The 72,089-nt window shown below is 31.7% G+C and overlaps 3 protein-coding genes across 4 annotated transcripts; 1 reads left to right on the forward strand and 2 right to left on the reverse strand.

The window, feature by feature from the left end:
- Positions 1–9,510: 9,510 nt before the first annotated feature.
- LOC127714830 (uncharacterized) lies at positions 9,511–33,879 on the reverse strand. 2 transcript variants are annotated; one of them, XR_007987957.1, is made up of 12 exons: positions 33,582–33,879; positions 31,887–31,947; positions 31,388–31,428; positions 30,388–30,459; positions 29,570–29,605; positions 27,030–27,164; positions 26,245–26,297; positions 25,706–25,759; positions 23,167–23,454; positions 20,896–21,111; positions 14,920–15,052; positions 9,511–10,295 (listed from the first exon to the last, which is right to left on the reverse strand). XR_007987957.1 is itself a non-coding variant. In XM_052220862.1 (11 exons), exons 1-10 carry the CDS (start codon positions 33,745–33,747, stop codon positions 20,938–20,940), a joined length of 1,080 nt encoding a protein of 359 aa, XP_052076822.1. In that variant the 5' UTR covers positions 33,748–33,879; the 3' UTR covers positions 9,511–10,295; positions 20,896–20,937. The 2 variants fall into 2 exon arrangements, 1 of the variants encoding a protein (XP_052076822.1); XM_052220862.1 differs by lacking the exon at positions 14,920–15,052.
- A 16,807-nt stretch (positions 33,880–50,686) lies between these two features.
- Positions 50,687–56,014, forward strand: LOC127714451 (uncharacterized). Its single transcript, XM_052220513.1, has 6 exons — positions 50,687–50,845; positions 50,959–51,020; positions 52,403–52,511; positions 53,069–53,133; positions 53,979–54,023; positions 55,283–56,014. Exons 1-6 carry the CDS (start codon positions 50,748–50,750, stop codon positions 55,816–55,818), a joined length of 915 nt encoding a protein of 304 aa, XP_052076473.1. The 5' UTR covers positions 50,687–50,747; the 3' UTR covers positions 55,819–56,014.
- Positions 56,015–58,312: 2,298 nt separating this feature from the next.
- LOC127715351 (uncharacterized) lies at positions 58,313–67,713 on the reverse strand. The gene is made up of 4 exons (XM_052221384.1): positions 67,266–67,713; positions 64,364–64,582; positions 62,891–63,032; positions 58,313–59,095 (listed from the first exon to the last, which is right to left on the reverse strand). Exons 2-4 carry the CDS (start codon positions 64,574–64,576, stop codon positions 58,506–58,508), a joined length of 945 nt encoding a protein of 314 aa, XP_052077344.1. The 5' UTR covers positions 64,577–64,582; positions 67,266–67,713; the 3' UTR covers positions 58,313–58,505.
- Positions 67,714–72,089: the final 4,376 nt, after the last annotated feature.

Here is a 72,089-nt window from a genome sequence, read left to right on the forward strand (position 1 = left end):
TGGCCTAAAAAAAAAACGAAAAAAGACAAAAAAAGTCCACAAAACACTACTGGTGTAATACCACCAAATCATAGTACGTCACATCCGGTTGCATACGAACAAGGATCGTACAAAATATTCCCTTGAATTTGACAGTTGCAGGTAATTTATCCTACATTTCATTGCAGTAAAAAAATTTTGGGTCATAAACATACATCTTGGATATTTCAAAGCACCATTATTTTTTTATTTGGGGTTTCTATAGAATATTTTGGAAACTTGAGGTTACATGGTTACTAAAGCTTGCACACAGGTAAAAAAGAGGTGAACATTTGATTGGTTAGCTTCCAGTGATGGTTATTTTCTTGTATGCAATGAAATGTTATGTAAAAATTTTTCCAAAGTACTGGACAGGATAAAGCTTTACTCATGCCAAGTATTTCTTTATTTGACACAAAGATAAATTCTGCACAAATTTTTGAGAGGTGCAAATTTAACAAAGACTAATAGGGGAAAATCAATGCTGGTATTACACCTACATAAAATACTAAAAAAATTCGCAATATGAATCTCATCAACAACCTGGGGTGAAATCGGTGCTCCAGTTCCTGTTCTACATGTAGTCACCCTCGTATTGCTAATGCAAGTACAAATCCTGTGAAACATGAAAGTTTCATTTTGACTGTTTACTATTCGTATAATTCCTTTGTATCTATTGTAATTGCGATTATCGTAAACGCTTTGAAAACTTAACTCACACTCACTGCGCGGGAGTAATGCTAACCAGTCCATTTATGATTGTCGACCTTAAAGTACACTTTACGCCGTCAATCAGTGATCTATGATTATGAATGTCTAATGTGGTTCCCGCGTGCCAAAGTGGTACTTAGTTGCTAGACTGACATGAATGTATTATAAGCAATGGTATTCCTACACAAAGGACAACAAGAAAAACATGTTAGTATGTTATATTAATATTCACAGCAGCCACATTTGTTATGAGGTATAAATCTGGCCGTTAGTTTACTCTTTTGCATGGTTTAATATTTTATCATGTCGATGCCTTCATTAGCTCACTGTATGGTGTTGATAAAGACCACACAGTGACCTGTAATTGTTAAAATCTAGGTCCTTCAGTCTATGGATAGTTTCTCGTTTTCAATCATTTCACATCTAAATATTTCTATATAAGACGACGGACGACAGGGCTTCATCTTTGGTTTTACATTTAACGTACTAAAGTAATATGTAGATGCATGTTCACGATCTGAGAGTTTTTTGTGTGCTGATATAGTCGGGTGGGGTTGCTGAGAAAGACAACGTGATCTTTACAATTTTTATGCTATTTTAATTTTAGATCCAAAAAACCAAGAGAGCTAGTGTCAAACGTTTGAAAAGCCACCAAGACAATCAAATCGACAAAATTGAATCAAATACACACATCTATGTACGAAATCGAGATAGTCAAAATGAAAAAAAATAGTCTTTATCTCCTACTTATTGTATGCGATTCTTGTCAAGATAACAGTTAATAGCGGGTAAAACAGATCAAAACAATAGCTGCAAATGTCGATGTTACAGATCTAAATCTACTGAAAATAACGCACTCCAAACGTAACACGTGTATTGTCAATAATAAACATCACGTCTTGATGATGTCAGATTCAGTAAACTTTTTATAAGAGTCAGATAGTTTTCTTTTTCAAAGATGAATTGTCAATTCTTGAAAAGAATTTTGTTCAGTTGGCGATACTATAAATAAATCAAAGTGGAGCATTTTTCAGATTTCCCTGGAGAAAAACTAGCGTCAGGGGAAAATGTTTATCCTTGGGAAATGTTTTGCCTAGACATTTTTCTCAAAGCAAAATAAATACTCCAAAATTTACCTCAATGAAATCTATAATCTAAAACATTCCCTCGAGGAAATTTCAAACAAACTATCTCCTTGTTATTGTATTTAATGTGGTATGATGACAAATGAGACAACTATCCACCAGAGACCAAATGACGTGCATGTAAATAACTATAAGTCAACGTGCGACCTTAAACAATGAGAAAAATGCATACTGTATAGTTAGCTTTAGTGTTCCTACATGACAAAATGTGAAACTTTTTCTGACGGGAGAGCACACGCTCTGATTTCCTCATCAAGGAAACCAGGCTTATTAACTATAACACCAGTAACTCGTTTCGCCTACAAAAGACTCATCAGTAGAGTTTGAACAAATATTTGTTGGATGGCAAAATCAAAAACTAAGTTGAAGATCATTGAAAACTATACAACAAAAAAACATATTGATACTAATATCATTTACATAATACTTTAGAGACATGTCTGTCTTTTTACAAAATTTCAATTCTGGTATCTATGATGAGTTTGTTTTCTTTAACATGGGGAACAAGTGTTAAACTAGGAAGTACTTGTGACAAAAGCGATGATATGCAACTTGTATTCTTGAGTACTTTCTGATATACCACATGAAAATCATTTAGGTGACATTGAAAAAAATACATATAAAAAATACCGAACTCCAAGGAAAATTCAAAACGGAAAGATCATATTCCAATGGCAAAATAAAAACCTAAAACACAACAACCGATTGGATAACAACTGTCATATTCCTGACTTGTTACAGATATTTTTGTATGTTGAAAATGGTGGATTAAACTTGGTTTTATAGCTTGCTTAACCTCTCACTTGTATGACAATCGCATAAAATTCCATTATATTGACAATAATGTGTGAACAAAACAAACAGACTTCTTTTAAACTGAGTTTTACTGTGCGTATTGCTGTGTGTTTGTTTTTTATACATTGGCTAGAGAATATAGGGGGAGGGTTGAGATCTCAAAAAACATGTTTAACCCGCCGCATTTTTGCGCCTGTCCCAAGTTAGGAGCCTCTGGCCTTTGTTAGTCTTGTATGATTTTAATTTTAGTTTCTTTTATATTTCGGAGTTTAGTATGGCGTCCATTATCACTGAACTAGTACATATTTTTGTTTGCCTCCGGGTGCGGGATTTTCTCGCTGTATTGAAGACCCATTGGTAGCCTTCGGCTGTTTTCTGCTCTTTGGTCGGGTTGTTGTCTCTTTGACACATTCCCCATTTCCTTCTCAATTTTATTTATAGGAAAAAGTGTCAAAAATAGGGATACAACAGTCAACATTGTGTTATAATCTTAATCACTATAAAACAAACAAATATATAAACAAAGAAAAACAAAATAGCATATAGAAAAAGCACACCAGCCAAAACGAAACACAAAAACACAAAAATGTACCATAGCACAGTAAGACAATGACGGGATGTATAAGTTCCGAGCCACGACAAATGGACATCACCAAAAATAGACTAAACAGTAAAAGTCATAATTTACACAGACAAATAAAAGAACACAATAATATGTAATTAAGATAATAAACAACGTCAGTACATAGAATATATACTTCAAGACCATTATGTATTATTTGTGAAGTTGATACGGAATATTTATCAACTCTTCCTATGAACTTTTTTTAGAAAAAGGACGAGACATTTTTTGACAGAACCCTTGTTCATCAACATTCTGCTCAGACACTGGTGACGTTTTACAAAGTCTGAGAAGCAGCTGTAGGTGAAGTTGGTCTATATATATTGGGGGCAGTGGAAGCCGTGTCTGTTGTTTTTTTTTAATTTCTAGGTCTGGAGGACATATTAATTGAACCCAATCAGAAAATTTTGGATTGTTAATGAAAAGAACATCATCAATATATCTGAATGTGAAATTAAATGATCTGGCTTCTTTGATGAAACGAATACTAGAAGTCGTAGTCTTTAGAAAGTACTATTGCCTAATGCAGCCTAGACCTTTATAAACAACTCAAATGCATATCGAAATATATATGTTGAAATAAATAAGATTTATTTTGCATACAAAATCCGGACAAAACTGATGCGCATTTACTTCAAATTCGAAAATATTACTTCTATGCTTGGTTCGTGTTGTATTTGAGCAATTTAAGTCATCTCTCAATTATTAAAAACTGGAAGTAACTAAATTATTATTCAAGCATGAATAATATACAACATTCAAAAGTAAAAAAAAATATATATTAAAATGCATACAAATTATATTTTGTATATACATTAACTTAGGATACATGTAAGATTTGAATTAAAATCGATACAATTTTCGATCAATTTGCCAAAATGTAATTTATTTCATGATTTTAACACAATATCATGATACGGATCAGTCACGGGGCTACTCTCTACAGATTGTGCAAAGTTTTTTGAATTTGTATAGATTACACATGTGGGATTAAAAAACCTAAACGTTCTGATTTTAAGATAAAACATGAGAAGATGCATATGTAGCTATCGATGCGCTTTAAAAAAAAATGTTTTTGCATAAATATTGGGTTATCTTAGCTATCTGTCTTTAACATGTTTAAATGGCTAAGTTAAGAAAAAAATTATAAGATCTGTATTCATAATAAAACAATAATAGAATAAACACTACCTAAACTACTAAAATATGCCAATTTGAAATTATTGGTTTTTTTTTAGAATCAATATTTGTAATCGACATGGATAGAAAACGGGGCAAAAAATAACCAAACATCTTTTAACTTCAAACAAACTAATGTGGAAAACAAGTTGATAATACAGAAATTCCTTTTTTACACGCACTAGATCTTTTATTATTATCTTGTTTTGATATAATCTGATTTGCACATCTTCCGCCATGTAAATTAAACAGTACTTATGTACGTCTGGTATCTGTCTATGTTAGATGTCTTTCTGCTTTGTAACCATCTGATGAGTTTAGCTTTTTTCAACTAATGTTTTTACTATTACACCACTGTCCCAGGTTAGGGGAGGGATGGAGCCTTCAAACTAGTTTAAACCCGCCACAATCTGTATGTGCGTGATCCAAGTTAGGAGCCTGTAATACCGTTGTTGTCGTTTGTTGCTGTTTATCATATTTGTTTTTCGTTAATTATTTTGTACATAAATCAGGCCGTTAGTTTTCTCGTTTGAATTACATTTCTCATTTCGGGGGATTTTATAGCTGACTATGCGGTATGGGTTTTTCTTATTGTTAAACGCCATACGTTGACCTATAGTTGTTCATTTCTGTGTCATTTTGGTCTCTTGTTGTGATTTGTCTCATTAGCTAAGCATACCACATCTTATTTTTATAAACCTTTTAAGTCAAAATTGTCGCAATCGTCTGGCAACTCTTTGTAAGAGTTATTGTCCTTGAATGACAATTTTGACCAATTTTTATTGTTTTTGCAAGAAACTATTAGAATTATGCTTACTGCATTGTATCAATTTAAAGCAAAAGTGCCAGATAATCGAAACAGGCTTCTCGGATCCTCCAGTTTTTATTTGTAAACGTAATCAAAATTTCGTGGACGGTGCAAACAATTACATTTCAATGTACATTTACTAATTAATCAATTTCCAACACTCTAACGTTATGTAATAATAATTTAATTTTGGATGTAACGCGTCTTCTGTTTGGCTGACGTTGTTTTGTTTATCAGCTCATAGACATAATTTTGTCATGTGACCGTGACGTCATCAACGTTTTTTCATGGTTTACTACGGTTTAAAATGGAATTTAGAATTAAATTATAAGAAATGACTGTAATATTTTTTCTGTCTATTCGAAATAACATAAAAAATGTGGTGCACACTTTAAAATAACCCGCTACGCGGGTTATTCAGTGTGCACCACATTTTTGATGTTATTTCTTCATAGACAGAAAAAATATTACAGTCATTCCTTAAATATATAATCTATTATCAATATAAAATCGTGTTATGTTTTTACAACTTGTTTGATAAAAAAAAAATGGAATTATATGTTTATCGAAGTACTTGATACTCATTTACAGTAGAAAACATAAATCGTTAAAGATATAAACAACATTATTTATTACCATAACTATTATCAATATCAAAATACCTACTCTGCATGCTTTTGCCCTCTAGAAAATATACGTTTACTTATGACTTTAGATTTTATTCAAAAAGACATTGTGCGGAAGGAGAACAGTTGGATATAGGAAATTAAAAAAAAAAATGGTTAAACTTACTTTTTTAGTTATTATCATGTGTGATCTAACCGTCGTTATCATGGGTAGGTACGCTATTATATCATAACCAATAATGGTTAAGTTGTTATTTATATTAAAGTCATATGGAACGAGTTTCTTGAAATTTGAATGTTCTCAAAATTTTTGAACCAATGCATGCATATATACTAAATTAAGTCTTGCATACACGTTTTAAACATTTATTACTCATCAATAACGTATTATCGACAAATAATATTTCATTCAGTGGTTGTTGATCGCAAGCTAATTAATTTTCGAGTTTGTTACCGAAGTCTACCGGAATGTGACATTGATAAACAATGAAAACAGAGCACGTGGAAAGCGTGACAGATAATTGAATAGAAAGAGCCATGACATTTGTTTTTTATATTTTCCATGTGTTCCCATTCGTCTCTTTCTTTTATTTAAATGGTAATAATAAACTCACCGGAGGCTCGTTTATTATTATATTGAAATTAAATAACTCGAGTTGATATCAAGCGATATCCAATTCTCACTCGTTATGAAACCTATAAATAAAATTAAGAGCATTCCATTATAAATAAATTAAATCAAACAGTACAGAATGTGTGTTTCATCTTTAAGGACGGTGTCACTCTGGTTACTATCACTGTACGGGTTATACATGGTGTTGTCCTTATGGTTATTCATGCACTGGATACTCAAGGTGCCCTAAAAGTCATCATTCTTCGGGATCGTCAAATGTTGGGTACGTATTCGAAAAAATATTTAATACGCAAAAAGATAAGTTAAATCCAGTTAAGTGAAGTTGAGTAAAATTTGTGTCAATGGAAGGAGAAATACCGAAATTCAGTTTATTTTTATTTTTAAAGGGGCATAAGCTACGAATTAGACACACAAATACTTTGTTTGGTTTCAAACATTCATTAAGTAGAATGTAGAATTAACAACTACGTTGAGAGCGAAAATATCAGATAACTGGATTTCAAGAATGTTTCAATATTTCATTGTTTTTTTAATTATTGTAGTGCTATAGTTAGAGGCTGCATAGGTGGTTTAGTTGGACTTTTTATCCTGATTTGTTGCATGGTCAGCTGTTGTGAAAAATGTAGTAAGTTATACTTCTTTTAAAATATCAAAAGCCATGTGTCAAATAAAATATCATTAAACTAGTATACTCCTATCTTGTTATCAACACAAATTGATCCTTCGTGTGTAAATGAAAAGTGAATCACATTGCCCGTGAAATATAATAAATATTTCAATTTTTTGGGACAGTTTGTCGATGTTTCGTAAATTATACAATAGTTTTTGTTTAAAGTCACAGTTGTAACCTCACGAGAAGAAGTCGATTTAGGGAATAAATGGTGTCAGTTAATAAAATTTGAAAAATTCAAAGGAAAAACTCAGAAACGCATTAAAGTAATTAACTGTAAAGAAACAACAAAACATGGAAAATGATATCAGCTGGACATTAGACTCTTGGCTTAGGACATATACAGACAGTATATGCCTGGTTTACAAATGTTACTTAGTGTCTAATCCTCCCCTAACATCGGACAGCTGTGTAATAGCACTCTATCAGAACACACATTAAAATTCAGGTGAAAAAGGACTTGACTCTTCAGATAGTTTTTTAAAGTAAACAGTATAATAATGTCATATTTTTAATTTTCAAATTTTAATAATTGATTATATAAAAATGAGCTGCATTATTTAATACAACAACTATTAATAAAATAATCAAAGGGACTGAGAACTTTGCACACCAAAATATAAATCAATGTTCGTATTCTATTTCAGAAAAGTCAGGAAAGGTCCAATCAATTAACAAACATTCAGGTCGTCAAAATAGAAACACAACAACTGAGAACCAACAACAAAATGCTAGTGACGGGTTCGGGACAAGACAGCCCATTCATGTACAACCATCACTTCCGGGCTCATTCGAACCAGGACATCCACCATCTTCTCATCATATATAGGACTTCTTCTGTATGATACCAATGTTATTTATTTTGAACATTGATTTTATTTACGAAAATTTATAACTTTATCATTGGTTTGGTACGGAAGCCATAAAGAGACCTATAAACAATAAACTAATCCATGATCTAGGATCTCGGATCCCGAATCCGTTATCTTGGTTTAATAATCTGTAATCTCGGTTTCCTAACACGTGATATAGTTTTCCCAATCTGTGATCTCGATTTCCCAATCTGTGATCAGAAATAATAACTGTCTTTAATCAATCATTAGTTAGTAGAGTGTTTTTTATATCCATGTAGTGCCAATCAATAATAAGCCACTAACCCTTACTATTCTTTTCATTGTTTTCTAATATCATAGTTTAAAAAAACATTTTCTAATCTTATAAAATCCTTGTTTTTTTCATATATTGTTTAAGATAAAAAGTGCCAATCTTAAATGTATGAAAAAAATATATAGAATTTTCCCAGCCCAATTTCCAATGGCTTGTATACCATAAACAAGGACACGTATATTTCATTTTCTGCCTTTTTAGTTCCGTTATTTATATAGTATCAAATTATAACAATCTTTTCAAACGCTTGTTTTTTTAAACAGATGGCAGCGAACATCCTAAATACAATCTGCATAGAGGTTTTCCTGTTTGGATTGTTTTACACTTGTCATTTTTTGGCCCTTTATAGCTTGCTGTTCGGTGCGAGCCAAGGCTCCGTTTTGAAGGCCGTACTTTGACCTATAATGGTTTACTTTTTACACATTGTGACTTGGATGGAGAGTTGTCTTATTGGCACTCACACCACATCTTCTTATTCCTACCATAAGTCGAAAATAAACACAATGGAAAAAAGAAAAAGACAAAAAACAAACAGTTCACAAAGCACATCATAGATAAAATAAAGACTGAGTAACACAAACCCAACCAAAAACCGGGGGTGATATCAGGTGCTCTTGAAAGGTAAGCAGATCCTGTTTCACATTGTAGCACCCAACGTGACGAGATCTACAAATACGACAACATCGACGAAATTGTCTTCTTGTAGGAGTTATTGCCTCAAAAGACGATATTATTACCTATTTTGTTTTGTCTTTTGCCAAACATATTATAGAAAGATAGAAACTGTAAACAGCAAAAATAATCAGCATAAAAGAGAATCCGGTTATGAATTGCACCCAAATCTTTAATGTTGGCGAGCGGCCATTGTTGAAAATGCACATAGATCCAGGTAAGCGACTCGTGCTCAATAGTTTCTGTTTCTACCTATGAGCAGTGACTATCTGAAAAATTTTAGGACGCTCTAGTTGTTAATTTGTACATTTAACAAACATTCGTCTGTCAAATTTGAAGGAACAAGGATCCTGTATTGGGGAACAATGTATTATAATGTGACGGTGTGTGCTTTTTTTCCTGGATTAGATACGTAACTGACAACCCAGCAGGAGGAAAATACATATTTCAACCAAGTTGAAAATAACAGTAAAACTATTTATTATTAAATGCACCATGGACACACATAAATATTTATATATAATGTAGTATTTTCTTGGCAGGAGGAATGCCATGTTAAACTGTAAACTATATCTTTGTACACCATACCAGTCCAATGAAAATAAATATGTAAATGAGAGAGTTTGTTTTACTTTAAGCTGGGATGTAAAAAATGTTCATTCCACGACATAAGCGCACCCCTTAGAATAACCTCATCTGGATCATGATCACTTGCTACAAGTATTGTATGTTCAGGATATTGTCGTTTCAAAGCGTCAACAAAAACCTGTTCAATAAAGTCCCCAGCAAGAAATAGAACACCAATGCCAGCAACCGATTCCTTTGCTAAAATATGATCAATAACTTGAAGTCTGCATTGAATGAAGTTGTCATAATAGGTCCAGAATAGTTCATATTTTATTTTCATTTCATCTCCTTCAAAATCAACATCTTTTTGTAAATGAGATTCCATGTGTGCTTCAGGTAAAGTACTAAAGTCTTCTAAAACGTCAAACCATACACGTGGAATACACATTTTGATATCTGTTTTCGGTTGAACGCATTTCATTTCCTTTTCGACATTGTAAAATAATGTCATGTACTCCAGTGGATGATTTTTTTGACAATGCTTTGTAACTTTTTTACCAAATAAATCGGAAATAAATTTTAAAACCGCTTGAGTAACACCTTCATATTGACTGAATACAGTAGTCTTCATCGTATAAGTATCATCTTCAACATTCATTATTGTTGAGTTAATTGCGTTATCTATAATAAAAGTAATAACACTTACCGATTAGTATGTAATAACAATAATATAAAATTAATTTAAAATTTGTTGTAATAGATATTGGGATCAAATTTGAAAGGAAGATTTACAATTCTTAAATACAAAATCTCCCATAAGGTACAATCTCCCCCCTAAAAAAAAACGAAACGGTTTGGAAGAATGTTTGAAAGCTTCTAGAATGAAAGGGATCAGGTTATGTTTTGTCTCCACTTTAAAGTCCAAAATAATAAAGAAAATATCCATATGTTGGCTTTCACAATTATTTAAACATATATTGTTGTCTCATGTATCATTTGACTTCCTAAGGAGTTGATTCACTAACCAAGAAATTTGGCCCTAATGATGTTTTTTTAAATGCGATAAGGTTGTAAAAACTTGAAGAATACGTATGTTAAAATGTCCAATTGTTTCAGGAAAAGAAGATTTTCACCAATTGCGTCATAAGTGATGTATTTGTGACGTCATCCATGTAGGTGACTTTCATTTAAACCAGATTTTTGCATAATTTGGCAAAATTTATTTCAGTTTTTTGCAAAATTAACTGTGGCGCCACCACTCACCCACAAATATTTTACCTAAATTATTCTTTATATACCATATTCTTTACTTTTGAATAAAAATTTTAATGAGCGAGGGGTGGCGCAATATATGAAAACACTAAATAAGGTGATAAAGGTGACAATTTCAAGAACAAATAACCTAAAATGAATTTGTTTTTCTATTACAGGCTTATATATTTATAATATATGAAGCAGACATACAACATTATTTTTCTTTTTTTATACTTCAAATATAATCCATTGACCAATACATACACAACTGCTAGTAGTCTGTTGTTATTTATGTGTTATTGTCATTTTGTTTATTTTCGTTTGTTTCCTATTCTGACATCGTACTCGGACTTCTCTTACACTGAGTTTTACTGTATGTACTGTTGTGCGTTTGTTTTTTCTACATTGGCTAGAGGTATAGGGGGAGGATTGAGATCTCAAAAAACATGTTTAACCCCGACGCATTTTTGCGCCTGTCACAAGTCAGGAGCCTCTGGCCCTTGTAAGTCTTGTATCTTTTTTAATTTTAGTTTCCTGTGTATAATTTGGAGTTTAGTATGACGTCCATTATCACTGAACTAGTATACATATTTGTTTAGGGGCCAGCTGAAGGACGCCTTCGGGTGCGGGAGTTTCTCCCTGCATTGAAGACCCATTGGTGGCCTTCGGCTGTTGTCTGCTCTATGGTCGGGTTGTTGTCTCTTTGACACATTCCCCATTTCCATTCTCAATTTTACATAAGATTTACCCAAACAACTGAAGTTTAAAAAAAAACCCTTTACAGGGCTGTTAATTTGTGTCACTGGCTGTACTCTTTTTTCATTTCTTTTCTTGTATAATTGTCTTTCAGATCGTTTCAAAAAAGGATTTTTGCCAACATTGACATAAAGGTAATCTGTATCATGAAATACTAAAAAAAATATAGAACTCTTGCAAAATATTAATCCTAGTTAATGTATATATAGTGAGTTTATCTTTACGAAAAGTATAGCAAACCTAGTATTCACATCTTTCACAGTGATCAGTTTCGTTTATAACTTCATATTTATATAATAAGTTGAGATCGCATGCAACTTCAAATTGCAAAAAAAAAGTTGAATATGTGACATTAACAACGAGACCTTTCGTTGGACAGCGCAAGTGCGAAGGGAAAACCGTGCAATTATGTAAATAAACGTGCACTAGAAGGTAAATAGTAATAACTGATTCGTAAAGAACAAATTTGATACAACAAATCATTTAACAACTGCAGATGACGATGGATATGTTCAAATTGTTGTAACTACTATCTTGTCCCATTTCCCTCGAATATGACCTACTGAATTAGACATATCACAGGGTTTGTACTAACATGAGCAACACGACGGGTGCCAAAAGTGGAGCAGGATCTGCTTACCCTTCCGGAGCACCTGAGATCACCCCAGTTTTTAGTGGGGTTCGTGTTGCCCAGTCTGTGGTTTTCTATGTTGTGTTTGTGTACTGTTGTTTATCTGTTTGTCTTGTTTCTTTTTTAGCCATGGCGTTTTCAGTTTTATTTTACACTTATGAGTTTGAATGTCCCTTTCGTATCTATTGCCTCTCCTGATTAACAAATGGGAGCGCATTGAAAATATAAAATTAACCCATATATCATGGCTCTATCAATTCACTTATTTATCACGTGCACCACGTGCACTTTTTTAATTGTTTATCAGTATTACGATCTTGTAAACTTCGGCAACAAACTCGAAGGTTAATAAACTTGCGATCAACATCACTGAATAAAATATAATTTGTCGATAATACGATTTAGATTCGTAATAAATATTAAAAAAAACTTGCATACAGGACTTAGTTAAGTTTATATGCATGCATTGGTTCAATAAATTCGATAACATAAGAATTACAAGAAACACGTTTCGTATGACTTTAAGTTAAAATGGATAATGTTTGTTTATAGCACGAAGTTTCGGACAACATATTGATTCTGACTATTTCTGAAGTGACCATAAATATATCAATGTTTGAAGAATACTAATAATAATTAAAAAGCAATAGACTATTTTCATATTACCGACTTTTGACTCCGGATTATATAATTTGTCGACTGGTTACCTTGGACATCATGGTACTTGGTCAAGTAAGAGCAACCAAAATATTTAAAATCAAACATATAATCGGTTTAATTTGAGGGGAAAGTTTACTGTTTTCCGATGATTTTGTAGTGAAAAAAAATGTTAAGCAGGTAATTTTCCCCCAAAATTGTACCGATTGAAAGCTTGGTTTTACTTCTTTAGCTTGCTCTTACCTGACTTGGTACCATGATGTCCAAGGTAACCAGTCGACAAATTATATAATCCGTAGTCAAAAGTCGGTAATATGAAAATAGTCTATTGTTCAGAGGACAATGGAAAGTTTTTCCACCCTTTTGATAACTTTTGGAACTGATTTCATTAAATAAGGGAGATAACAGGAACTTCCAGTGTCATATGATACGTTTGCCGTAATCTATCATATGAAACCATGAGTGACATTTTAAAATCGGAAGTAGAAATTTATCTCCATTCTTTTAAGCTATAAGTATGTAGAAAATTTTTTACTTTCGATTTTGAAATGTCACTCATTGTTTCATATGATAGATTACGGCAAACGTATTCCAAAAACATAAGGTTCTAAATACGTTTATATTAAATAAGTGAAAACCTTATCAAGTTTAAAAGACATAAAAATAAGAATACTTTATCATGTATGCATATGAAGTTATAAGAAAGATCAAAATCTAGAACGTAAAGTTTACCTTTGACCTCAAATAAAAAAAAACATAGGTCTCTACCACTTACAGTTTAAGTGTTACAAATACATTTATGTCAAACACAGTGTACACACAGGCACCTCACACAAATGAGAATAAGTAAATTAATAAATCATAAATTAGCTATTTAGCAGGGTCTTATAGAAAAATTGACAAAGATAGAAGAATTTGTCAATTTTGCTCTTTAAATTCAATTGAAGACGAAATCTTATTTCTTATGGAATATCCATCATTCGAACAACAACGACAAATTATGTTAAATTCTGCTTTTAGAATTATGTAATAATTCCAAAAACTAAAAACAGAAAACAGATTTATTTGGTTTCTTTCTATTTAATATGAAATATACAACAATGTGGCTTTAATTTGTTATGCATGTATACAATAAAGAAAACAACTGCTATAGTTAAATCCATATTATCATACACATTATCATTATTGTTTCTTTACTTATGTCTATCTACAATCATTATATGTAGCATGCCCTTTATGAGCCGAAAATTGGTTTAATGAAGTTTTCGTATTCGTACAGTGATATGAATTTCTTTTTTTGAGACTCCGAAACGCTTCGCTCAAAAATATCGATACCTTCAGGATGTAAAAATCAGTTTGGCAAAATACATTTGTTGGTATCTTTCAAGGTTACAAAGGAGTAGTTTGCAAAGACAAATAGATTTCAAGGAGATAACACTAACAAGAAACAGTGTTCGCTTAAGCGGAAGCAGTTTGAAATCATACATCAAATATCTAAGCGACATCTAGCAGAACAACAAAACAGCGACTGACGAAATAGGCGGTGACAAAAAATTAATCAGAACGAAATCAAATGGTATTTTCATATTTTGTAGAAAGATCCATTTATGAGTAGCTTACGGTTCAACTAATAAGTTTTAGGTCTATATCCATTGAATATACAAATAGAATCAAATACGCTTTAATCAAAGTCGGCCACATTGGTAACACTACGTACAGGATACAACATAACCTCGCATTGAGCTTTGATTTTGAACCGACATAAGGTATTTAGAAAAACAATCAATTTTATACAAAGGATGCAACACATACGTATACAATTTAGATTTTGGTATTTTTTGTGATATTTTGTCTTAAACCTATCTGATGAGATAGCATCAACAGATCATGAAACGTTCTTTATGCTATCAGAAAGTAACATTCTCAAGACCATTTTCTCACCCGATTCTATAAAATTAATCTTCATTTTCATATTACACGTATATTAAGAGTATTATAAATGTATACCTCCTACGTGTAAAACAATACACCTGTAGCTCGCAGGTAGCATTGTCGAAGACTCGTTGGCATTTATTGAATAATACTTTAATACAGCTTCAGGTTCCTCTAAAAGCATGAATTTGTCCCTCGATAATCCGACCTGAAGAATACAATATTCATCTTATTGCAGGACAACCAACTTTTCAGAAAATACAGTTTTTGACATTGAATTTCCTTATTTATTTAAATGCTTCATAGCTATTTGTCCAAAACATGTAACATGTGTTCTTTGTAAAATTGATCAAGGAAATCTAAAGGAAAACTGTGTTTAACGCTACTTCCAGCGAGATTGTCTATATTGGAAAAAGGATGGCAATGTCTACGGACCTTTAATAGAATTTTGTATACATGTATCTATTAAACAGCAACCCACATTTCTTATATTATAACTCTAGGATAGGGTTTGGCCTATACTATCGCTCTAGGATTTTATAACTACAAGTACAATTGTATGTCAAATATTTAAAACGTTTTATTTGGTAATTTATTAACTGGTTTATACCACGAGTTTATAAATGTGTTAATCCCGTGTTTGTTTACGATTGAAACAAATATCTACTGGATGCAATACATTAAGTTTCATCTACGTCATATGCAGGTTCTAGAATATTTATCAAACAATTGCGATAAAGAGTGACCAGTCTGCTTTTACAACTAGATGCTAATCATTGGCTGTAGTCCGACTTAAAAAGTACCAGACTATCTATACTTTATATATATATATATATATGATAAAGTCTTGTTCACTATAATTAGGTCTGGACAGACCTGGCTGTGTAACAAAAAAAGTTATCGATAGTAGTCAATATTTCATGTGTCCTGGTACAAGTTTTAAGTAAATTATCTATATCGTTAGTTGCATGCTACAAGAATCAAAGCTAAGTCTCAGATGTCCAATTTCAATCGGACTTTACAGTTAGTTTCAGAGTAAAATATAAACATATAAACTAGGGTAGTGTTATAGACCAACCATTGATATACTAGTAGGTGTAATGAACAGACGGATAAAATGTAACTATCCTGACCTACCTACAGTGGTCGTATCAAGGAGGAAAACACATTTATAGCCTGACTTTTTGAAACCTGGATTTCATGTTAATAGCAGTGAAATAATCAAAAACTTAACATTGAATTATTCAGAAAAAGGTGTTAATCAATACAAGTTTAACCACAGTAGTCTCGTTCTGTGGTTAATATGGTTATGAGCAAACGGTCTGTTGAAAAGTATGACTGAAATGCAAATTTACATACCAATTTTTAATACATCCATTAGTTTTTAATGTTTTATGCACACCGCTTAATTAGAAAAGGCAGAATTTCTTACGTGTTTATTATGAAAAACCTTAACTTCTGTAGCTTAATGCATACGGGCCCTGGTATAAAACGCATGTCAGTGCATGGTTTAAGGTTGAAGTGAACCTTTTGCTTTAAATTGCTGTGTTTACACCTCAACAAATATTCTGAGTACAGACAAACCTGTGCATCTGGAAAAAGTTTAGGTATAGCATGAACGAGATAGATAAAATTAAAATGCCATTTATGTTTCAGAAAATGTAAAACTCAACTGCAATGCCCTTTTCTCGTTCCTACAGAAGGTGCCAAAATAAACAATGTTTGGAAAGAAGACTGAGAACTTTCCCATGAGTAATAATTGAAGTGAACTGTATTGATTGACAATAGACACAAGAAGAACGATAGCTCATATGACAATATTAGGTTGTTAAACTGTGTCACTGAGTAGACCACATCAAGTGAAACCCAGTTGTGTTCCAATTTTATCATCCGTTGCAGGGACGAAAAAAAGTGCAAAACAAAATCAGCTAAGTTTTCAATTTTTCAAAACATATGCTTTAAAGTGCCTCCCCATGCTTTAAAGTGCCTCCCCGTGCTTCAGGTTTATGCTCTTATAACATACTAGATTATAGAGTGTGTGTCCGAGCGAGAACTTCTCTATGTTCATTACTTTAGGAATATTTATCAAAAAGTAGTATTTCAACTTTCAGACCCATTCTTCTATTTAGTCAGACGTCAGTCGCTACCCTGATATACCCTATCTTTTGTTTTATTTTTCGGGTAATTTATGACGGATAGCGTTTGACGTCTTTAGCCGAACAGTTTTATCATATTCACATAATTCAATTTATTGTGTGCTGGTTCATATTCTGGACGTCAGTCTTTGCTCCTTTCTAATAAAATCCACATAATAAAAAACAAATATGAAGCTTAGAAATGGAAAAATATTAAATACTTAACTCGTTCAAAGGGTATCTACACGTCTCAATCTTTAAAATCGCTTATCTAAAAATACTACCATCGCTAACATTTTAAACAATAAAAATCGGTTACCCTTCTATCGATAAGTGTCATGCCAAAATATGACTTACATGTCCCCGTCTTTCCACCAACAATACGGTAAGGTCTACGTTTAATGGTCGCACATTTTCTTTAAATTTTGAAACTGATATAACTTGAAAAACAAACAGTATTATTTATTTATTCACATGAAACAAACCGGGATGTGGTATTCAGTACGTAGGTGAAACTAGATGATATTTATCTAAACGCACGCAAGAACACCTGTATCGTTTTAAAAGACCCAATAAATTCAAAAGTATCATTTTCCAACATCTTAAAAAGCACAATCATCCTATTAAATATTTAACAGTTCAACCTTTACAAGTAGTAAATAAGCAGCCTGGTGAATCTCATTCAAAGTTTGTACGATCACGGAAAATAATTGAATTAAATTGGATTAAAAAATTACAGACAGTCTACCCTCTCGGTCTTAATGATAATGTCATGGGAATTGGTAATATATCAAGAACCGATTCTGTTAACATTTTGGATATAGTTTCTAAAACTGTTCGTAAAAACCGTTCTCATGGGCGTAGAAAAAAATCGCAATCAAAGAAAATTCCGGACTAACCATACAAATATTTCGGACCTAATTTCTATTTCAAAAAACAACGGCAGACATTATCTATTAACCAAGCTCTGTTCTTTACCTATAAATAAATTAAATAAATTTTTAGAGGATTGCAACACAATTTCATATTGCAGTCCTAAGTATGAAATCGTTCAAATTATAATGGCATATTGTTATTCTAAACTGTTTCCCAAAATTGATCGCCCTGAAGATCATAAAAAACATTTTATCAAAATAAAGTATGTCAATAAAGGTTTTGATTTTGTTAATATTGCCGGTATTTTTAACGACCATTCTGTTAAAGAACAAATTTCTGGATATTTTGATAATACTGAACTCCCTCTTATTTGTTATATTTACAAGAAATCTACCCGGAAATTTGTGTTTAATTATAGCCAAGTCTGTAAAGATGTAAATATCAGTGAAAATACACCTACGTTATGTAATTGTAGTAATTCCGAATACACTTATGGCCCCATTTCCCATGTTATAACAGGAGACCTTAACATCGTTCGCGACCGAGAGTTAAAATCATTCCTCAGTAAAGGACCTAAATATCGCCCCCCGTCAATTATTAATTGGAATGAGTGTCGTAATATCATCCACGACTCACTTCGTGCTTACTGTTTGAAATGGATAAAACGGGAAAAAGCTGACAAAAAATCTTTGGACTCTTTTTTTCAATTCAGTAATGAAGATAGTTGATATACGTATACAACATTTTAAAGAACATTTTACTCTTAACAACAACCATAAAAATCCTATTTCTCGTATCAAACATAAACTAAAAGAACTAGCCAAGGAATTTGTTTTTGTCCCGGTTGATAAAGCTGCTAATAATATCATTATAGTTTGAGGTAAATTTTACATTGAGGTTCTGCAAAAGGAAATCACGAATTCACCAACATTCCAACTGACTTCATTTTCAGAAAACGATATCTGTAACAAACATAAACTATTAGCTACTTCTTTACAAGCAGAACCAAATACAATGAAAGTCCCAACTATGTACTGGCTTCCGAAGCTACACAAATCACCTTACAAATATAGATTTATTTCGTCTTCAAGTCGTTGTTCCGCTACTAAATTGTCTATTCTACTTACTAGTACACTTGGTACAATCAAAAACCTGATAATAAATTGTTCAAATAAGGCCTTTGAAAATAGTGGAATTAATTACTTTTGGAGTGTCAAAAACTCATTGGAAGTACTTAATAAATTACATGCATATATTGGTGATTTTGAATCTGTTCAAAGTTTTGATTTTTCTACCCTATATACCACTTTGCCTCATATTCTTATTAAGAAAACATTCACACACCTAATTAAATGGGCATTTAAAAAGTCGGAATGCGAATACATATGTTCAAACTCTTTTAGGTCATTTTTTAGTAGCAACAAACAAAAGAACTATGTCAATTGGACATGCTTTGATACTATATCTGCCCTTGAATTTTTACTTGATAACATTTTTGTTCGCTTTGGAGATTCCGTATATCTTCAAATTATCAGAATTCAAATGGGGACTAACTGTGCACCACTTATTGCGGACCTGTTTTTGTATTGTTATGAGTTATAATTTATGACTAAAATCAGCAAAGACCCATCGAAACAACATCTGATACAAAAATTTAACAATACTTTTAGATATTTGGATGATATATTGGCTCTCAATAATGACGACTTCAGTATGTATACTAAAGAAATTTATCCTGTTGAACTTACTTTAAATAAAGCTAATACTAACAATGACCACTGTCCTTTCCTCGATCTTGATATCTATATCATTAACGGGAAGCTTAATATAAAAATTTATGATGAAAGAGATGATTTTTCATTTCCTATCGTTAATTATCCATTTTTAGATGGTGACGTTCCCTTGTCACCATTTTATGGTGTTTATATATCTCAACTTGTACGATTCGCTCGTGTATGTAACAACGTATTAGATTTTAGCGAGAGAAATTTATGTACTACTGAAAAATTATTACACCAGGGTTTTCGATATCATAAACTAGTCAAAACATTTACTAAATTTTATCATCGGTACAAGGACATCATTCGTAAATATAACTCAACATGCAGACATCTTATACGTTCGGGTATTTCACATCCAATCTTTTATGGTAATATTCTTTACAAAGCACAAAAATGGCAGTATTCACCTCAAAACCTAACAAAACCTTTAAACAGACTTATTAAGAAGGGATATAGTTACGATACTGTTGTCAGGTCATTAAAGATTGCATATTTTGGCTTTAATATTGATTCACTTATAGGGTCTTTGCATCGGAATTAAACACATTTATTCTAAAACCAGTTGTTGGCATGACACGGGTTATGTTCTTCTCATATATTTTATGACGGTATAATACTAAACCCCTAACAGGAGGGATTGTGCCTGATATTCATATGATGAAGACATAATCTTTCAATCAGTTTAATTGAGGTCTGGAGCTGGCATGTCAGTAACTGCTAGTAGTCTGTTGTTATTTATGTATTATTGTCATTTTGTTTTTTTTCTTTTGTTTCCTATTCTGACATCGGACTCGGACTTCTCTTATACTGAGTTTTAATGTGCGTACTGTTGTGCGTTTGTTTTTACTACATTGGCTAGAGGTATAGGGGGAGGGTTGAGATCTCAAAAAACATGTTTAACCCAGCCGCATTTTTGCGCCTGTCCCAAGTCAGGAGCCTCTGGCCTTTGTTAGTCTTGTATCATTTTTAATTTTAGTTTCCTGTGTATAATTTTGAGTTTAGTATGAGGTCCATTATCACTGAACTAGTATACATATTTGTTTAGGGGCCAGCTGAAGGACGCCTCCGGATGCGGGAGTTTCTCGCTGCATTGAAGACCCATTGGTGGCCTTCGGCTGTTGTCTGCTCTATGATCGGGTCGTTGTCTCTTTGACACATTCCCCATTTCCATTCTCAATTTTATTTAAAACTTTTCCATTAAAAGATCGTCAAAAGGACACCAATACGTCAGATGGGAATGTTATCATCAAAGAACATACCATTTCAGCTGCTTTAGACATAATTTGCTTGCTTTTGTCACTTCATATAGCTGGTACAGTAAATACCCATTGAATATCAGTATTTGATTCACCATTGAATATTTCTTTTAAAAGTTTATGTTTCATGTTCTTGATAAAAGAAGTGATAATATCAACAGCCTTCATCCTGCTTTTCTTCTGCACATCCCATATCGCTATATCCTCCCAATCCATTTCCTTGATATAAGTCAAAATGTAAAACAAAATAGGTATGATGCACTTAATTTTCACAACTCAAGCAAATGACGAAGGAATATTTTCATACTTTGATGCAATTTGATATTTAACCAAATTCCCGTTAACTGTTAGAATGTTTACATCATTGATATAACTTATTGCTGGTACATGTACGATTTAAAGGTAAATTGACTCTAAAATATATTAAGATATTTTTTTAAATCTCAAAATTAACTTTTTCATGAGTTATACAGCCATGCAATTTCAGAATTTAAGAAATATTGTTTAATTATGCAAATTCTTGACTACGAGTAAATGATGTGAACACGCTCTAATATAATATGAAGCACAAAAAAATAAATAATACCTTTTAAATTTAGTGCGTTCGATGCACTTTTCGTTTACAAAATGTATCATGTGTACCTTAATCAGGAAAACAACCGTCGCACAAAAAGATATTTAACAATAAGTTTATTTTTTGTTTATCTTTTACCTAGCAAAACAATAAGTTTTGGGCCACACTCCGCGTGTTCTATGTTTATCTAGACAAAATGATTTTGCAATAAATATAAATTCAGGAGTTGTGGTATGATAACAAAAAAATGGAACTATCAACCAGACCCACGAGACGTCATTGTAAGCCCTTTAAAGCTTGCTGTTCGGTGTGAGCTAATGCTCCGTGTTGAAAGCCGTACTTTGACCTATAATTGTTTACTTTTTACACATTGTGACTTGGATGGAGAGTTGGACAACACCGAACAGCAACTATAAAGGGCCCCAAAATGACTAGTGTAAAACAATTCAGACGGGAAAACCAACGGTCTAATCTACATAAAAACGTTAAAGAGCAACTCCTATGACCCACACTAACAAACGACAACCACTGAACAACAGGCTCCTGACTTCAGACAGGCGCATACAAATGCAGCGGGTTTAAACGTTTTAACAGGCGTCAACCTTCACCCTAACATGAGACATTAGTGTAACATTACATAATGTTTTATGTGGAATCATTCTTTCACAATAAAGCCTTATAAAGGGATATAATTTTAGTCAACGTCGTCACACATTTTAGTAATGAACATAAACGTCCATTGAGATACGACCTTGAGACTACAATGCAACCACGCACATACTTTAACAAGTTTCAAACCGCTAAAAATCCAGGCTCACGAAAGATGCCATGTGTATTGCCATATGTACTATGCCACATGTTTAGTGAAAATTCGCAACAATATCATAGATATACAAATAAGGAGATTTGGTATGATTGACAATGAGACAACTATCCACAATAGTTCAAATATAAGCTATTATATGCAACTGTACGGCCTTCAACAATGAGGAAAAACCCATACCGTATAGTCGGCTATGAGAAGCCTCGACACAACAAATGTGAAACAATTCAAACGGGATAACCAATGGCATAATTTAAAACAAACAATTTACGAAAAACAAATATGACAGACATTAACCAACGACAATTACGAATTAACAGGTGCCTGACTTGGGACAGGCACATAACGAATGTGGCGGGGTTAAACATGTTTGTAAACGCTCAACCCTCATCTAATATGGAACAGTGGTGTAGCAAAACAACAAAAGAATAAACTGTAAATCAGTAGCAATTGCTCTTACTGAAAAGATTGGTACGCGACACAATAACAACTAACATAAAAACAATAGACACTAAGCACCGAAATAAGAAGTACATGCAGTTACTTAAAGCTAGTTCAAAGCCAATTGCAACTAATAAATAAATTATTTTCTCCCAGACGAAAGTTTCAGTTAGTACACATCCAAATGATTTAGTGTGAAGACGTCATAAACATTCTGAGAATCGCATGACATTGTGCAAGGCATGAAAATAAGTAAACAATATCGAGAGGATGTAGGATATATACAGTGTTCTATTAGCTGTTCATATTAGACAATATATATTTAGTTATGTATTAATTTTTCAAATCAAAATCAATGTTAGTACCAATAAAAACAATATTTTTAAAAATGTGACTACTGTGTAATTAATAGTATCAATAATTTTAATTGACTAACCTGTTCCTTGCATAATGTTAGCATAAAGTTTTTGTAATATGGCCTTTCATCAAGATTATCTTGATTTCGTCCACAATGCCTCCATTCTGCATCGTCACCGATGCTATCAGCGGTTTTATTTGGTCTGAATAAAATTGCCGTAGATGTTTTATTACTGACTCTGCTTTGCTCTTTTGACTTCCATTTTAGAAGAAACATAAGCTTTTCTTGGTGGGAATCCCAAAGGCAAACGGCAATTCCAGAACATGTCAAGCCAATTTCTAAAGCAACAATTACGTCATTTTTGCCCTATAAATATCAAACAGGATTTTTGTCTATATATTTTTTACAAAACAAAAACAACAATCAAACATAAAAATTACACATAGCACGAAATTTATTGCATATTATAAGATTTTGATGCTGTATTTGTACCTTACAGTGGATCAACATTCATTTTAGCTGTTTTAAACTCCTTGAACTAAATTTACTTTTGACAGAATTTACCTATTTTGTTCTTTCATTGCCTTATGCATTGTGTTTGTATTGTAGTGTTTAGTCAGACATTGTATAAGCCTGGTTTCTTTGATTTGATCTTAGTTGTTTATCCAAATGTGTCCTAGCTCAGTAAAGCAACGGTGTTTATGCTGGTGAATCCAGAAAAGACAATCGGATGCATAAACTTTAGATTTTTTTACCTTCATTTTTTAAAAGTCAATACTAATGCTGGTGGAATATTTAGTCCCCGAGTGTATCGTACGCTCATAAGTAGATCCGCGGTATTGACATAATTTATAACTTACTTTTTTTTAAATTGCACGTTTGGTGAATTAAAAAAATATTCAGAAACTCTCAAAGACAAAGTTGACCTTAGATTAATTTTATACGCACAAATATTAAAAAAAAATACGATAAAATTGTTTTATTAGATCTTGATAGAGATACCTATGTAGACGGTGATCCTAATTCTGTATAGAATGCAAGGGTAAATGTTTTCATTTCAAAAAGATGACTAATTCCAGACTCATTTTTGTCGTATTATACATGACAATAAAACAATAACGGGTTGCATGACGTCATCTGCTTTCTCTTTATCTGCTTCCAGTAGTTGGAGTTTACACGTTGTCTTCACACCAAAAGATGTTTATTTTCCACATTGTATTACCGGCTGTCGGGGTGGCAGATGTAATTGACGATAAATATAAAAAATCTACTGTACACGATTGTATTGGCAGATCCAAAAAGACAAACAAAACTTTGCTATACCCTTAAGCAAATAACTATTTGAATAGCAACCGGGAACGACGTTACACCTATTTTTTGATTTTATGATATCTAGACTATGCGATACAAACGGGTTAATAAAACTCTGAAAAGTACATATGAAGATCATGTGGTTAACGCATTACGATTTCACATGATCGTAATTAATACGTATGACACTCGTTATTACTGGCCTACCTGTTAACATCATGCATTATACATATTTCAAACGAGACACCAACGCAAATATATGCAATACAGTTGGAATCAGTTATTTTCTCTCATTAGAACTCATAGAATAATGACTCAAGAAATTTATAAAATATTGTCTTCATTTACTAGCACAGGGTTGATACTACACTGCTGGTGGATTCTCAATCCCCGAGGGTTTCATCAATTGAGTAGTCACTAACATGTTTTTTAACAAATTTTTATTTTATTCTCAATTGATAAATTCAGAAATTATTGAGAAATAAGGTTTCAACTCCATCAGGTCCCTTTTTTGTCATATACCTCTTATCATATTAAGGTTTTATACACCCTTTAAAATGTTGGGTATTGGCGTTCCTGATAGAGGTAAATCCAGACAAAAAACGTTTCGGGCGAACGAAATTAATATAAAGTTGCTATTTTTAAACAGTTCTACCCTAAAACAGCACCATTTGACCTTAACTCTTATCCGCAACTATATTTAGGCTCAATTTACTATTCCAAGAGGCTAAAAAACAAACTTCCATTATGGATACAAATTCTTCCAAGGATAATAAAACATGTTATATTTTTAATGTAGAATTTGCTATCAAGAGTTTGGAAGCCATCAGTATAGGCAATATTTATGCAATATCTGATATGCGTCGTGCATGAGTGGCGTATTAATGAATAGACCCTGTTATGATGATGAGTTTCCAAACTGTTGTGTCGATGATGGCACTGCTTTTGAATGTTTCCTACCCAGGAGTATCACCAGGTAAGTAGTAAGTACTTCATTTTTGACATGAAAGCTCCTTAATATTGTTATATGCGGTTAGTTTACTAATTCAAAACAACAATGTATATTTTTTTCCTTGGATTTGACAAATTTTTTTAATTATGGGCTTTTTAAGCGCTCTTAACTCTAAGCATTGATTTTGCTTTATAAATGTTTTGATTAGATTATAACTTGTGTCTCCCTGGGAGAAAAAATGCGCGTTTGAATTATTGAATTATTATCCGCGCGAATGTGTTTAAGGGGCTTTTACATTATAAATTAAGATACCAAGCATTAGTACAATCAACTAAAAACACATGTGTATGTTACCTTTGAATGAATTAACGGTTCGCTGAGTCTGTTCCTCAGTAGCAGTAGCGCTACCTGTTGTTAAAAGAGAACACATAAGTAACTACAGCAAAGAAACGTGAATAATTGATTATCAATTTTAAAAGAAGGATATCATATTGCGTTCAATTATATCATTTGCAATCGATAATGGCATTTCGGTGTGTCAACTCTAACTACATACTATCATTTAATCATATTATACAAAGACACTTTTACAAATAGAAATTAAATATAATTCTAAAAAACAGGATCTCAAAGTTTGTTCGTAGTATAATGATCGAAAAACGATCGAATAGTGGGCGACTGGTCACATTAAAGTCAGCATGGTATAAATGTAGAAAAGCAATGAATCGTGTATACATGTAGCTGTTAGCATCTGTTGTACTTTCATGATGATTAGTCATGTTTGGTGAAAGTAAAACGTAAGCTTTATTTAGGTGGCTTTATGCACTTAACAAAAACAAAGTCTTACCGTAATTTACAACTGCAATCACTGCTCCAACATTTAGCTTTCTTACCTCTTTCTTATTGATGTATTTCTTTCTTTTTTCCTTGAATGCACCTGTTGTACCTTTTATAGCATTTAAAATGGAAATATCAAAAATACGAAAATTGAGCATTTTGGGAATGATCAATGTACGATAACTTTATAGCTTATATATAACTACAAGATATGATATATTATTTGAACTACAATAAAGGTTACATCAAATATTTCAGGTGTATATTTAATCTTTTTTTAAATCAACGACCACAGCAAAGAACCTTTATGTATGCGGACTGTATAGACAGGAAACATACATGCTTCCCCCTTTTTTCTGAATTTACATTGGAGTTTGGTAATATTCTTATACTTTTTATGCAATCTAAATCACTTAATTTAAAAACTGTCGTGGTATATCAATTCATGAAACCGTCAATGCTAGTTCTTTTGATTTTTCAGTATATCTGTTCCCGTTTCCTAATAAAAATTGATTATGCTATAGAATAGTTCTTTTGTTGTTTGCTTTCATAATCATAACAATATATCTCTTCGGCTGTCAGCAATAGCCACGCCACATACTAATACTACCATGTTGTTGTGAAAAATGTTAATAACCATTATGTCAAATGATGCGTCAAATATTACGTTTTTGTGTATTTTATCGCTTTGAAGCTAAGTTTGAATAGGCCAAAATATGTCAATGTAGCAACTATTTATATTGATCACTTGTATATATTCACAATGACATCATATTATTTCACATCTAATAACATCCATTATTAAGAAGAAACACAAAAGATAGCAAGTATTCTACTTTACCTTGGTCAAGTGTTTTTTCTTGATTTACTAGATACACGTTATCGTTTGATTCTCCAAAAATCACTTCTGTTTTATCTTTTGCTGAGGAAAATGAGACATTTGTGCACTCAACAATGATTGGGAATTCAGCAAAAACTGATGAAAAAATATACAGTTTTAAATTACTAATTTTGCATTATAGACACACGTCCACTCTGTGTTTTTGTTAGGTGTATTTCTATTTGTAGCCATCTGATGAATTAAGCCTTTTTCAACTGATTTTTTTAGTTTGTACTGTTACACCACTGTCACAGGTTGGGTTGGGGTTGTCGCCTTCAAACTAGTTTAACCAAGCTACATTATGTATTATTATTAAGTCAGAAGCCTGCCGTTCATTGGTTGTCGTTTGTTGCTGTGTATCAGTTTTCTCGTTTAAAATGTTTTACATTTGTCATTTCGGGGCCTTTTATAACTGACTATGCTGCATGGGTTTAACTCATTGTTGAAAGTCATACGGTGTTCTATAGTTGATAATTCCTGTCTCATTTTGTCTCTCGTGATGAAAGTAGTCTCATTAGCATTTATACCACATCTTCTTATTTTTAAATTATGATATAAAGGATGTTGATGGAAGAATAAGAATTGAAACAGCTCACAACAATAGACATTACATGTCATTCCCTTTTATCAATTAGAGCAGAGATTTTTTTCAATTTTAATAACCTTTTTTTCCACAGTTTAATTGATATTCAGAATTTTCTTAAACGTTCATTCCACACTGAAATCCAATATATTTTTCATATTATATATTATATAATCATAAAAATAAGAAGATGTGGTATGATTGCCAATGAGACAACTCTCCACCAGATACAAAATGACATAGAGTTAACAACTATAGGTTACCGTACGGCCTTCAACAATGAGCAATACTCATACCACATAGTCAGCTAAAAAGACCCCGAAATGACAAATGTAAAACAATTCAAACGAGAAAACTATTTGTATATCATCAGTCCACTAAATTTCCTTTTAAAAGAGGGACGAAACATACCAGAGGGACAATCAAACTCATAAGGCGAAAATAAACTGACAACGCCATGGCTGAATTGGTGTCAAAGCTGTAAACATTTCAATAATTCTAAAACTATTCCACCGTGTTCTAAGATATCATGACCAATACATGAACATATTTAAAAATCTATTTACACATAATTCAAAAGTAAAACTATAAGTACTTTCTAGACTAATAAATAACAAAATAACGATATCAATGAATCATTATTTTAAATTTTTTCTCATTTAAAAAAAAAATGCATTTCCTTATTAAGAATTTTTTTAAAACATGCATTGCAATCCTATCACTTCGTCGTGTTTTGTAACAATTACACATAGTTCTTTTTAAGTGTCTAATCATTTTTTTGATAAACTTTCTGGGAAAATATATTTTTGAATCCTATAAGTTTTGAATTTTATATAACTAAACCAGTCAGTGTCTTCCTCCTTATTTGTAAAATGTCTGATACTCAAACAAGGTATGACATATGTCATTATTCTTGAAATCTATAACAAATCAATGTAGATGGCTTCGATAAAAGAAAATTAGAAAAACGTGTGGCTTATTTAAAAGTGTTTACCACATTTTTGAGGTTATTTCGAAAAGACAGAACAAATATTACAGTAATTCCTTTTAATTAATTATAAATTCCATTTGTAAAAGAGAGGCGAAAGATACCAGAGGGACATTCAAAATCATAAGTCGAAAATAAACTGACAACGTCATGGCTAAAAAAAGAAAAAGACCAACAGACAAACAATAATACACAAAACACAACATAGAACACTAAAGAATGAGCAATACGGAACCCATCAGAAACTGGGAGTGATCTCAGGTGCTCCAGAAGGGTAAGTAGATCCTGCTCAATATGTGACACCCGTCGTGTTGCTTATGTTAGTACAAACCCGGTTATAAGTCTTTATTCGGTAGGTCAGTTTCGTGAAAAGAGGACAGGATTGAAGTAACGACATTAGAAACATATCCGTTATCATCTGTGAAACGGATATTCCATTACGGTCAACCAACTCGTGATGGCGTTCGTATAAATTGGCGACTGTCATCTGTCGTCGTTATTGTCGTACGTTATACTTTTACTTATACAAAAATATTCTCTTTAAAGAAATACGTTAAATTTAATTAAACTTGAATGACGATTTTACCGACTGACTTTGTGTTTATGTGTGCGTGAACTACAATAGATGGAGAGAAACTGTTAAAAGTTGGAAATTTTCAGCTGGAGATGAATAAAATCAGTCAAAGTGCCTGAAATCGTCACTCTGCTCCTTATATGATTAACTGTCCTTTAAGAATGATATTGCATTTTTTGCGTTTCATCTTGAAACGATTTGAAAAAATCGACATTGCATTAAATCAATTGTATGCAAATTTAACAGGTGAGCAATATAGGCTCCGTGGTGAAGCACTGAGTCTTTTTTTTGAATATCAATCTAATATATTTATAGCAATATCTATGTTACTGTACAAAATGCAAGTCTCTACTTACCCAGAATACAAAGTATGGCAATGACAGAAACCAAGACTGAAAGTGTAATATAAAATTGATAAACGTTTATATATGTTGAAATAAACAAATATTTTGAAGAGTGAATACATTGCAATCACTGAATTTTTCATACTATGTTTGTCACATTTGTCAAGTATTATTGAAGCTTGAATCCTTTTTGTTTTGTGTTGTTTTCTGTTAACATTAAACACTTGGTTTGGTTTGGATAAACAGCGGATATGTTTACTGCTAGATTTAATTGTTTGAGATGCAGTTAAAGTATTAACCTATAGTTTGCATTGTAGTGCACCATGTGCGTGATGAGCAATACTAGTATACAAAAATGAACACCTCAATTTGCGATGTCACAGAAATTATTATAAAACAACATATAATTATTTTCACGAGTTTTCGTTTCAGATGGCTTCAATTTCTTCACCCAATTTTTTTTCTTTCAAATCCACGAATTAAAGAACCCACGAACATGCAACTTTTGCTCAAACCACGAAAATGAATAATCACGAATAAAAGTACTTTCACAGTATACAAATGACCACGCTCTTTAGCATGACATTTGAATACATAATAATTTAACGAAACACACGAAATAATCTTCAATGTGTTTACCTTCAACAATGCATATACTATGCATTACATGACCATCTATATGTCATCGTAGTAGCAAAATATTATTTTCAAAGTCTTTAACAAATTATAAATACGTAACACAATTCATATAAAAAAATAAACACAAAATAAGCAACGTAAAAGCTGTAAAAATTCCCAAAAAAGGAACGAAAAAAATATAAACGACTTACCTATTATTAGAAATATAAACAACGGTATGGTCGAGGTGTTTGCCACTTGCGTGCTGTTAGAATCCTTTACGGCTGCAGATAAGAAAACAAACCCCAATATAAATAACACAGCATATTTTGTTGTTATTTGGAATATCGAACAACATAAAGCAAACAGCCGCAAATAAAAAAAATAATATCATGGAATCTCACATGACAATAATTTTAGCAATGCATTATTTAAATGCATTTATTTTAAGCAGCAAACATTTTTAAAGCTTTTAACCAATGTTCTCTCCTGTAAATCATTTCCGTCAAGAGCTTCTAAGAACCTTTACTAAATTAATGAAAAGAGATAATTTTTACATCAAGTCGTGATATTAATGATTCATGCCTGTTTTTTTCTTTTTTTTATAGAAGAACTGTATTAAATGTATAAAGTATACCTCGAAGGAACATCGTGCCATTTGTCTATTCAAACGCATCTTTCAAACGTTACAAATACGTTGTCAAGGAAAAAAATCGAGGATCATTAAATTGTCAGTTACGGTGAACTTTTTGTTTAAATTTAATTGTTAAATTTAATTAAACATCGAATAAAAATACAACTATAAATAACGCACGACTGATGTTCAGAGATATATTTTATTCCCTCCTCCTTTATATTTATCTTATCGAATGGTCATTGTGTAGTAATCGTTCGTTAACTGTTTTTCTGGCTAGAGTTATTAACATTATGCATTACGCTGAATAACCAAATTAAGAATGGTAATTTTCATCTGTTAAGCATTAGAACAAAGATTTAGTCTAGTAAAGGAAAATTTACCTCAGATTCGTGTTTTACGTTCATATTATTCTAATTATTAGACTTCCAAACCATTTGTTCTGAATTATCCTTAATTTTGAACTGAATGATGTTTTTATAAAAGTCGGAGCTCCAAAACTTTTGAACGGAAGGTCAAAAGAATTTAAAAAAAACCCATCTTTTTCCATCAAACAGAAATAACATAATTTCAAATACCTTCGACATCCGTTGTTATATAGGTGGTATAAATTGTGTCTCTGTGAATAAAACATTATCAGATTACATATAGTAGAAGGCGTGAAAATGAATCTGAACTATTTTGCTGAATTTATATATAATGTACTATTCATACCTAATGATCTGTTGTTGTTTTCGTTAGTATTTCTGATCCACGAAATTAAATGTTCACATTATGCAAATTATCTGTTGACTAACATGATGTATTTGATTATTTTATAAATAACCCCCGTTTTTGGTGGGGTTCGTGTTGCTCAGTCTTTAGTTTTAATTGTACGGTGTGTTTTGTATACTGTTGTTTGTCGTTGGTCTTCTTTAATTGCCATGGTGTCAGTTTATTTTCGGCTTATGAGTTTGAATGTCCTATAGTATCGTTCGTCTCCCTTTCATATATCAAACTAAGATGAAAAACGCTACACCGTAAACTACAAAACACGGGTTGAGTTCTACCTATAATTATTTATCTTAAAATACTTACAAAACAGGTGATACATCTTGACATGAAGAGATTTCATGAATTGAAGGCTTACACTGATAATCTGCAGTAGATACATATTGAAAATAAAAGAAACTTGTCATATATAAGTTATGAAGCTGGTAAAATAACCTTAAGGAAAAGGACTGTATGATTTCCTCATATTATTTTTCATGTACATTTTGTAAGTGGGCATTGTTTAAGAGTTGCATGAAGAAATAAATCTGGTGCCAATGAAATCGTTACCAAATGTTTAACATCATACGAATTTCGTGATTAAAAAAAAAATAGATTATATTAAATTATTTTCCTTTTAGTATAGATGCATTTTTTTAATTCTGAAACATAACTGAGCGACCAAACCATTGCATCAAATATCACATAAATATTGTTACGGCAACACACGGCTTGAGTAATATACATATATATATTTATATATATAGAATGCGTATAAAATTGTGTATCAGAAGAAGAATGCATTCCGATTATGATGACGAATTTCAAATATAATATTGATAATGGAACCAAATAATGATGACAGCACTAGTTTATTTATTGTATTATAGTTGTGGATAACTTTAAGAGAGCATTCAATAAAAATCCACAAAATCAACATCTTAATCAATCATGCAACTAAATTCAGTTAAAACACGATTATTATTTCTGATCAAATTAAAGATGTTGGTATTGTGTACAATGTAGCGGTAAACATGATTACACGTTTGTAATATTGTTTTAGAAACACTTTAGTTTTTAGCGAACTGAGTACAGTAAAAGAAGATTGATACCTATCTGCGAGTAAAATTACACACTCAAAAGTTCATCTCTACGTGGCGATTCTAGTATTCCTATTGTCTGTATCCAATTTCTCATTAGCAGTTTACCTTTTGTCCAAGCGTATGACATTTATGTGTCTCATATGTTCAATTGATACGTTATGCGCGTGCATGTTAATTCATCTCGGACTTCATTAACATGAATTGTTCTATCACATAGACTGCACGAGAAGAATTATACAAAACGACTTAAATCTACATTGCATACGAATTTACGCCATTCAAAATTAAATATGTGATGAATCTTGTTATCTCCTGAAAACTCATGCTTTTGCGTTCGTAGATATTTAACCAGCAGAAAGTATGATATATACTTTTCATGATCGTCCCCTATTCCCTGTTGTTTCATATCTGACTGAGTCATCAGTCACATTGTAGGTACATGTAATGCATATATGGCAAGAGACAGTAATCGGTATAACAACATACGTGTTATAGAGATATGTCAAGTATTTAGCAACATATCGTGAAAAATAACCATTCGTTGGTACATCATCGGTATTTTCATAAATGGATTAAATTGAACACATTTAAAGCCGACAGCATTATTATTATTGACCTGTGGATAAAAACGTGTTTAAGGACTATGCCAAGTAAGGTTTCTTAGTTATTTGAGAGGAAGATACGACTAGAGCATACAATTGCCTGCATTTCCGTTAACTTTGAACTTACATATACTCATTTTTGATAAATAAAACATAAAAACAATTACAGAAATCATTAAGGTTACTAGACAGCAAAACAAACCCCAACAACAAGTGTTGTTGTCTTGCTGACGTATTACCTTTCTATCATTTTATAAAATATTATTCTATTTATATGTATATAAACACTATCCTTCTTTCTGAAATGTAAGCCTTACCTGATGTAAGAGTATGATTTAAAGGACATGACTTTTTATAACAGGTGCAGTCCTCATTGGATGGTGTACAGTAACAATGACGATTTGGGTCGCTAAGAAAGGCAAATCCTCGTGTATGATCGCAACGACAAACACTGTCACCAGAAGGTGAACCGATATCAGACATAATCTGTCCAATTTCATTACAAGGAGATTTCAAAAACACACACCGACTGAGCTGATGTGACCAAAATTTAAATGGTTGATACCGCCATAATTCACATTTAGTGTTCTTTCTGAAAACTCCAATTACATACTTCTGTCCTAAAAAAAAATGTTAAACTATTGATAACAACTTTGATTTGTTATTATTCTAAAAAATGAGTGTTGTCTAATTGACATAAACCATCAGCTTTTTTCTATATTGTTTTTTATAGAATTGATATATCATTTTATATAATCATGTATCTGAGTTTATCCCGTTCAAATACTAGTTTTTTTTTAGCTAAGTTGGTTTAACACTAGAAGGGTTTTGTTTACTTCACCGGATAGTATACTTACTCTACAAAATCAAATATTTTGAAAAAAAAATGAGAAATAATTAATACAAAATGTTCAGGCGTATAAATCCCTGTAACTCCTTTTTGTCGAATAAAAAGTGAATATAAATATTAACATTAGAATAGTTTATGTATCAATATTATTATTCTTATCAATGAGTAGTCGTTAGATTATGATAGCTGTATTTAGCGAAACCTTTTTGGAACTTTGGGCCCTTTATTCACTTAACTTTCGTGCGTTATTTGAACTTTTAACTATTTATTTTATTCGAGCGTCACTGATGATGTTTTTGTCTGGCGTACAAAATAAATTATCAGTCTGGTATTCTTTATGAGTTAATTTTAAAACTTTCAGTTTGTTTTCTACAAAATAAGTTGTAAAACATACTATGATGATATATTTCATTGTGTATATTATAAGCTTATGCAATATTGTTACATAAACATTTTGACCTTTGAGGTAGATAGGGTGTCTTCCTTCATCTTGGATTTTGAAATACCAGAAAACAATCGGTCTAGAACTATAATAAAAGGTGCAAATTTTGAGAGTAGTAGATAATTCATGTGTAAGAATTTTCATTTCAATATAGAAAATGACATATTTTATCATATTCATGGTTGTATTTTACAAAAAAACAGAATACTTTTGTTTGATTCTATCTTTTCCAACTTTGCCACATAAGGGGAGGCAACTCAAATGTAAGGGCAGATAATTCAGATAAAGTTACTTTTACAATAGAATGTGTTAGGAATTTACCTATTTTATTATGTAGCTAGAAAACGGGTCCCGTGACCCCATTTTTTCTTTTTCTTATCTGAAAGCATACTATTAGAGCTATCTTCTCATATTTTATCTCAAAATTCTATGGTGTAGTTTTTGTTTTATGGCTTAAAATTGGGTTTTCCATGCATAATCGATACAAAATCTGTCAATTTTGCACAACCTATAGCGTGAAAATAAGCCCCGTGGCCCATTCTTTTTATTATTTTTTTTTAAAAAGCATGATATAAACTACATTTTGGCAAATTATTAAAAAATTCTATGGATTATAATTTAGACACCCCATCTACCTTAATGGCAAATGAAAATTACACTTTATACATTACGTATGTCAGAAACGCCTGTTTTGGTTTATCATAATCAGGAACTCTAAAACTGTAACGATTGGAGGGCAATACGTAAAAACATTAGGAGCTGTATGTTAAGCTTAAGAAAACAATACTCACTTTATTAAAGTAGAACCCAGTATATGTTTCAGTATTTGTAACAAGTGTAAAACATATCAACAATATAAGACATCAACGCGCAACTGACGAAAACTTAATAAGTATTGGAAGTCCTTTCATTTCAGTTGTTATTGAATGATAATAATGACCGGTAAATAATTTTCGTATTCTGCATGACTAAGATGAATACAGCTTCACCGAAATATATTTTAACCTATTCAAACAAGAGCTTATTAAATCAACATGACCTGTAGGTTAGCGCGACAACACTCTACACACGATTTTAAGTTTCATTGAAAAAAAAGTTTCTAGAGATAAAAAAAATTATCTATTTGTGTAGTTGCTAATCTAAAATTGAGTATAAATAGAAACAAAAGAAGATGTGGTATGATTGCCTATGAGACAACTCTCTTCAAGGGACCAAATTGTCACAGAAATTAACAACAATAGTTACTTATATACACTTATTACATGTACCTGTCTAACAAAATCGGCAGAATCCATACATGATTCTTGATATGTATTGGACTGTTCGTCCAACAAACACGAATAATGATCAGGTGACTTTTCTTTGCATATTTCCTGAATTCTTAATTTTCTATGCAATTGCCCTGGACACATAAATTCATATGTTAAAATTCCATACACAGAAAGCCAACACAGACGCCACTGAAACAAAAAACACAAACAAAATAATGAAAAGAAATCTGTTTTGTACCGACATAAAATGATAACATTTATGTTGTCGTATTAGTATGATTTCTACCTAAAAATATTTAACATCAGCATGAAAATTTTATAGTGTATTGCACAAACTAACTATTGTGTAAAACGTTTGCTTGAAGTCGTCGAAATATTGTTTCAATTTATTACAAATGGGGTTCTAAATTCAAATGCTCTGTATCTGATTAGAGATTGCTTTGTACTGAAATATAAAACTTGATACTTCAAATTCTTGCAATTAACGCGATGATTTGAAGTTTAGTTTTTGGTATAACAAAGGTCTTTCTCCGGATACCAAGATTTCTTTTCGTAAGGTTTTTCGTCATTTTTTTTTTATATTCCTTTGGAAAAGTTCTTAGTTTGAGTCTTTAAATATTTTGTTTTAAGGCATCATCTCCATTGATGTAAAATGTATTGTTGCCATTACAACATAAACAATAAAAAAAACCTACATCTAGAAGAGCAATACAGTTTTAAACAACATACAAGTACACACATATATCTACAAACTATGCAACTCGTTCAATTGTCATTGGTTTGGTTATATATTAGCATCGACTTTAAAAGCGTAAATCATTACCTATTACCCTTAAAAAGTAAGAAATGATTGTGATTCTGAGAAAAATGTGCTGGCCACACAATACAATCCTGTGGCAATGATTTATCGTGTTGTTTAGTATAAATAATGACAACAGACAGATTTTTATCTAGTCTGCGGCACATATGTTGAAAGTCAAAACAAAGGCGTGTGCTTGTTGTGAATGAATACATTAAGAATTTGCTTTTATCAAGTGTATATTCCATTCAGATAAACACTAATTTTAATTTCAATATGATGATCAATGTTTTTCTCTGTATTAATATATATGAATGCAACATAAGATGAAAACATCATATAAAGTTTTGAAATAGTATTGCATGTTTACTAAAACAAAATAAAAATGTTCAAGTCTGAATACAGAATACAAACAACGTTGTCTCGCAAAATGTCATCTCAAGACAGATGACACAATAATGAGGCAGTTTTACTTTCAAAAACTGCACCCAATCCAGTACAACGTAGTGTATCTTCCAATGTTACTCAGGAAACTGCAAAAGAAACAGATCTATCTCCAAAAAGTCCAGCTGATCCATTTAATCCGAGGGTATCATCAGTTTTTATTTGTCGAGGAAACCGGAATGCCCGCAGATAACCATCGAACTTCGGACGAAAAACTGACAATCCTAGTCAATTAAGATTGGAGTCAAGCGAACCTGCCACGTGCAGGATTTGAACTCACAACCGCAGTGTTGATAGGCTAGTGATACAGTAGTTCTTCTTTTCTCTGGATAAAATTTTATTAGACCACTCGGTCTAAGAGGCCCCTGATTTTAAAATACAGGAGTTCGGGTCATTCTGAACCTTAAGCCTTCTAATACATATGAGATCATGGGATTTTATCCCTTGTGTTAAAGTCTTCAAAAGTTATATATTTATAGATACTCAAAAATATTCTGAAAAAGAATTGGTGTAAAGTCTTATTTTATAAGATTTAAATATATTTTAAATTATGTAGTAATTTAACATTTCCGTTTTCAATTCACATAATGACTTCTTTCTTTTTTGGTGTTCATTTTGAGTATCTATAAAAACTGCAAATCACAAATTCAGTAATTTTTAAAAACATTTCCGAATATTGTATGTAAAAATTACATTAAGCGTTTTGTACTGCATTCTTATGTTTACTTTTGAAAAATATATGTAAGCTAACAAAAGATAGAGCATTCAGTTTGAATTTTAGTAAAAACTGTGGAAAGATTTGATTAATACTTTATTTTTGTTTCAACAAACTTTGATTATAAATTATGAATTATATGTATATTTGTTTTGCAGAGAATGAGTTTAAGCAGCCAATCCAAGTGGTTTATACCGGTTTGGAAAGTCAGTGAACTTGATCCATAAACAAAATTAAAGGCCACAAACCACTACTTAAAACCCTTGTAAACAATGAAAGAAAACGACTATTCACGACAGACAAAATAAAAAATATTTTCCCAAGACATTTCTATTTTTATGGATCGTAATACTAACTTTAAATTTGTTTGAACACTTTTGGTAGTAAGTTCAAAAAAAAATTGCGGGTGAATTGTAATAAATAAATTATGAAACAGATGTCAGTGGCAATTTTTTCCTTCAAATTATGGGTAATCAATTTTTATGTTTTAATTACATTTTGAATGAAAAAAATTATTTATCCAGTTTGAAGAAAATAAATTCAATTAATTAAAAAAAAAGTGTTTTTCAAGACGCTAAATAATCATTTGATGCATATGATTTAATTCAGGTCAAAGATTCAAAGTCAAATTCATGAGTCTTTGACATAACAAAAATCGAGTTTTTCAAATTATGAAAATTTAATCCCTCATAAGAAAATGTAAAATCTATCCAAAAATAGTTAAAAAGTTGTTTTTTTTTCTAATTATCCTTCTTTGTATCTTTAATCTATTAGACATGGGAAAGTAACAAATGCGCACCGCATCAGCATAAAACAATCGTTTGCCATAGCATAAAAAAATATGTATATAATTTAGCTTTAATAGGCATATGAAATTTGAACCACGAGCTAGCCAAGTAAAGAAAATAAGGCGAGTTCAAAAACAAATAAGGTAAAACATTCTCCGTTAAGTGCTTTTTATGTAGATTTTGTGAAAATATATGAAGGACTTCAGCTAGCATGTTCTTCCAATTTCTCTTGCTATAAATTGGCTATAACAAATGTACTTTATGGTCTATAAACATGATAAATGAAAGCAACACATTTTGCAAATTTTCTTTGCGTAAGTCATCTAACTTTAGATTTTAAACGCTTCAAAGCATTTAATGCCTAAATGGCATTTTGTTTTAATTATTATAAAAAAGGTAGAAACGCTTAACAGTTAAATTCCGTTTGACTTATTTTACGCCATTAACCAATCCAGGAACGTTCGAAGTACGGATTCTATATTTACTGCATAAATCTTTTAAGCTAGAGATCACAATATTAGTTTTGAACAATACATACCAAAAACCAATCCCACGAGTGTTTCTCAATAAACTTTGTACAGGGTAGTGTACTACCTCTGGTAAATATTTAAGAAACATTATAATTAAATTTAGAAAATTTCATCAGCCCTTGGCATAAATATTGATGTTTTAAGTTAAGTGTCTTAATAAAGCTTGACACCGTCAGATGTACAATGTTATTATATTTTGCTACATGATCTAATCCTTTCTTTACCTTGCAAGTCAGTGCCCCCTTTTTAAAGCGTATTATTGAATTCCCCTACATGTTGTATTTATGCGTAAAAGACATAAATTTGAAAGGTGTCTGAAATAATGAATGTAATACATTACACATGTTACAGTGTCCACAAGAGGGACTTTATAGTACAATAATCAAAAGAAAATGATGAAGGCTCGACGACTGGTCAGAGGTGTCCTACAATAATATGTCTGTCTGTATGTCCGTCCTTCAGTCAGAACTCCTATGTCGAACAATAAGTTAAGATTGCTTAAACCGATTCCCCTAATTTGATGCTGTGAGAAATCATTTGTGTCAAAAAATTGCATTGAAAATTTATACATTAGTACATGTAGTATGGTATTCTACTCCATTTATTAAGATTTGACGTTTGTGAAAATTATGATGGAAATTTGGTTTTCGATAAGATTTTCAAATTAAAAGAAACTGTATTTTGATATCATTAAAATGAAAATTTAGATTTAGTTTATATATTTTTCATCCAAATTACGGATGCCATTTACTGTTATTGCATCTTGGAACGTTAAAATGGTAATAACTGTGCTTTTGTTAAAAAAAAGTCGAAAATTTGGAGAAAGAAATAATGACAAACAGCTTATATGTAAGTTTAATAAGCTGTTCTGAACTGATTTCAGCTTAGAGTAAAAAGCAACTATATGTTGCAAAATCAGATTTTTTTTGGAATCAACTTTTTTTCAAAGAAAATTCAATAAAAATTTAAACTATTCCGACTTGATTCCAGGTGTAAAATTTAGAATACAATATTTATTTTTGTGTAAACAAAAATCTATAGAAACACCATTTTGATTTAAAAAAAATTAATATATAGGTATAATTGCATATCAGATTTGTTCCTCCTGTAAAATGTGTTGCAAAAAGTAAGTTGTTGTCTCTCCTGCGAGATATTTTAGGGAATGGCAGATCTGGATGCAATAAAGTCAGTATACAGATGAAAAGTATTATGAGGGTTCCGTCTATTATTTGTCCAATGGCCTTGCCCTGGTTTTTATAGTTAAGCGACTGCTTACAAAAAATGTATAGTTTGTCTGTAATATGAATTTTTCGGTAATAATGAGTAATATGATAACTAGGTTATGAAAATATGTATATGAGATCCTCCCAAGGACAACATATCCATCAGAAAGGGTTCACCTGACCTCGACCTCAGTTGATAGATCAGTGATCAAGGTTAAGTATTCGGGGACAAGTCAGTATCTCAGATACTATAACATGTATAAGCAGTAGATCATCTATATTCGGTGCATTGAACGATAGTAAGGTGTTAAAGTATGTCTGGCAGCTTTCATCTGACTTTTGACCCAGTTTCATGGTTCATTGGTCAAGTATATGCTCTAATTATTAAGTTTTCATCTTAAACACTATAATTTAAGGTTAACTATATATGATTGCAATGTGAACATGTCTGTCTGGCAGAGTTCATCTGACTTGATATCATTTTCATGACGCCTTGGCCAATTTTACATTTTCATGGTAAGGTCTGTTTCTTAAGTGCTATAATCATTGATGGAGTATTAATGCAAACTAAACTCCCAATGCAGTATCGAAAAAAACCCGTGATTAAAGATGTAATGGCTGAAAATCATGACATTTCGAATAGTTTCTATTTGCCTCTAGTATAACTATTATTTGGAACTGCATATAATATTACTTTGGCCTGTGATAGAAGCCCTTATTTTAAAGACTACAAGTATTCGATTTTATCTAAAGACAAACAAGTAAAAATAAACTGAATCCCTCATTTTTCTAAATGAAAAGAAGATACTATTATGACTTGATTGTGTCAAAAGTCAAAGTTTTTTTTAATATTTATTACTGTTCATGCTGCATGTTACACTTACTCCTTTGGAGATATTTCAACATTGCAAATACCGTAACTCTATTTTCAAAATATATAATCCCTGTAGACATGTGAAAGAAAGAATCCTGTCGAAGATTGATTGTACATGTTCCCCTGAAAGAGGCAAAACCTGACATTGCAATCAAGCAGTTGATAAATAGTGTATGATAGATAAATAGTCCTTATGTATAGTCAGTCTTTTTTCTGTGTAGCAATTATGTAAAAAGTTTTTTAGCACCAGAAAAAAGCATATTACATGATAAAATTTAAGATAAAATTTGGTTTTTTCGGTGACTAAACGGAATTTCCAAATTTTCAATTTACTCAAGTCATTAAAATTACATAGTGTATATAAAGAACGAACTTATTTTTCTCCCAACATATCTCAATTTTATTGTGTACACAATTGATGATTTTGATTCCACGTAATATACAAACCGACTGTACAAAAAAGGTTGGTTCTTGCTAAATTATATTAACGCTTTCTACAGTATTTTTGTTTACAGCAACATTTAAGCTATATGACGACTGTTTACATTTGTATGCGAGTACATACATTGTAAAAAAGCGTTAAACCAGTCGTTGCATATCGTCAATTATAGATTTGATCTATACAACAAGATCATTTAGTTCTTTACAAATTAAAGGGTTAAGTTCGAAACGTTAGCTCAGGTTGTAATGTCAAACATCTAGCTTAACGGTATTTATCTTTATAATGTATTCAGTAATAATTTACTAGTGGGTAATATCAACCAACAGAATTAGCTCGACGGGTTTAATTTATGGACATACAAACATAGATTTAAACTTGATTTTAAAATAATGATACAAACCAGAAAACCTATACTACAAGACACCTTCAATATAAAAATCACCCCCAAAAAAAAATTATAGTACGTTATTGTGTGGAGTCTACAAAGATCTGTGCATTAGCTATTAATAACTACGGGTACAAACATTTTGTTGATCATTACTTGATAATGTTGTTTAGTGTTAAGTACCAATCTTGAACTAAGTCCTTATTTCCTGAAATTTAAAGAAGTTTGTCCATATGACTGTTTCAGTTGAGGGTTTAAAGATTCACAAATTTGTTTTTCCTCGTCATACTCTGTATGCCCCTTATCCAAACCAGAATCCTATATTCTAGTTTTTGTCATCGGTCCTCGTCTGCCAGATTATTTTTATTGTTTAAGTATGAATTAAGTCTTTGGTTTTCACGTTTTAACAATTCACATTGTGCCCTCCCGTAGTTCCATGTAGCATACTTTATTATATGATGGTAGACCTGTATTTGTTCGCATTCTTTTCTTTGAGTTTTTTTTTATATCGAATGAAAACAGAAGTCCAACTTTTCCACTCTAGCTAGAAGGAAGTGGCTTAGTCCAGTTACGTTAAGTCGGCTCAGTTTTATCAGTAAATTTCGTGAAACTAAATCATTCTTAGTGCAATCATGCAGCCAAAGAGTAAGCTAAGTGTCTTCCTCTATCCTATGCGATAATTACTATGTACAGTATTAAAGAAGAGAAATAGGAAACCCATTTTTAACAGCAGATTGAATACACCTCCTGCTTTGGTAAAGTAAATTTTATGAAAATTTGTATAAATACTTACATGCATTGTGGTATAAAACATTTTCAAGAAGTCTTCAAAATAATTCTTTCCTAGTAGTATAAAGCGGGTTTAAACAGTTTTCGAAAAAAAACCAATATATCCACAAAATAAATATGTCGACCGAATTGATCATCAAGCTTTAGTTATATATCTTTAAATACATACTTGTCTATTCAACCGATAAACACACCACGCTCTGCAAAGGTATTGTAAAACCCGTATTTAATTGATCTCAAATTGATTTTTTGTAAATTTAAATGTCGTAAACGCAAATTTTATCAGTTTTTGTTTTTGTTTTGAAGTAAATGAATCAAAATGCCTTTCCCTTAGTTCAGCTATCATTTGAAAAATCATTGATCTTTTAAACAAATACCCACATAGAGAATGGAACACAAGATTTTCCAAATGCATCTGCAATAATTTATATTTTCACGCGGTATAAACAATTTTGATGAGTTTTAAATTCATAACCATGATAACTATTTAGAATTAGATCAAAATCTATTACGCAAAAAAATGCTTTAAAAGAAACCTATTTTGTCAAATATATTTTGTGGAAAAAGTATGTCCAATTTTCCCTGTATTTCGTTCATAAACATCGTCAAAATCTGCATATTGTTGTAAATTGTACTAGATATTATATAACTAAATATCAGAACTGCTGAATGATACACTTAATACAGTGTACTCCCGAAAGACATTTTAATCTTTAGTTTTAGTGGGATGTTAAATGTGGTTTAAAGGTCTTACCTATTCATGTTTTTTTTTTCTACCAAAAAGTAACCGAAATATTGCATCCATTTTTCTATCTTAACAGCATGCATCTAATTTTGTTGTCTGCAAGACAAATCATCTCATTCTGTCAAATTGCTCCGATTTATGTCAAAGCACTTTAAGAACGAAACTATTTGCAACGCCCTCCATATTGATCATCCCTATTTTTATACATCTTACAGTATTTATATGAGTTATTGATAAAACTATGTAACAATAATTACTTTTTCTATTAAGTGCATGCATTATGATAATTGATTTCGTACCGATGTTAAATGTGCTATCTACTTTGAAATCGATATCTTTATCATGCAAAAATCAGATTTATGATGTATAACCCTACTCATTACGCTCTTTTGCCCTTTGAAGATGTAAGACTAGCACTTACTTTCCGTGGTGCGACGATGTATCCCAATTAGAAGAGGTCAAGATCCTGCGGGGTAACCTGTGTCAATCAAAATGATGTTCCTAATAGCGAGATGTCTACCTCGTTTTAATCTAAAATATTACCCAAGTAAGTTGAATTATAACGTATTGTATCGATGTCTTCTTTTTTTTACCCTTTTAAAACACGCATGTACTGCAGTTTGAAACACATAACTGTTGATCGGACGTGTTTACCTTGTAATTTTTGTAGTTATTGTAAAAATATTGTCGAAATCAATTGCAAACGGAAAATCCTTTATAGAAATTATATGAGTAAACTATATTGATTTTAAAGGCAATTACGAAAATGTACCCATGAAATATATTACCGACTTATATAGTCTTAAAATGTTGTTAGTCTGAATAAAATTTCTAATTCCAGTTAAATAAAATAAAGTACATTAGTATATGCTATTTGTCAACATATGCCTGTATGTGTGTTACTTTAATTATACATTTGGTTGTTTCTAATCAAATAACACTTTATTGAAGAGAGGCGAAAGATACCAAATGAACATTCAAACTCATAAGTCGAAATTAAACTGACAACACCCTGCCAAAAAAAGAAAAAAACACCAAAACACCAACAACCGTTTACAAAACACAACATAAGGCTGAGCACCACGAATCCCACCAAAAACTAGAGATGATCTCAGGTGCTTAGCTAACACTTTGAATAAGCTGTTGTTGCATCTTAGAAAATATTTAGTACAATAGACTCTCATCCATGCATTCCTTTGAATGTGAAGGATAAAAGTCGTTTCAGTAGTAAAGCATGAAGCACAAGAAGATATAACAATGTACCCTTACAGTTTGATGGGTATTGTTTGTCCATCCCATGATTTTGTAACACACACAAACTTAGAATTAAGATTGGAACAGGTAACCGCCGCAGTATCGATAGCACATGATAACTTTGCAGATTTTGACCTCTTCAAACTGAGATGGCTCGCTGCGACACGGGAAATAAGTGTTATTGTTACATCTTCCTGAGTCCCAGGTTCCATTATCAGAATGATTTCATCCTATACGTCCAAGTAGTGCTTGGATAAAGGTCCAATTATGGCCTCATTTTGTGTTAACAGTTTAACTTCAGGTCTAAAATGTTGATAACATTTTTTTTATTTCGAAGTCATATTTGAATACTATTATTTTGAAAATTTATTGAAAATAAATGCAAGTGACAATCCCATCTGTAACAGGAAGAGCTTCCGCGCATCTTTCAAAATGTGAAGGCAACTTGCATTTAATTCGAATGAATTAATAAATAAAAAGATTACAATTAACCATACTCATTTGGATATTTTGATAATAGTTTAAAAATATTAAAAAAAATAATATAACATTCAATTGGTATAAATCTGTTTTATAATGCAGAATTACGTAAAAAAATATGACTATGTAGAGCCTCGCATTTTTCAGGAATGGAAGCTCTATCCTTATATCAAGTCATGCACTTGTATTGCCTTTACTATATGTATTTGAATTTGTGGACTATTGCATTGTTGCATATATACAGTTTCTTATATTTTTACTCTGATAACTGTTTATCGATGATTATATTAAATACTTTTATAAATGTAGGACGTCGATGGTACAATTTTTTTCTACTCCAAACCGCGATGGTCACGCTGAAGTGCGATGGTCCGCGCTGAAGTGCGTTGATAAACCCACTGAAGTGCAATGGTGTTATTGATAGATACACCGACGTGAGTGTGTGGTTACGCTGGAGTGCGATGGTCTGATGAAGTGTGATAGTGTTTACTAGACAAAATTCGATAGTCAGGAGTTTAAACCACATTAAATTTGGTGGGAAAGTTGTTAGCGTGCTTGATTAGCATTCGAAAGTAGAGGTTTGATTTTTGGTCAGGTCAAACCAATGACTTTAAAATTTATATTGATTTTTCGATTAACAAGCAGCAGTATGAAAATAGACTAGGTATTTCAGAATAAGTATAATGAGTTCGATTTGGGTTACATGTCTTTATTCGAACTGTTACTTCAGCGTGCAAGTCCAATAGAAAACGGGTTTAGCGTATCGGTATAGATAGTACTATTAAGCAGGCCCCATCTCATATTAGAGATTTCCAATAAAATTACATACGTACGTAACTCGACGTACGGACCTAATGGGACTGGTTATTGCCAACCATTGAATTTGATTAAATACGTCTCTCAAGTTTAAACAGGGTATTCCAAGACTTTTAAAATCACACAGTGGAATTTTTTGTCCATATAAAATAATTTTATCATGACAAAAAATGATAGAAATCTTGCATTGTTATTTATCACGTGGTTTTCGAGATTCCCGCCTTTATTTTCACTGACAATAGGTCACGTATAAACACACGTATCCCATTCCTATTATACTTACGATTTGAGTTATCTTTCATGATTTTGATTATGACAATTAGTTTTCAATATACTTTGCAGATGAACGCCTCATTATACTTTTTTCTGTCTTTCTTTATAGTTTATCTATATTTTTATTATATTTGTTGCGGGAAAATATTTAGAAGGCGGGGGGTATAGGCACATTAGAAGTGGAACAAAAATAGAAGTGTTAATAGGATATAGGGGCATACATATAAGTGTTCGTTGCATATTTATTTTACATATGCATATTAAGGACGAGAAGATGTATATGAACCAGACTTTGTATAATACCGCAGTAAGACATGTCAATCTATCTGATACCCAGACACATGATTTTGACCCCGGACCAACCAATCTATGCTCTAACTCCTAAATATTGCGTGCTTGGCAGAGAGGCAGCCAATCTTCGATTTGAAACGGGCGAGGATCGAGCCCAAGACTTCCCGCACTCGAGCAGTGGTGTAGCTTTCATTTTTTTGACCATTGAAAAAAGAGAGATAAAGAGAATTATATACCATGTACGTCATAGTATAAAGTATACTGAGTGACGACGGTTCAAAACGTTGACTGCTTTACTCTTTACTCACTCATTCCTCATTATTAACGTCTTGAAAACTTTCTTTCATAAAATGAACAAGGTAGATGCAAATATCTTTTTTAAGCAGTTTCATTGAAATATATTGTTTTATGCGCACTAGAAATATTATTTAGTGATAAAATTCCACAAATCTGGATTTTTCATAGACAGGATCGTTTTGCCAGTGTGTGACCTATCAAGAGTATGATCACCTACACCTATTTTACGATTCATATTTTCAATTAACCGTCCACTCCCTGTTGACTTTGACGTCTTTTAACCAAGGTAAGACTTTGACTGCCAAGATTCAAATAATTTGCCTCACCAGAAATAAAGTTCAAGTTACGCTACTGTCGATTGATTGATAGTTGGTTGCTTAACGTCCAGTGGCAATTATTTCATGCATAATTAACGTGTAGAGAGCGTAGCATTCTCTCTATAAGAGGCCTTGGAATTAACGTTCCCACTCTGACCGGACGGGACTGCGTACTTGTACATCCCACACAACCAAACGGACTTCCCACTTTGGCAATGGTTTAACTGCCGATCGGAACAAGACCAATAGTGACCATATTTCTATTCCCCCGATCACCTTTGAGGGGTTACTGTCGAGGCGAGCGCGCGACCAAATGCAAAAAGACAGTTATGAATATGGAAGATACATATACATGTACGTGTATTAATCAAAACATTTGCAACAAGAATGTGTGGCCTCAAGACACCGTGCCTCTTCACATGATCATATTTCTATGTTCAGTGCACCACTTAATCCGGGTCAAACTCTAATTTGGTATATAATTTTAAACGATTTATATTTTGAATAAAACGGAAGAACGGACGGATGCACAGACCAGTAAATATAATATCCCCTTGCTAATATAAGTTTGTCATAAAACTAAAATGATCATCCTACTTAACAAAACTTCAATAAAATATTCCGTACATGTCAGTTTTTCATACGTATTTGTATAAGTTAAACGCCAAACATTTTAGAGAAACAATATAAGAGCAAAGACTTTAAATTATGCATTCGTTTGTATGGGCTCTTCCTAGAGTCCATGCATCAATATAATTGAAGACAAGATATTATAAATTAACTGATTCAGTAAAGTGTAATCATATTTTTCATTGAAGATGCGTCCTCATAATTTCCATTTGATAAAATTCAACGGAAAGGTGACAAAGTATGCTAAAAAAAAGAAGAAGCAAGTCGTGTACACCTTTTAAATTCCGGCGTGTTTGAAACTCTTGTTTTAATTTTATATCTTTTAAATAAAAAATGATAATATGATCTCGCTTCAGATTCTTTTATTTTTATTTTTTTCAAACTTAATTTTGAGATACATATATGGGTCAAGTAAAATGACGAAGTAATGATCGGTGCATTTGAGTTTGTGCTAGTTTTTAAATAGCATCTATTCCAACAAAGTATGGGTTATGTCGAGTAATGTCATTTTATTGGAAATCTCTATTATCACATATAACTTGTTCTCGGCGTAACATAGCCGAGAAATGGCCCATTTAGCGTTAACAACAATCACTCGTTCATTCATCTGATATCGGAATAGTGTTACAGAAATAAAAACCGTCAAGTTCATTTATGCTTGACTTATAATAAGGCGTGTTCATGTGCATGGTGTGGTTCACAAAAACTGTAAAATAAGCTTCTTCTCGATTTTGCAGGAGAAATTGAAAGGAGCACAAAGGGACCAGTTGGGTTTATTTCGGCTTAAAGTGTTGCAGAAGATTGATCAGGCAGATATCCAATTAAACAAAAGAAATGGAATTCTTTATAAGAAAAGGTAAAAATGGTCAAGTTGGTATATTTGAATTGATTACATCTGTTTTTATGGGCTCTAATAGTATGAAGCTTCGAGATATTTGTAAACTTTTGAATTAAAGACAAATTTTCACAAAACAGGCTTGAGATACGTGCAAATACATTTTGATCTTTACTGTGCAAAAGCATAACTTCCGGCGAAAAAAAATGTAACAGAAAGTTAAGAGATTGATCTTTTTAAAGCATTTTTTTTGCATCTTTGACTCCGGTATTAGTTTGTAGCAAAAAATTCTAAAAATGAGCAATAATCTCACCGAAAAGAGAAAGTCGGTTACACCTTTTTATGTTCAGGCGTGTTTGAGTTGAATGTTGTGTCTTGAAAACGTATAAAGCAAAAATATTAGATGCATCATCTCGCTTAAGATTCCATTTAATTTATATATGCAGGCTACATGTTGATATTATTACATTAAAAACACATGAACACAGTATCAAGAAATGCAAAATATGGGTCAAGTAAAATACCTTTCTAATGAATAAAGGAAGCTATTAAACCAAGAGTTTAAAATGGTGAAGTTGAAATCATCCCTTCGTAAATTTTACGGACGCCATCACGAGTTGGTTGACCGTTATGGAATAACCGTTTCACAGATGATATCGGATATGTTCCTTATGTCGTTACTTCAATACCCTTCCCTTTTCACGAATGTGACCTACCGAATTAGACTATTTACCGGATTTGTAATAACATGAGCAACACGACGGGTGCCACATGTGGAGCAGGATCTACTTACCCTTCCGGAGCACCTGAGATCCCCCCCAGTTTTGGTGGGGTTCGTGTTGCTTAGTCTTTAGTTTTCTATGTTGTGTCATCTGTACTATTATTTGTCTGTTTGTCTTTTTATTTTTGGCCATGGCGTTGTCAGTTTGTTTTCGATCTGTAAGTTTGACTGTCCCTCTGGTATCTTTCGTCCCTCCTTTACCTAACATTATTATGTTCTAATTCATAAGTTCAGACGAACATTATAAATTATTTACAAGATAAACTCAACAAAAGGTTTTACTACAAGTATCACATAAATTGAACATTTAAAAAATCCATGACAATGAGGTCAAGGTCAGATAAATCATGTCAGACAGATATGTAGACCTATTATTTCATACACCAAATATAGTTGACATATTGCTTATTATAATTGAAAAACAGACAAAAACAAAAAAAAACTTAACATTGACCAATGAGCCATGAATATTAATTCAAGGTCACATGATATCTGCCAAACAGGCATGTGCATCTTCTAACTACTTCATACACCAAATATAGATGAACTATTCTTCTTAGTATTTGAAAAATAGACCAAAACACAAAAACATTGAACCATGCAAATGAGGTCAAGGTCAGATAAAACCGGCTATTAATCCATATGTATCGCCTACTGCGACTTCCGTCGCAAACGAGACAAAAACGAGAACTTTTCGAGAAAGTTCGCAAAATAACTATTATTATTAAGATCAAATATATAGTGATGTTCATTTTGGGATAAAAATTCTTTTAATTCTAAATTGAATACGGAACTGAAATTCACTGTCATGCAACAGAAATGTATCGTGCGCACAACTTCTTATTAAATCAACTTATTTCGTTTAAAATTTTATATACCAAATTTGCCAAAGGTTTGATGAGTATCAATGGAATAAAAAAAAACAACCATAGGAAAACAAAATGAAAAATAGCATTATAATTATGGAGCTTTAACTACATTGAGATATATAAATGATTAATCATTTAATTAATAATGATGCGGAAATAATGTTTAACATGCGACGCAGGAAGTGATTTTTAAAACAATATATGTTTTTGTCCACGTTCAATCAATAACTTCCGTTATAGTTTCATTGACCAGATAGGGGATTGCGATCTTTTTTTTATGAAACTAGATTTATTTATTAATGTCACGCTTTAACAATATTTCCGCATTATCAATTTATTAATTATGGTGCAGACTTATATATTTCTTGTCATATTATCGGTCAATTTCTTTCGCTTGAATGGGACGAACACAACCTACAGAAGATGTGAAACAAAATTTGGGTGATTATTTTTACTTTTGTTTTTTAAACAAAATATGTGACAAGCTTGACATAATAATCAATCACATATATAATCCTTTATTATTTTAAAATCATTGGTTATTTTCATTGAAGGAATGGTACGATTAAGGTCCACTGTTGCGATAATCACGAAACCAAAAATGGATTATGTGTTGGTAAGTAATAAACGACTTATACATTTGCAGTTGATGTTTATCTTTACTATTTGTGAACAATACATGAGACAAAAATAGTTCACAGTACAACACAAACAAAGACAAAAGACAACAAATGACCTTGATATTTTGAATAACTGCAAACACGTAATTAGGTGGCGATAAACCAGTTTCAACCTCACGAAAAGATAAACAATAATCTACAAAACACAAGACTGAAGACGAAACAACAAGAACCATAGAAAATACGAGGTTGCTTTCAGATGTGTCAGAAAGGTTATTAGATCCTGTGAGAAAATGAACAAGGAATTAAAAAAACAAGATATGTGATTTCGAAAGGCGGGTACAAAATGTAGTTTCTAATACAGTAAGCTACATCCGTTTGTTGCATACTTCCACATTTTGCGAGAGTGTTCAAAAGTCTCTGGTATATGCAACCTTGTAAAGGTAGCTTTTGTGTAAACGAATGATAACGTTTGATAACGTTTGATAACGTTCGTTAAAATAAGTTTCACTTCATCATATTCTAGAAAACTGTACATGTTTTGAATGCTATACTGCATTTTTTGTCGCAATTGTGTCACTATTTCAATGCTGAAATTGACATTGTAATTTTTACGTTAACCATTATAAATTCTTTGACAAATACAATGTATCTGTTTCTCAACTAACAAGTAACACGTTTAAAGATCTAAGATTTTATACTAGCAAAGTTGTCCGATCTGTATTGTTAAACACTTGTGACATTTTACTAAGCAAGGAATGTTTAAGGTGGTATATTGTATGCACGACAGGAGACGCTTGTCATGTCGGGGAACCTGGTCTCCGTTTTTTAAGTTAATGCGATTCTGTGTTTATTTACATCGATTTGAAGTGCATGTATGAGATTTTAACAAAGTATATCTGCCGATGACGATACTATTTTCAGCTGATAAGAAATAATTTGGTATTGTGACAGACTTTCCATCTTCATTAAGGCAATTAATAATACTATTCAACTAATTCATTCCGGTTAATTAAAAAAAGAAGACATATGAAAATGTGAGGTTAAAAAATCATTGAAACAAGATATGATTATACCGTAAGACAAAAAAAAAGCGGTTGTTTACAAAAATGCACAAAACTCTGGCATCTCTCAGGTGAACTGGAATCGAAAATATCATTGTTCCGCGAGTATAACAGTATGAACAAAATCTGGTTTTCTTGTGAATGTTTGAACTCAACAATCAACCTAACTATTTTATGAAGCTGTGTTCTATATTTGCTGCACAGTTAAATGTTGAGAAAAGTATTTCTGAAACAATTCTATCTTATGATATAGAAACACTATCATAATGACTATCGATGTGAACAATAATATACTATACCATATTATACCCTAGAATGTACTACTGGATTTATATCTGATATGGGTGAACCTTGCCAGCAATGTGGTATTGGGTTGTACGGCAGAAAATGTGGCGACATATGCAAATGTAACGCATATGAGATGTAAGCATTTAATTTCGTAATTTTCAGTGGTTATGTTTATATGTACGGTGTACGAAAGTATAGTAATGTGCAAATTCACATCTACAATGCCATGCGTTAGTTCTGTATATCATGCACATGCTCCCTGATAACTCTTTACTTTAAAAAAAAACCAGATGTTTTGTGATTTGTGTTACCCTAATACTATAATACACTAGTAAATCACTTTTAAAACGGTCATTTTGATATGAAAACCTAAAATTCATTTACTACTCATAAATGTAATAGTTTGTTGGTTGTACTTAACCATGTTAAAAAAGAAATTTTTAAACAATGAAAATATTATGGCTGTACTATGAATCACAATAAACATGAAAAAGGACATAACAATATCAATCAGTTATAACTAATCATTGTAGACAAATAAACGCTGAAGTAATTGTTTTGGCCTTAACATTTTATTTTTTCGTCATTCGTTATGTATTGATAAACCTTATTTTAGAGTTATATTAAGAATTGTTTTTTTTTCCGATTTCACAGACATACATGTAACAATAACTGTTTCGACTTCCTTCCAGATGCAATCATGTCATAGGATGTTTAAATTTTACATATGAAGTGTCAAGTACAAAACTAATTGCAGGTAAATATTAGATTTAAACTTGAATAGATACATTGTAGCATAATATGAATGAAATCGTTAATTATTAAACTGCAGGTCTACAAAGTTTTTTTTTATGTTTGCATTGACACAATAGTCTACTGGTCAGTTAGCCCGTTATAATTTATGCTGGTATTGTATTAAAAGTGTACATAATTGTAAAAAATGCACATATTCTATTTCGGGCTATATCTCTTACATATATTTGGAAAGACTAACTATTCTCTGGTTTAAATGTCCTCTTTTACATTAAAAAGCATTGAAAGATAGACTATATCTAACAAATAAAAGGTTTGGACCTTGGTCAATTGGACTAAGGCCTTCCCTTTACAGAGTTTTCTCCATTTGTTTTCGCTCCTTGTTAATTATAGCTGACGTTCAACGAAGCAACCAGAACATTTATAATAGAAGTGATCATTTCTTTATTATATGGAATGTAAAGGTACACATTTGAAATCCAAGTTTATATTTTGAATTTAGCAGAAATACATTAAAATTAATATTTGAACATGTATGCTTTAAACTGTATTCGAAGCTACCATTTAAGTTATGCTGCGACTGTCGAGCTGTGCGGAGTGGTAAATAAGACTATTTCCTGTCATAACACTAGCTAATGGTAAATATCCCTTATATGAGTATATCCACATAAAGTGAAAAATAGAGTTGAAATTAAAGCAGTTGCCAATGAATTTATATCATCTACTATTGCTTTTTTAAGACATAAGTAACCTAAAAAAGAAGGCTAAAAAAGATTCATTTGATAACAATTCAATTAGAAAATTTATGTCATCTGTTTCCTTTCTTCTTTTATTTTCAACTTTAAACAGGGAGTGGACATACAGATAATGCAAAGACACCTCCTGACCAAATAGGTATATTACATTAACCATTGTCACGTTTATAGCAAACACAGAAAATGCTTGATTTGTCTGGAATCAAAATTCTCTGACGCACAGAATATATTTTATACATCACTTTTCTATCAATCATTACTGATGTTTTAACCAGAAACAATTATAAAACAACCTCCTTTCTAATATCGCAACATGTTAAGTATATAGGTTTTACTATTTTTCATTATTGTATAATGTCTCCAGTCAAGTCTAGAAATGTCAGTTATGGGTCAAAAAAAATTTTGATTGCAGTCAAAAATAGTACTCATACGGTTATCGAAAATAAAATGCATTAAACCTGTAAGAAGGAAGGCTATACATGATAGTCGACATGTTATACACTGTCCGTTATTCTAATAGATCGGTTTCTATAGATATGTGTATTATTCTAGTTAAACCGTTGTTAAAATAATTGTATATAGAGTTTTGATAGTCCCCATGGTATCTTACAACTCTTTTTTTTAATACTTACATATGTATTTTAAAGTGGAACAATACAATAAACCGTTATCATTTAAAATCATAATTTCAATGTTCGTTTGTTTCATTATTCATTGGATCAACATAGTTTATGTCAATTACATATTATTATACAAAACTAAAATTGACGTAATCGGAAAGTATCAAATGTATATGTACTCGCTACGAAACAAAGGAATGCTCTGTCAGTCTCGCTTTATTGCAGTTTCGCTAGGTCGTATAAATACATGTTATATTTTATGACAACCAGGTATTATTATTGTGAACTTAGAAATTTCAAAGTTAGAATACTCAACATGTTTAATATTTGAGTAATTTGGTTTCGCACTCATGATGAGAACAACATGAAATATAACTTAAATGCCAATAAAACAAACACATTAACGATGCAACTAACCATAATACATACATTGCATCAAATGAACAATATACAGTCTTAAACTATAGACACATGTTTTCACAACATGTTTAACTCTGTATCGCTAAATACAAACAATACAAATAAAACCAATACTTCGAAATGCTTTGCTTGGTGAGTGTTAATGTTTGACTATGTACTACTTATGCACGTGGTGGGTTTAAATCTCTTTTGTATGCATATAAACCCCCTTTTTCATTAAATAATCAATGCACAATTGAATTCCGGACAAGAAAGTGCTGACCATAAAAAAAATGGTTTATTAGAAAGTATACAAAACGCAACGTGTTCAAATTCAAACAGCAAATTTTTGTGCATTCTGTCCAGTTTTTTTTTGTAGGGTCACTGAAAAAGGAGACGGCTTTATATGTAGTTTGTACAAGTGTCGTTACGTTTGTATTGACCATGTGTTTGGTTACATTGAAACGTTACAGAAAAAGAAGAACAAACTTGAGCATGCAGATAGTTGTCAAAAGTGCAAAGAACGAGAATAATGCCAATGAACCAAACCAAGCGCAAGATTATAATGAAAGAGTTTATGATACAATCGATGAGTCGCAAATAATTGAAATGCCAACTCGACATCCAGATAGTGTTGAAAGTTCTTTAACTCAAGACGACATCAAACCTTCTGATGGATATCTCAATCCTTATCAACCAATGGAACCTGACCCCTTAATCCATGATTATAGCAAAGTCAAACCTTTAGGCGAAACTGATCCACCACAATACATCAATGTCCAAGGCGAGCATGTTTCTCTTCACAGACTGGTAGAAAATGACGCAAAACAAAATACTTCTGTTACGAGTTCCCCATCATCATTTCTAGACAAGAAAACAGACATGAAGCGTTCGGATTATATCAGCATGCATTAAATGTCATTCAAAACAATTGAATAAAACTCTCAATAGAGTGTCCTACCGAAACTTTAATCTCGAATTACAACTACGAAGCTTCTTAACAGTCCTAAGTTCAAAGCAACCTTTGTCAACTGATACAATGAGTAAAGCCGTTTTAACTTGTATTAGTTACAATTAAAGTCAAAATCATATTTGGTTTTTAAAAATCAAAGTGTTTGCATTGAATTTTAAATACAAAATATTGATTATTCCAATGAGTACAAATGTATTACAAAAGTTTTGAGGGGAACAATACTATGGTTATTATTACTCTTTTTCCATATAACAGAATCTAGCGTTCTATGCATGTTAAAAAAATCCTTGAAACATTCTTCGACCATCCAACTTAAAACCATATTCAAGCGGACGTTAAAATTCTCGCCTTTGATTTCGGTGGATTATGGATGCATGGATTTCATGTCTTTGTTTTTATTATTTGGTTTTTGTCCCATTTAAGTTTGATACAAACAGTGACACACTAATGTGGAAGAGATATACGATGGTCGTGAATAATTATTATTTGAAAGTATTAGATTCACATTTTTTTTATAGTGTAATGTATTCTAGCACCGTATTTATAAATGTGAAGGATTCGGAGGTACGATGGTCACGCTTAAATGCGATGGTCTGTGCCGAAATGCGATGGTCCTTTCGGTGATGTGCGATAACGCGTGATGGCTAGTTTAAAATCTACATATGTTCAATTATTATCAGAAATTGCTTTTTTATTAGTGAGTTACCAAACTTCAAGGAAAATTCAAAACAGAAAGTCCCTTGTCAAATAGCAAAATCAAAAGCTCAAACACATCAAACGAATGGAGAATAACTGCCATATTCCGGACTTGGTACAGGCATTTCCGTATATAGAAAATGAATGACTAAACCTGGTTGTTTTGCTAGCTAAAATGTTCACTTATATGACCGTTGCATAGAATTCCATTATATTGACAATAATTTGTGAGCAAAACAAACCATCTACGGTGATCTATCTTATTCCTTGCTCTCATTTACAGCAGCAGAATAGATTTTATTTAGCTTATTCTGTTTCATTCTAACTCATCAAGTAGTATGTGAATTTCAAACAACTTAAACGTTTTTCAGTCTTTTGACATTAGGACTGGTTTTAAAGGAAAATAACCTTTGTATGTAGCGTCTTTAGTGGTTTACGATAGTATGAACGACTGCTTACTTTTGTCGAAGACATTTACAAAGTACACTACAACGTAACAGGACTGAAAATGCAATGACTATTTATTATGACTGTTTTGAATAAAAACTAAGTTTTTAAAAGCTGCTTTTCAAACAAATTGTCTTCTTCATCAACATCTGATCATGCAAAACATTAAATATATCTTTTATTTAATCCATCGCACTTCAGTGTTATCCCCTTTGGACTTCGGCGTAACTATCAACAAGATATCGTCTGCGAGATAAAAAAAAAAAAGCACGTCAGCTTTAAACTATCGCATTGCAGCGCGACCATCGCAGTTCAGATTAGCATCGAGGGTCAGATTACCATCGAGGTTCAGAGTCTAATATATGAATGGAATTTTTCTTTTATGAGTTTTATTAAGATGTAAACGCAATGATCAAAGCAAAGATTGTATTTGGTACATAACTGATTCAAACTTAAAATTTGCAAACTTTCAATAAAACAACACTATAAGTTTTGAACGTCCGTAGCACCTTTCAAGAAATACCTACATCGAGAACGCACAAAGCAAACATTTGATAGCCAAACATGTATAAATACTTTATTGTTTAAAATATCGTACACAACATTAATGCTAAAGAAAGTTTTTGGTTTATTATATTCTTAACATTTGAACGAATGATTTTAGTGCAGAGCCCAGTGGCCTGTTGTAATTGGTGATGCGATTTAATGAAATACATATGTGTCTATTAAACTAGTAAGTATCTCTTTGATTGTGAAATAAAAGGAGCGAGCCGTGAAAAGACTAAGTATCTCCTGTTATCCATGCATAACCCGCTATGCAAGTTCGTACTCATTAAACAAGTTACAATCAAGTTGTACCATGTACTTAGACTATTAATGAGATATTACTCCCAAATACGCTGTTATATCAGTTGCATAACTCCATAGAAACATCAAACTCATTTATAGTGCAGAAATGCGATAAAGAACGGCGATTCTTTGATTTTGATGGGTTTAGTGTTCCCAACTTATTGGCCTTCCAAATGTTTCATAATGATGTTTAAATCCAGAAAAGCGCTTTGGACGTACCTGTTTATTAGCCTGGTATCGTTAATGAGTTTGTATAGGTTTAGATACATCACTGACTTTCAAAATGTTAAGGTGTGACTGTTTCTAGTTTATAGAAATGCACTCTGGAAGCACGGAATCTATCAACATTTTTTTTTTTTAACTTTGTCGGTCTCTCTCTCTATTTCGACATTGACCGTGTCACCTGTGTTTCTCGAGATTAAAAGTTTTGAAAACTAAAAATCATAAAATTAACAATTTAATAGAATGAATAGTGTAGGACCGAAAACATTACTAAACGTTGTTAATAAAAAAGGGCCATACATACGTGATATGCATTCCGTAATTTAAAATGTTTTGCTAAGTTTGACAATTGTTACAGCAATTTAAAAAAAGAATTTCCCTTAAATATAGAATGTGCACTTATACATTTCGACAATCATTCATTCCAAAACATAATTGCACCCTTTAGAATAACATCTTTTGGATCTTCTGCAAATATTGTAAAGTTAGGATATCTTTTTTTCAAATCATTAACAAACATATTGTCAATATGTTCTCCAACAATATACAAAACGCCAATTTCAGAAACCGATTCATCTAGAATCTTTGCTAATACTTGATATCTATATGTTGTTAAATTGACGAATTTCTCCTTAAATAGTTCATTACTTATCTTCACTTTGTCTGATACAAATTCTACATCAGACGAGAAAGTAGATTTTTTTATTGCTTTAATTATTGAAGTGCCTTTGGTGTGTTTATAACGATCAAACCATTTCCACGGAATTCGTATTTTAACTTTTTCGTCTCCTTGAATATGTTCCAATTGCAATTGAAAATTGTGAAGGGGTTTCATGTAGTCAAACGGATGTTTTTTTTTTAAATGTTGTGTAACCTCTTTAGTAAATAAACAAGTGAATAATCCAAACAAATCCTCAGAAATACCTCCATATTGACTAAACACAGTAGTTTTCATTGTGTAAGTATGTTGTTTAACTTCCATTACAGTTGAGGTAAATGATGTATCTGAAATTGTAAAAAAGTGAAGCTGACCCAAATGTACTTAAGAGACAATATAAAAATAAGAAACAAAATGGAACTTTGGAACATCAACATAAAGACAGACATGCATATAATTAGGAATTGACACTGTTCAGTTCTTGAAAAGTCGTCTGTGGCAGCAAAGAAACGAGAATGATAAATCTGTACAGATGAAATTCAACATGCATTTTAAATTTGGGAATATTACATAGACACAAATGATGATATTGACCACGGCATGCTCAATATATATTTAGTAGCTATTGTCGTGTCGTTTTTTCTCGTTTATGACTGCCAAATACAATTTTTCTAGTATTTACATCACATAAATATATTCACTAAATGACTATAGTGGTACTAGCTAAGATGAAATAACGTACCGTTCTGAAGCATTATACATTTTAAACATGTAGGTGTGTTAAAATTTTCGTTGTTTACTCTTATATGCGATATTTATTCTTGAAACATAATCTACAAACACTTGACAATATTTATGAGAAGCAATAGGTGTTTGTCGATTTCTTTTCTTGCTTAACTTAAAATTTGATACAAAGACCAACCTCACTGAAAGCTCTACATGGCACTAAGCACTTGCTTTAATAGGATTGTTTGCTACAAATACTGTTGACTACATAGCTGCTGGTAAATAAAACATGCTATAACGGACAAATTTATTTGACAAATGCCTTCAACAATCTCTTTGTTAATATACATAAGCTTAAGGCCTCTTCTGAACATTTGAAGGTCCTTCTATGCATTGGTTACATAAACTACACAAAACAACCAGTAAAATATCTTTTCATCTCGGCCTCTGGTAAGTTAAGTGTTCTACTAATCTTTCAGTGCTTTAAACTAGTTCCTTATCTACTTTCAAAGAACTTATAGTTAACTTTTATAATGAAATATATGAAAATAGTGGAATGAACTAGTTTTGGATGTTTTAGATAAATTACGTTCTTTTGATGGCAACCGCAGAACAACAGGCTCCTGACTTAGGAAAGGTGCATAAAAATGCAGCTGATTTAAACGTTTTAACAGGCGCAAGCCTTCACCCTAACCTGTGACAGTAGTGTAACATTTTAACATAAAAGGATACACTTTAGAATATCAACTGAAATGACTTAAGTCGATCAAAAAGACATTTAAACAAAAACAAGTAAACATACACTGAACGAATAAGTTTGACCGATGACGTTTTTGTACGTTTCGGCAATACAATTTATCGACAGGTTGTATGTATTCATGTGGGCACCAATTGCGACTCTTTAATAGCAGACTTGTTCTTGTACGGCTATGAATTAGAGTTTATGACCAAACTCAGTAAAAATCCGTCTAAATTGCATTTAATTGATAAATTCAACAACACTTACCGTTATCTTGATGATATTTTTTCGTTAAATATTCAGGAAATTTCTAAATATACTGCCGAAATTCACCCCAAGGAACTTACTTTAAATAAATCAAATATTAACGGTTATTACTATCCTTTCCTAGATTTAGATATTTCAGTTTTACACGGAAAACTCTACACTGTAATTTACAACAAAAGAGACGATATTTCGTTCCCTATTTTTAATTTTTCTTTTTAGGATGGTGGTGTTCCTTTGGCACCATCTTACGGTGTTTATCTATCACAACTCGTTCACTATTCCTGTGTTTGTTATGACGTTTTAGATTTTAATGAACGTAATCTATGTATTACTGATAAATTATTAAGTCAGGGATTTCTTGAAACCTTTACTAAATTCTTCCATAGATATAATGATTTGGTTTTGAAGTTTGTTTCTTCCTGTAGAAAACTTATTTCAAACGGGATATTACATCCTCATTTTTACAGAGATGTTGTATACCGATCCCGGAAATTTAGAAACGATCCGGGAAAACTTATCGATCCTTTTAATAAACTTATTATAAAAGGTTACCAGTTCAACAATGTAATTAGATCTTTGAATATTGTTTTTATAGGTATTAATATTGATTCTGTTATAAGTAAATTAAAATCAAACTAAGTATTATTTCTATATATATATGCACATTCATGGCTCTAAAATCTGTCGATACCTGTATCCTGGTATGGAACAAATTCATGTTTTTCTCAGACTGTTTATGACGTCTTTACACTAAATCCATTTGATATTCGATGTGTACTGATTGATATTTAAGTCTTAGATGCATGACTATCAAATCTGTACTTAGTGTCTTTTTGTTGTGGTGTTCACGTCCACTCTGTGTTTTTGCTAGATGTATTTCTATTTGTATCCATCTGATGAGTTAAGCCTTTTTCAACGGATTTTTTTAGTTGGTTCTTATGTTGTACTGCTACACCACGGTGGTTGGCGTCTTCAAACGAGTTTAACCCCGGCAATTAATTCTGTATGTGCCTGTCCCAAGTGAGGAGCCTGTAATTCAGTGGTTGTCGTTTGTTGCTGTGTAACATATTTGTTTTTCGTTCATTCTTTTTACATAAGTTAGACCGTAAGTTTTCTCGTTTGAATTGTTGTGCATTTGTCATTTCGGGGCCTGTTATTGTTGCCTATGCGGTATGTGCCTTGCTCATTGTTGAAGGCCGTACGGTAACCTATAGTTGTTAATTTTTGTGTCAATTGGTGTCTTGTGGAGAAGTAGAAGTGTCTCATTGAAATTTATACCACATCTTCTAATTTTTATAATCACGGGCATCTTAGAATATTTAACCTGATACACAAAATGTGTATGTTTTTCTATTACAAATTAATGTACACTATAGCACAGATTGAAGGAGGACAAGTCATATAGTGCACCATGGTGTATGCTGTTAATGAATAAATATTCAATAACTTAATCTAAAAGGTATACATATTTAGATGTCAAGTACGGAACACTGCGGCATCAGAGACACATTAAGTGATTATAAGTATATAACACGGAATTGACATGCATACTTAGGAAAGTCGAAAACTATGGAACATCTGAAAAAACCTATTTGTCAGTCCAAATGAGACAAGAATTGGAAAATGAGAGTATTCGAACAATTACTGAAACACATATATATATATATATACTTGTATGATAAATATAAATTGTACTTTGTCTGAAATTAAGCCTAACAATGTAAGTTCTACAGATCAAGTGGAAACATTTTTTTTTGGTTCTTCAATGAGATGTTTCTATCACATCAATGCAAAACTACCTGCATCGTATCCAACACCCCTCGATTACATAGGCTCTTCAAAAGAGATAGCTCCCTTTGGTCGAATTGATATTTTCCCATGTCGGTTTCATACAGAGTTAAAACACGGCACACTGTTTACCTAAATGCAGATACTGTGGATTCATTTATTTTCGTGGGTACAAATTTTCGTGGATTAAGGAAAACTTACATGTTCGTGGATATTTAAGTTCGTGGTTTTGCCGAAGTCTGCATACAAGCCTATAGAAAATATGTTATTCGTTGGACATTTAATTTCGTGGTTCACCTGTACCCACGAAATCCACGAAAATTGGTATCCAACGAATAATAATGAATCAACAGTAATACATATTTAAGATCAGCAACTGGTGTGCAAAGGCTTAATCATGATTATTTGCTCTGCATTTTCTTCAATGTTAAATATCACTGCGTCGTCCCCTTTTTTTGTGTATATGGATATCCTAAATAAATGTTTAAAACGATGAAAACTTTATCTTTTCGAGCGATTTTATATTGTTTTGCAGGCAATAGAAATTTCGCATAAGTTCTAAGTCGATAAAGAATAATGTTATATAGACTACTAAATAACGTTGTCGGAGAAAATGAGTTACCTTCAACATCCAGAACAACACACGTATAGCTCTTCTTTAATTCAGGGCCTTCTTTGTTAAATAAGTTTGAAGAATGTTGAGTGTAAAATTTAAGTACAACTTCAGGTGCTTCTAATAAAATAAAATTACTTGAGATTCCCACCTAAAAAACAAATACACATAAAAACATAAACAAGGACAACACGAATAACTAACGATTATGAATAATACAACAAACCAGAACATCCATTGAGACCCTACGCATACGAACACATTCTAAGAAACAATGACGAACAACAACACAAACAAAACATGGTCCATTTTGATTGTTATGGTGCAGGCTCAAACAAGGAGTAAAACTTTGTTAAACTTGTTTCAAGATCCCACAAACCTCCCAATATATCTTATAATACCATCATATGTTTCATTACGAATGCGAATTGGATATCGCTTGATATCAACTCGAATTATTTCATTTCAGATTAATAAAAAACGAGACTTCGGCGAGTTTATTATTACTATCTATGCCAAACAACGAGAGTTGTAATCAAGCGATATCCAATTCTCACTTATTGGTAAACCCCTTTTCTCTTATGGTGACACTCTCCTTGTGTCAAATTAAAAATTCCGCGAATCATTTATCTAGTCGTTTGCACATACATGTACCGGTATGACGCCATATGTCCTGTTCCGGTGTCAAGCTTTATTATCAGACATTTTGAAAAATTTTTGTATGCTTCAACATTTGACAAAAAGAAGATTTGCAGGTGAAATGTTTGAGTTTTTGTATAATGTTGAAGAAATCAAATTATTATGTCCGAGTCATGGACAAAATGTACATCAACTTAACCTTTGAAATCCATCAATGTTCTCATGAATAGCCAATGGAAATATTGTAGAATCGTCTCATGATGCTGGATCAGTCAATAAAATTAACGCAATTTACGTACCACTTTTTCGTATCACACTCAGTGTAGTGTGATATAAGAAAAATTTCTTCATACAAGAAATATATAACAGGCTACAACGGTTACCACAGAATATGTGATAAAAGTAAAAATTGCACATTATAACTGAATGTACCATCAGGACGATTACAACTGAAAATAGACCGTTCTTGATATGAAAGGTAGTGTTAGAAAGGGCGATCAGAAGGTATCTTAAATAGTCTGACAATCAGGCATTTAACAAATGAGAGAATTTTTAAGTGTTTTAATGTTTTATTATTTCTGTTGTCGCCATACTAATTAGAAGTAGAATGTAAAGTACAAATAAAATCTGATGTTATTTTTAAGGGAACTGTCTTATTTATTCATATTTTTTTTCAGGATGGGGAACTATTTAAAGCTTTACAATGTGTTGACGTACGGAAAACTTAATGTAAACAAATGTTTGTCGCCGTCTAGATGTCTTTACGGTATTTTTGTGTATGGTTGTTGTCTCATATTTCCTTTTCATAATTGAACAGCAAAACAATAACGATGTAACACTTACCATTTCAATGGCTTTCGTAATGAGACGTTTTTCCTTGTCTTTCAAAATAGCTGGTACAACTAACGTCAACATGTCAATTGTAAATGTGGTACATTCTTGATTTAGCTCTGTATGAAACTTGAGTTTTATTTTGCTGATAAAAGCAGCAATAACATCAACAGCTTTCATTTTGTGTCTGTTCTGTGCAATTCTTATTTTGATATTTCCCTCCATTATTTCCTTGATTTAAGTTTTAGTTTAATATAGATAATAAATAGGAATGAATATCAAAACTTTAACAATCTAAAATGCTTCTTTCAATTAAAACAATGTTCTAAGAAAACACAAAGATATTTTAATCTTAATCAAGATATTAAAAAGAAAGAGCAATAAAAATCAAAAGAGTTCATTGATTCTCCAACAAATGTATAAAAGATGACAAAACAGCTAATGAATAGTAAATAATATCAAATTAATGAATAATCGCGGTAACTAAAAACAAGCTGAAAGTTCTAAACATACTGTTTAGAAGCATGGCAAAATTCATTTTGTATCGTAAAAAACAATGCTTTAATTGTCACCATGGAATTTAAAACCTACATACCATCTGGGTTTCGAAGAAGAAGGAACATTTCATGTTATACATGTTATAGAAAGTTACGCGAAATATATGTCATAACATGAATAAGACATTTTTATATATAATTATAAAATGAAGGACATATTTATCATAAAATGAATGAAATAGTTATCATAAAACGAAAAAGACATTCATATAAATCATGATAAAATGAATGAAATATATATAAATATATATATAATAAGCAAGTCTAAAAGGGTACAACATCACCAAAAAAAAACCAAAAAAACATCATGAACAAATGTTAAATATTTCGGAGAACTAATAAATAAGATGTCAAATAATTCTTATCTTGACATGTGGTAGTCAAACTGAATTAATAATCTTGATCGTTATATAAATTATCACGAATCAATACGCTGGTAATTTTTTTCAATATTGATGTTTGGGAGGATGAATAAATTCCTTAATACTGTAAGATTCCTGTACTGAAGCCTAAGTTACAGGAAACAAGTGATGGTAGGGACTAATTCTATGTTTTTTTTTCATCTATGCCCTCTGGGGAAACTGTCCTTAACTTTCTAATTCAAAAGTTTCCAGGGCAAGTCTGTCGGCCCTTGACCAACCCTCGTTGTGGTCTATGATAGTGATGGTAAGGTTTTTGAGATCAGCTTGGGCGTGCCCAGGTGATCTCAAATGACGATTTATGGGGAGGTCGGGTTTGCAGGTGAAGTCACTTCGATGACCATTCATGCGTTGGTTGAATGGCTGTTATGTCTCGCCAACATACTGCATGCCACATCGACACTGAAGAAGGTATACAACATTCTGGGTTTTGAAAATTACATTGCAATATATAGTGTATACGGACCCAGTGGGGTGGATTTTTCAGACATTATATATATATATATATATATAAAAGTCTAAATTGAAAACAACGTTCAAACCTATGATTGCGTTGGATAAAAACCGCAATTTTTATACGTGTGCATGTAAAACAAGTTTCTTGGTAGAGGGGTCTAAATACAGCACAAACAACATTTTCCAAAAGACCAAAAGAGTGAAAAAGTATATTGTAACAAAACGCATTTGACTAACAGGTCGAACAACAGATGTTCTTAAACCCTGCTGACTGCCATTGGCGATTGCCAAATAAATTGATCACCAGATTTAACAAAATGGATCTTAATATTAATTTAATACCAAACAGAAAAATATTAACTTGCGGAAAGATGGTATTCCACAAACTTGAGGTGCAAAAATTTGTACACCATATCCGGATTTCGACAATTAATGTCTCTTCAGTGATGTTAAGGATCGAAACGGTATTTGGAAGGCCATATAATTTACCTCAATTTAGGATAGACTCTTGAATTTTAAAGAGTCGAAATAAGATGAACGGATCATATAAACCCTAAGGCAAATATATATATATATGTGGCATGATTGTCAATGAGACAACGACATAAACCACTGAATGAGCTGTTAAATGTGGTGGTGTTGCAAATTTTATACCACCCATCCCCTAGCGAAGCTAATCTCATATGATCGACATGTAACACAAAAACAGCTAACAAGACGTTGAAAACACAAAGTGTGGATCTAAGAGTATTCACAGTTCATGATAGCTTGTTCACAGTCTAATACAACTAATGAAAGAATAATTCTGTCAAGACCACAAATCAATCAGCACGCATCTGATGGATATACTGTAAATTCAGAAATTATTGCGAAGTTTTTATTAATGCGAATAATGCGACTGGTTGAGTAACGCAATAATAAGAACTCGCATTCCGAAATCTTATACACATATCTTTATGCAGATGATTCTGAATTCGCAATAATTAATCTCGCATTTTTGTCTCTTCCTCTAAAATCGCAATAATAAATGCACGCAATAATTTCTGAATTTACAGTAGTCCATTTCGTAATAAATGTCTGAAAACAACATGACCTTATGAAGTATCAAAACAAAAATTTCGACCTGATGTAGAACAGTTACTTGTGTCAACTATATAGCAATAACTACATGTGTCTATATATTTGGTTATTTTTTCATAATTTTTCAATTTTATGAAGAAAACTTATTTAAAGGATCGACAAGTTTACAAGGAACTTATCTAGTGCTACACAAACAATATATGCATTTCGCCAAACCGCACTGAATTTCTGATTACTTTAAAACTTCACGCTATTGGACACATACTATTACATTTTTTTTCGTGCCAGTGCGATTGGTTCATTTAATTAATTGTATGTTTATCACTTTTTTTAAACTACACAATTGATTTAAATTTCAAACCCTATAATAAAGCATGAGTATATCTGGTAAAGAATGTTTACCTCTTGTTCCCAAAGTGTCGACACTAAGGTTGGAAAAAAGAACCAATTTTTACGATCCTTCTTTTGTATTTTCTTATAAAAATATTCTTCTGCTTCGAATCCAATGCTGTGAGTAGATTTGTCTTTATTGAATAAGATTGCTGTAGACGTATACTTGAGTTGACCTCGTTCTTTTGTAGACCATGTTAGCAGGGAAGATTTTCTTTTTTCCTTTGTTGAATCAGGTAAAAAAAAGGCACTTGCCGAATAAGTCAAACCAATATTGACTACTGCATTGATGGGTATTAGTACCTTAAATATTCAGAAAAAGTAATTGTTTAGTTATTGTTTTATCCAGTTAAAATTCTTAAAAAAATTATTCAAATGGGTTTTAATTATTTATTTATTTTGATATTGGCCGTTTTTTATTTACTGTATCCAATGTTGGAGTATTTGTCAGGTTTTCTAGATGGAGTACCTTTCGTAATGAATTAATGTATCACTTTTGGATGACATGTTCTTCAAGGTTATTTAGGTATACTATAGTAAATATTAACAATGTATAAGCTGAAATATATAACTATTCACTTGCATTGATTTGATATTGACCTGATTATCACATCGCGTTCTTAAAAAGTTCGTTAATAAATTATCAAATTATTGAGAATCTAAGGTTCCGACTCCCTTAGTCAAAGATGACCTTAGACATGTAAGAAAGATTTAACTATAATTAGTGGGTCCCCTTTGTTCATATTGCTCTTCGCGTATTTCGAGTCATCATTGACTTTAATTATTTGGACTAAAGCGTTCCTGGTGAAGGTAGGTAAAACGAAAGCTTCGGACGAATACGATTTTTAAAGTTTTATTATCTCTTTTTGTACAGTCCGAACAATGATTTGCGTTAATTTTCAGCTAATTATAATACCAGGTTAAATCCACCATTTTTTAAATAAGGAAACGAGTCAGGAATATGACAGTTGTTTTCCATTCATTTGATGTGTTTGAGCATTTGTTTTTGCCATTTGATAAAGAACTTTCCTTTTTGAATTTTCCTAGGAGTTTGCTATTTTTGTTATTTTTCTTTTTCCGTTACCATGGTAACCAAGAAACATGTTCCTTTGATTGTAAATCGCATCTTTTTTCTGTGCTTCTGTTATTCCGTAATGCTTGGTGTGTGATGTTTTAGAGCAGATTATAATACTACATTTATAACTTGATACCAACTTATATTAGCTAATGAAAGTATTCTTCAAAGTAAGGAGATGGGTTTATATATGAGATCTGCTCCTGTTTCGTAATCACATTTTTGAATAACATTAAAATTTATAATTATAGTCATTTCGTATCCCTACCATTCCATACCCTTGCAAAGTTAGTTCGCAGCCTGACCATAGTTCCTTGACCCTTTCGAACGTCATGGAATATTTAAATGTATGCCATTTCGTACCTTTTGTAATATATCTATGTATGCCATTTCATATCTCATGGAATTGTTATGTGCATACCAATTTAGTACTTTATGGAATATTTATATGTATGCAATTTCATATTTTATTGAATATCTATATGTATGCCATTTCGTACCTCATAGAGGATTCGTATGTATACCATTTCGTACATCATGGAATAATTATATGTATGCAACTTCGTACATTATGGAAGATATATCTATTTCCTCACAGCGTATTTATATGTGTGCCATTTTGTACCTCATGGAAGATTTATATCTTATGCTTTTTCCTAATATATTTGTCAAATTGAAAAAAACCAGAGCAGGTTCTTTGATTGATCACATAAGATGCAAATTCTTATGTAGACAATTTTGTTCATGGCTTTTTTTTTTCTTGTGTTACTTTTCATTGCATGTCCTGGAAAAATTAACTGATAATAACTATAAAAACAGTTGCTGATAATTATTCCTTTGAATGTTAATTAACTTCATATTTTGAGAGCTACAAAAATAGTTAAGAATACACACTGCGAAAATCAGTATATCAAAATCATTTTGTTTCGATGTACTGCTTAAATCAACCAATTTTTGGAAAATTGTACTACCGAAAATATTTCATTTATGTTATAAGATGCAACAAAAAATTGAAATAATTTCAAAATGTTTTATAACATAGTTAACCTATTTACCTTAAACAACACTTTTAACATTTTTAATATATTTTGTTTGAATGGACCAGTATGCTTTGAATATTAAACATTTTATAAACTTATAACGAGGAAGTATGAAGGTTATTTCCTTTTTTGAATTATTCATCTCTAGAAATATCACTAAAACCGATGTTAATTTTGAAAATATATGATACAAAATAGTAAACACGAATTTGGTATATACTTATTTACTTACTTACATGTATTTACTTATATAATGTACGAAATGGTTTATGCAGTTCGTCCATACGGTATGCAATGGTTTTGATCATTGGATCGACATAGTAAATGTTGGGTACGAAATGGGTAATTTTTGGTACGAAATGACTATAATTATAAATGTAATTAAAAAAACTACCAATATTTCGTATCTTCTTACTCTTGTACATGTATTTGTGCATAACGAATTATTTGCAAAATGTTACTATTCTTTTTAACTTAATGGTGAAAAACAAAACTGTTTGTTTTAAATTTTACTAGAGATGTGGAAGATACCAAAGAAAAATTCAAACTTATAAATCAAATGCAAAATGACAACGCAATAGCCTAAACAAACAAAACACTACCAAATGACATAAAACAGTCTACACAATAAAGGACCAGGCAACACAAAACCCATACAAATCGGAGTTAATCACAGGGGGTTCAATAAAGTAGACCAACACTACTCTACTTGTGGCACTCGTCATGTTGCTTATGTTAGTTCAAATTAAAGGGATAAGTATAATTCGTTGTCACATTCTAGAAAAAGAGGACGGGAATGGGGTTACGACAATTGGAATTAGAACTTATCCGTCCTACAAACTACAACTACAAATGAAGGATAACGTTGTGAAAAATTTGTTTCCGTAATTTGTCTTTTGAAACAATATGTGATTTTTTTTAATTATTTTATCTCTCCCATGCAAGTCAAATGAGATTCATAAACACTATCAAACATAGATATGCGTTTCAATCCATTTTTTAAGTTCTGACTATTTGTATTAAATCATTTCAAAAATATCGAATTGTGTATTATACGATTCACAAATTGTGCTCGAATTATAATTGCAATGATGAGGAGCTTTGTACATTGTTGCACCAACATTTCAAAATAGTAAATTGTTTGTTATGTATTTTATGATGTTTTTAGTAACATGCATTCTTTGTAAATATTATTTCAAATGTTTAATTATTGATGGGGATGGGGAAGAAATTTTCGGTTCAAAGCAACCACTTAACATTTCCCTTAGGATAAAGATAACATATCGAATGCAAGCATCATAATATTTGCGAATAAATTTATTTGCAAGTTATAACCTTTAATTCGAAAAATGGTCGATGAAAATCCATTTTAAAATAATTTTGATTTCCTTATCTTGTAAGATTTCAGATCTGTGAGGATATGCAAAGTTTGCTTCAGGTATCCTTATCATAAGAGAAATGAGGGTATAATAATCAGTTATGACTTTTGTGCCAAGGATTTGGACACTAAAACCTGATTACACTGTAAACCAATTTTTAACTTAACCGTACGCTTTGATCTAAACAACTCGAAAAAGTTTTTTTCAAACTTTGATATCAATTTCGGTCTTATTCACTTCGGTGAATTTAGTACCATAAGTATAATTCGTTTTCAGTTAATTAAAATGTGTCCGTCTATGTTCCAATTCTTTAGTAGAATGTAATTTATCTGTACGAAACCTCCAAAAAAAACTACACTCAATTGTTTTCAAAGCTACAGAACATACTCGGATTTACTGCCAGCAAATTTCCGCAAGGTACTTAATTAACAACAAATAAACTCTCAACAAGACGTCTTTAGTGTTAGAATTAAACTAATGTATTATTGATTTTTTTTTTAGATTTGATACACGGGTTCAATTAGAAAACAAACATACAATCATATACATATTGTACATTGTTTATCTACTTCTATTATTGTGAGGAGTGATGCTTTTTTTTGTTTTTATACCTACTCATCCAAAAAACATTACACTAATATTTGGTTTAAAATTTCAGCATACATATTTTAATTATTGACCAAAAAACACTTGACAGTAATGTAGACATCACAGTTAACAAATATAATCAATATAACAATTATCAATGGAGAATCAAAATGAATTTTGAAGAAAGATGGACAAAAAGACCAGCATGTCTGGCATATATAGATATGACATAGCTGTAATTTGGAAGCTAACGTATAGTTTTGAATGAAAAACATGTTGTTTCAAAATATTTTTTATTATTCTGTAGAGTCCCTTTGAAGTATTTTGTTACTTTTAAACGAAGACGGATTTGTCGTTTTATGATATTGGATCATGTATTGCTTGGAGTTTCTTACTACAAAATATATAGTTATGTTGTGAGTGTTTTGTTCTTATTTTTTTCGATTTGCTACGTATTTGGTCATAAATATAATAGAAGACGAATCAATTATAATAGACATAAGTGAAATGTGTTTAATATTACCTTTGAAGAATCTGTCATGTATTCGCCACTTTTCTTTTCATGTAATAGTATAACCTGCAGTTATCAAACACACTATATTAATGCATCAATGTAGGAACATGCTTATAAACAGTTATCATAAGGTGGTTCGGTCAACAATTACTCTTGGTGTTGATTTGTCACAGTCAATGCGTGTTATAATCTCCTGGTGAGTACTGTAGACATATACATAACTTGTGCAAAGAGTGTGCT

This window comes from Mytilus californianus, unplaced genomic scaffold (genome assembly GCF_021869535.1).
Source record: "Mytilus californianus isolate M0D057914Y unplaced genomic scaffold, xbMytCali1.0.p SCAF_9, whole genome shotgun sequence".
Lineage (NCBI taxonomy): Eukaryota > Metazoa > Mollusca > Bivalvia > Mytilida > Mytilidae > Mytilus > Mytilus californianus.

Bases quoted from the DNA above. Each gene is read 5' to 3' on its own strand.
- LOC127714830 (XM_052220862.1), bottom strand. From the start codon at position 33,747: ATGTCTGATATCGGTTCACCTTCTGGTGACAGTGTTTGTCGTTGCGAT. The intron at 31,429-31,886 runs GTAAGTATTTTA...TTTTATTCACAG, and splicing joins CAAGATGTATCACCTGTTTT to AGACACAATTTATACCACCT. The intron at 23,455-25,705 runs GTAACATACACA...TGATATTTATAG, and splicing joins AACCGTTAATTCATTCAAAG to GGCAAAAATGACGTAATTGT.
- LOC127714451 (XM_052220513.1), top strand. From the start codon at position 50,748: ATGGTGCAGACTTATATATTTCTTGTCATATTATCGGTCAATTTCTTT. The intron at 52,512-53,068 runs GTAAGCATTTAA...ACTTCCTTCCAG, and splicing joins AAATGTAACGCATATGAGAT to ATGCAATCATGTCATAGGAT. The intron at 53,134-53,978 runs GTAAATATTAGA...AACTTTAAACAG, and splicing joins AAGTACAAAACTAATTGCAG to GGAGTGGACATACAGATAAT.
- LOC127715351 (XM_052221384.1), bottom strand. From the start codon at position 64,576: ATGGAGGGAAATATCAAAATAAGAATTGCACAGAACAGACACAAAATG. The intron at 63,033-64,363 runs GTAAGTGTTACA...TTTGTTTTTTAG, and splicing joins TTACGAAAGCCATTGAAATG to GTGGGAATCTCAAGTAATTT. The intron at 59,096-62,890 runs GTAACTCATTTT...TTACAATTTCAG, and splicing joins TGTTGTTCTGGATGTTGAAG to ATACATCATTTACCTCAACT.